This window comes from Mytilus californianus, unplaced genomic scaffold (assembly GCF_021869535.1).
Source record: "Mytilus californianus isolate M0D057914Y unplaced genomic scaffold, xbMytCali1.0.p SCAF_9, whole genome shotgun sequence".
Taxonomy (NCBI): Eukaryota; Metazoa; Mollusca; class Bivalvia; order Mytilida; family Mytilidae; genus Mytilus; species Mytilus californianus.
In genome coordinates this window covers 42,963,106-43,035,194 of record NW_026262745.1, presented here as the reverse complement: position 1 = coordinate 43,035,194, position 72,089 = coordinate 42,963,106, and the positions used below count along the sequence as shown (strand labels likewise).

Here is a 72,089-nt window from a genome sequence, read left to right as displayed (position 1 = left end):
TTTCTATACAAAGTCCGTCATTTTTGGCCTCAAGATTACTTCGTAATGTACTTTATACTTAGCAGGGTTTTTTTTTTAATTCACTCATACTATGTTCAATTTAAATCTGTATTCAGTGACAAGTAGTACAGAACATTTAGAAAAAGCGAATGTCTTATTTCATATTTTGTTTTTAATTCCAAAAGCACCAAACAGACTTTGACAATAATGGGAAAAGGCAGACACGGGTTAAGTACAAGGCACGAATAAAGCATAAAATCACACAATGCAAAACATAAAACAGACATTAAGAGTTACCGCGTGATCTTCAATACTGTCGGGTAATCATTACCGAGCAGCGAGATCAAATCCAATGCCGCAGCATAATATTCTAAAATATAAATTCTTCCGAGAAAAGAATATACCATTGACCAACATATTCCGAGCTTGGAACCGTCGCATAACATATTCGGCGGGGGTTTTACTTATATAATTGGACCCAACACCTATCCATATGTTTGGTCAGAGGTGAAATAAAAAAGACAATTGGGAAGCATAGTGAAACTAGATAAGAGTAGAAAACCGAAGCGTAGATCAACAAAAGGGAAAATCAAGGAACAAATACGAATCCGAAGACAAGAGAAAAGTGCAATTTTCTCATAGAAAACCAAAGTTATATGAGTAAAAACTGACACGCTTATACGCAAGTGCTTCGACAGGCGAGGCAGTACTAGCTTCTGACAAGACACTAGACGTGTTTCTCGTAAATGTTATGCCCGGTAACGGAGAAAATGTATCAATAACAAAGGGACAACTTATAACAGTCAATTATATTCAATATGTACAGGATTATAGTGAAGATCTGTTGAGAAACGCAACCTCTACGATGTCCACAAGTGTGTTTTGGACGCGTAACGGACAGAGAGAAAGTCCCCGTTAAAATGTCCTCTCCGTAACTTAATTACTATGGGGATGATAAAGTGTAGAGTAAAAAAAATAACATTCCAAAAACGAGTTAACGGCTATTGGCCAGCGGTGCGGTCTTCCATGGAAAACTCGTACGACTAAATATTAATAATGATATTACCGAAGAAGCTATGGATTCGGATGTGAATAGATTGCCGATTTTTTTTCGATTTATAGAATAGAAAGAGAAATGGTTTATAAATAAATGCTTGCATATAATAAGTTTTATATGAAAGAAAGTGAAAAATACACAGAAAATCCACCATAGCTATATTTATACCGTTCAAATCGAATGTGTACGTATATGTTATATATACCTGAATGATTTTTATCTTTGATACGACCCCTCTATTTCTCCTGTAAACTGTAGGTGTCAATAGTCGGTGTTGAGAGTTGTTGAAAAGGTCTTTTACTAAATATAAACTGTTACCTAGATCTTTGAAATATGCTTGCATTCTTGTTGCTTTTATTTTGAAATAATGTTTTATAATTTGTTAATGTAATAATTTTATCTGGTGTATCCTTATATATGATAAAACATAGAAATATAGTTCACTTAACTTCCATGGATAAAACAGCCACAGCATTGCACGGGTATTTATAGTTATTAAGATAGTGTTTGACAACCCGTTTCGGTTTGACTGCTCAGATAATCCGTATATTGAAATGTAAATAACCTTCACCAAACATTTGTCATCTGTCAAAAATTTGAAAAATATAAAGTAAATAAGATACTCAGAATATATTTTCTATGACAAATTTTATATGGCAAAGAACAATTATTTTAAATCACAGACGAAAATTTGTTAAGATCATTTTTGATATTTATTTCTAATCTTTATATCTTTACAGACGGAATGAATAAATTAAATTACTTAATGCCAGAAAGCACGACTGCAAAGTTTTTATGAGTTACACATTTTTCCGGTTACAACAATTATTTTTTTCTTACAATGTATTATAACCAATTAAATGTTGACTTGAAAAAACAACGGAAAAAATGAATTGCAAGTTTGCCAAGTTTTACGTTATTTAATTAATAGACATACACTATAACATTAAAAGACCACAAAAGAATACCCTCAATTCTTTGCCAATTTTATTCAGAAAGGGGGAACAATCCCTGATAAACACAAAGAAAGTGTCGCCCGTTTTGCATGCCATTATTTGAAATCTTAACACGACTGAACACGATCTTACAAAATCTAAATAGCATTTTTACCTTTGGTCTGATTTGATCTGAACATGATCTGATCAAGTCGTAATCGGATGCAAGCGGAATCTGTCTTGTTTATCTTGACATGACTGAACGGACTTTACACAGTATATCGTTACAGCGTCTGAAAGTCTGAAAAAGTCTTGACATTTTTCACTAGCAGTAAATCCAGTCAATTAAGACTTGATCAGACCAAAATGACTGTTTCAGACTTAAATATTGCTACTAGTGTTAGAAACATATGGAATGTATATCAAGATTAAAATACGCATTCAACTTTCTTCAATCAAATGGCTTTAAGGAACAGGTATGTTCAAACGTCGATATTAATGATTAATAAAGTTAACCAGAAGACGATGTAGTATATATATGATATTGTAAAAAGCTAGACCAGCTTAGAGAAAAACAGGATTGTATTTGACGTAGATCGCTCTCTAATGGCCTACTTACCTCAATACCATACGTAAGGAATACACTCTTTATGATCAGGTGAATTTGCAGACACTTTACGACCTCTTAGTGTTAAGTTTATCAAAACATATTTCAGTTGTTCATCTCTTTTCCTCAAATGTACAATTTAAATTCCAATGAATCAACCAGTAACTTTAAATCGCGTTTACAAATACCGCAATGGATCTATGATAGAATTCCCCTTTGACTAAAACGCTAATTAGCTTGTTAAAAGAAGTTATATCTGATCATTAATGTCTGTGTTTGTTGGATCATTCTTTTAGTGTTAGAACATCATTACCTTAAACAATTATAAAACAAAATCTCTTGCAAAGTAACAGGTTAAACTTTAGATTCGTTCCTTCGGTCAGTAAACCTAGATATTTTACACACATATTGTGAAAGTTACAGCTATACATAGGAACTATATCCTGTGAAATATTTACTTCTTTTGTATTTGCATGTCCTCCCTGATTACCGGATCAAAATAAGGGGTTTTATACGTTATATGTGAACATGATTGTGTGTCTAAAATTCCTAAAACTTACTAGTTGATACGTTTTTTTTTCTAAAATTGATCGTTAGATTTTGAATGCTAGAAAAACATATTGTAAATAAGATTTGAAATATGCCTAAAGACTTTGTAATCAAATTGAAATAAAATGAAAAAAAAAACGAAATAGATAAATAAATAAATATTGCATTTGGATAGCATCACAACTGAACCAAAATGTGTGCGAGTAAAATATAAATAAAAAAAAAGGTTCAAAGAAATAACGATATGAACCTTTTGTTAACAAAGTGACAATATGCAGATTGACAGACAGTATAACAACAATATAGCATTACAAAATTAGTACTCATATATGTGCTAAGAGCTACAAATCAATATCTTATTTCAGGTATCACAAAAACGTTAAAATGTGATGCAAAATTCATGCATAAGAGTTCTAGGTCAGATGAGCCCTGTCAGACAGATATTAAGACCTTATTACTAAATATTTGTTAGTGTCTTTACATCAAATATTATCAACCTATTAATTACTTAACTGATCTAAATAATCGCAACTAAACGTAGAATAAGCAGCTGCATGTAGGGCGCATGTTACGTCTTTATTGTTCATATTGAAATTGTTTCAAGTAAAAAATGGAATATCTAAAAGAAATTTTAATCAGAATAAAAAAAAAATGCCTTCGAAGAAAACATGAATGAGGAAACCCTTTGGTTAATAAGTATTTCGTCAAATATGACGGTTAAAAGTCTCATAACTCCGTAATGACAAACCAGAATATTTTCAAAAAAAAAAAGATAACAAGTCTACATTCATAAATCTCAGTTTTAAATTTAAAGCAATTTGCTCCGACCATACTTGTACTAGAGCGAGCGCATGACATTAATAAGTGTTTCAGGATGTACCAGTATGTACTCTGTAAAATTTTATATTAAACTTAATAACATGTTGAAAAAGGTAGTCCGTTTGGTTGTCTGGAATGTATAAATACAAAACCACGTCCAGTAGAAGTAGGGGCGTTTAATCAAATCTAATGTAGGTGCGTACATTATTTTTACACGGAACAGACCCAAGGATCCATAGGGGTCTGTAGCCATACAAAATATTAGACCCTATGTAACATGCTCTTTTTTCTAGGTACAATTCAAATTTATGCTGTTATCATGATTAATCTTGTATACATATCTATTATATTATTTTGTTTTACTTGTCCTGAATATGCATGCAGTTTTTGTCTCTAATGTCCGGTAACAACATTCAATTAAATAATCAATCAGACGTGTTTAAAATTATGTTTTTTCTTGCATTTGTAAATGCTGAAAACTTTTTGCGATTCAGATTTTCAATGAACCGTCCACTCCCTATTGGTATTGACGTCTTCTTACCAAGCTGAGGCTTTGACTGCCACGATTTAAATCATTTGCCTCACCAGAAATGAAATCTATGTTACGCTACTGTCGATTGATTGATAGTTGGTTGCTTAACGTCCAGTGGCAAATATTTCATACATATTACACTTGCAGAGAGCATGGAATTCTTTCTACCAGAAGCATCGAATTTAACGTTCAAACTCTGACCGGAAGTGATTGTGTAGATGTACATCCCGCACAGTCAAATGAACGCCTAACGTTGGCAATGGTTTAACTGCTGGTCTGAACAAGACCCATAGTGACCATAGTTCTATTCACCGGTCACCTTGGAGGGGTTACTGTCGAGGCGAGCACGCTACCACAAGATCAAAGCAACAGTAATGAATATGGAAGATAATACACATGTACATGTATTAATCAGAACATTTGCAACAAGAATATGTGGCTTTAAGACACCGTGCCCCTTCACATGATCATATTTCCATATGCAGTGCACCACTAAATCCAGGTCAAACTATAATTTGGTATATACTTTTAAACGTTTTATTTTTTTAACGGAACGGAAGAACGGACGGGTGTACAGACCAGTAAATATCGTATTCCCTTGTTATCATAAGTTGTTCAAAAAACTAAAATGAACATCCTACTTAACAAAACTTCAATCAAATATTCCGTACATGTCCGTTTTTCAAACGTATTTGCATAAGTTAAACGCCAAACATTTTGGAAAAGCAATTTAAGAGCAATGGCGTTAAATTACGCATATGTTTGTACGGACTCTTCCTAGAATCAATGCATCATTATAATTAAAGACAAGAAGTAAAAATGTTAACTGATTCAGTGAAGTGTAATCATATTTTTGCTTGAAGATGAGTCCTCATCAATTCCATTTGGTAAAATTCTACTGAATGATGACAAACAACTACCAGAAAGATGCATCAGTGATCTGAATTACTTACTCCCTCTAACAAAAGTATCTTGAAATAAATATAGAAGTATATGCTATACAAAGAAGAAGAAAGAAGTCATGTACACCTTTTACATTCCGGCGTGTTTGAAACTCTTGTTTTAATCTTATATCTTATAAATTAAAAATGAGAATATCATCTCGATTCAGATTCCACTATTTTTAAATTTTTTTCAAACTTAATTTTGATTAAGTAGCTTTAAGAATTCACCGTTTGAAAGATAAATATATGGGTCAAGTGACATGACAAAGTAATGATCGGTGCATTTGATTACCGGTAACTGAATTAATTATTCCCTCGAAAGGTTGTTATCAATAAAATCATCTCAACTTTAGTAATAAAATATGTAAAGAATGAAAATATCAGATTACGCTAATTTTTAAATAGCATCTGTTCCAACAAAGTATGTGAGTTCAACGAGCCAAACATCTATGCAGTCTATGCTCCCTGCCCTCATCATTCAATAAAATAGGCCGAGATACGAAAAGATAGGTTGGTTTTGCCGAGTAATGTCATTTTATTAGAAATCTCGAATAATGTGTAAAACTACATGCGAATTGGTTAAAGCATATTTCAGTAATCGTGCGAAGTATCTTTGGTATACCATTAAGTGTCCCATCATCAAAAGGCGCATAACAACATGACCTCAACAACTGCCAGACCAATAAGATATAACTTCTATAATTTTCATACATGTTTATGTGTATGTTGGAATTAAGGTCTTTCACTGAAGATTGTGTCTTTACTTTGAATGGTTATGTGAATGGACATGTCCACTAATTCAAAACTCTGTTATTTTTGTTGACGTCAATGCGGGACGTCGCCTTAGAAATATACATGAAGTAAACGTTAAACAGTAAGGCTGTGTTCTGCTTTCTATACTAGGATAGTTGAGTTAGCACGAATATTATTGGTGTCGTAACCATGGGATTACATTGAGGATGGAGAAATTGAAGAATATTGGGACTGGAAAATGCAGCCACAAGACTTTTCAGAAAATTCGAGGAGGCGAAGGAAAACACGGACTTTGATAGAGATTAACTGTTGGCAACATTAGACAATCTGACGCAAAAGTAGAAATTGCTGGAAAAATTTAATGAAATGCAACGGATTCAAACGACGTTGAAAGTGAAAAAGTAGAAACAGATGAGTATTCAAATAATTTCGACACTAAACTAAGACTTTTTTGCAATTTCATACAAATTTGTCAAAACCCTGTACCACGTTCCAGTATAACACAAATTGCATATCCAGAACTCAAAGCAGAATGCCCTCCTTTCTCATATTTCTACCCATCAACTGTTAATAATTTTCAGAACACATCATTCCCAGGTTTGTCCGCAGTTCAACCACAGACAAGCTAAAATGGCTTTGATACAGGGCGTATAGCTCCACAGATTATCTCTAGTAACATTTGTTTACCATGATATAACTACCTAAATTTAATGGCAACTTTTTAGATTGGCATACGTTTTGGGAATCTGCTGGACATTTCAATGTGGAGCAGGATCTGCTTACCCTTCCGGAGCACCTGAGATCACCCCCAGTTTTTGGTGGGGTTCGTGTTGCTTAGTCTTTAGTTTACTATGTTGTGTCATCTGTACTATTATTTGTCTGTTTGTCTTTTTATTTTTGGCCATGACGTTGTCGGTTTGTTTTCGATCTATGAGTTGGGCTGTCCCTCTGGTATCTTTCGTCCCTCTTTTTCAATCCTTTATTGACATAATAGAGAAATCAAATTATCTAAAATCACAACTTGTAATCAAAGCATTGAATACCGTAATATAATGTGTGCCCACAAATGGAAATTGCATAGAGGTTATAAAAGTACTTAAATAAACGGTTCGGACAAACAACAGTAACGTTGCGGATTTATTGAGAAGGTTGATAAATCAGAACCGCCAATTAACAAAGTACAGTATATACCACACGACGCCGTAGTCATGAAAAACACCAATACGCTTAGTGTATGACTGCAGTTGTAAGATACATCAAAATCAACCTAGTCTTAGCGACTGCCTTATGAACACTCCTCCTGAGTTAAATGATCAAAGATTACGACTTCATCGTTATGATATCACTACCGATATTAGGAAGGCATTTTGTTGCATGTAGGACTCAACAAAGAAGACCGAGATCTAACACAATTTCTTTGGTTAAATAAAGGCAACAGTAGTATACCGCTGTTCAAAAGTCATAAATCGATTGAGAGAAAAACAAATTCGGGTTAGAAACTACAACCGAGGAAACACATCAACTAGAAGAGGAAAACAAAGGAACAACAGGAACACTGAAGTGCAACAAAAACAAACGCCAACATACAAAGAAACGTACTATTTGATAATAACTGCCATATTCTCGACTTAGTACAGGCCATTTAAAGAAAAAATGGTGGGTTGAACTTGGTTTTATGGCTAGCCAAACCTCCCGCTTATATGGCAATGTTAAACAATATATCAATAAAATGACAACACTACGTGAGAGAAGTACAGCACAAACACACGCAAGAATATAATAGTCGACACAACATGCAAATCGCAGACCAACAACGAACATTTTCCATCAACGACAGACAGCACAGTCCATATCAAAGAGTGACACACTTATGTAACAAACATGTAATCTTGAACTTCATACAATTATTTTCACAATACAAGTCCAAACAATTATCATGACAATGACGGTATTGAAAGATCAACCATGTTTGTTTAAGATACATTTATTCTTTAAAAAGATTAACCTGATTCATTTATTAGTTTTAATTGACTTTGAACTAGCTTTCAACATTATGTGAGTATTCTTTGTTGGGTACTTTGTGTTTTGATTCTTTTTGTGTTAGTTGTAGTTTGTGCTTTGTGTTGTATTGATGAGACAAGCATTTTCAACTTTTTTTAGAGTTTGTTCTTATAATGTACGGCTACACAACTTGGTGATGTTATGGGAGGCCACATTCTATACATGTCTAACCCTATTCATGAGCCTGTAATTCAATGGTTGTCCGTGGTTGTTGTCTGTCATATTTGTTTTTCGTTTACTGTATTGTACATAAAAAAGGTCGATTTTTTCATTTGACTTGTTTTATAGTTTGTCTTGTCTGTACCTTTTACAGCTTACTATACAGTATTCAGATTGTTCATTGTTGAAGGCCGTACTGTGAATAATACATGCTTTATTCAATTACATCTGCATCATTCGGCCTTAGGTTAATGGTTGTCTCATTGGCAATCATACCAAATCTCCTCGTTTTATATCAATACATGTTGATGGCTATATATATATATATATACGCTGCATGCTTCGACATTTGGACAGTATTCATCATATAACAAGGATAGCTTGACTTCATTGCAACTCAGCTCAAAAGGAGATGATGGTTTTACGTCGGTAAGATAGCAACCCAATTATGAAACTAATAAAACATATCCAGAAAACTATATACAGTCTTCAACAACAGACAGGAATTCATTCAATATATATAACGCTTTGATTCATTCTGAGTGTATAACAGTTGTGAATAATTCAATTATTAAAGATAGGAAATTATAGTCCATTTGATTTTATAAAATCTTCAATAAAAATCTATCAAATTTCAAAGTTTCATATGTGATTGATGATTTATGACATGCCGTTTTCTTGCTGGTTTACAAACTCACAGAATTTAGACAATTTTTCTAGAACTTTTATCATTTATAACAAGAAAAAAACCTCATTAGTTTCTATCATACATATAATATTCGTACATTGTGTAGGTATTACTATGGTAACCAATGGCGCAACTTTAATAACAGACTTATTCTTGTACTTTTATAAATCACAGTTATTGGCAAAACTAAGTAAAGACCTGTCTCAGTTACATTTAGTTGATAAATTCAACAAAACACTTACCGTTATCTTGATGATATTTTTTCGTTAAATAATCAAGAACTTTTTTAATATACTGCCGAAATTTACCCAAACTTTAAATAAATCAAATATAAATAGTTATACATGTTCATTCCTAGATTAAAGTATTTCAGTTTCACACGGAAACTCAACCCAAAAATTTACGACAAAAGGGACGATTTTTCGTTCCCTATAGTTAATTTTCCTTTTTTGGGCGGGGATATTCCTTTGGCACCATCTTAAGGTGTTATTATATCACAACTGGTTAACAATGCCCGTTTCTGTAGTGACCTTTCGGATTTCAATGAACGTAATCTATGTATTACTGTTGAATTATTAAGTCTGGGATTTGATACCACTAATAACTTAAAACCTTTACTAAATTCTTGCATATATACAATTATTTTGTTTGGGAGTTTGTACCTTTACGAAAATGTTTTTGACCGAGCCCAGAAACTTAGATAGGATCAGAACTAATCGATCATTGAAATAAACTTAGTCTAAAAGTTTACCTATTCAACGCAACAATCAAATCTTTGAATATTGATTTTATTGGAATAAATATCGATTTCATTATCACAAATTAAAACCAAATTAAATATTATTCTTATAAACATATGCACATTCACAATTCTCCATTCTGCCGATAACTGCATCTTGGCATTGCGATGGTCGTGTTTTTCTCTGGCCGTTAATGTCTTTACATTGAATCCATTGGAAGTTGGATGTGTACTGATTGCTATTTATGTCTAAGATACATGATTTGCTCTTAGTTGTAATTGGCTTTGAACTTGTTGTCAGTAACTGCGAGTGCTCTCAGATCTGTACTTTTGTTGTAGGATGTATAATAAGTATCCTGTCACGGCCGGTCTGTGTTTTTGTTAGTTGATTTTCTGCTTTGTATCAATCTGATTAGCTCAGTCCTTTTCATCTGATTTTGATAATGTATTCTGCTGTTGTACTGTTTCACCACTGTCCCAGATTAGGTGAGAGAAGGCGGTTTGGGTGCCAACATTCTCTTTGTGTCTGTAACAAGTCAGGAGCCTGTGATTTGGTGATTGTCGTTTGTTTCTGTAAATCATATTTGTTTTTCGTTCATTGTTTTGCTCATAAATCATGCGGTTGGTTTTTTAGTTTGAATTGTTTTAAATTCGTCATATTAGGACCTTTAATAGCTGACTATGGGGTATGGGTTTTGCTCATTAGTGAAGGCAGTACGGTGACATATAGTTGTTAACTTCTATGTCATGTGGTCTCTGTTGGAGAGTTGTCTCATTGACAATAATAACACTTCTTCTTATTTTTATATTGTAGGAAAATATCGCGTATATACGTTTCTCTAATTCTTCGTCAATTTATCCCTTTCTGCACCCATTGTATAAAAAAAATTTAATCAACGTGTGGTTCGTTTGATCTCAGTTCTTCATTGGTTAAAATCCGATTATGACGTCGAATTTTCTTGCTTTCCTCTGAATTTCCTATTGTGACGGCATGAAAAAAGGCGACCATGCCTGATGACGTCACATAGAAAGAACACATCTTTTTGCAGATCATTCGAAAAGAAGGAATAAATTTGCCTGCGTATTGTTTGAAAATCATTAGAGAAACAGATTCCACCACCAAATCTCGTGTAATACGATATTTATCCACTCTCGACAGTTAAATTTTAAATATTTAAAACGCTCGGCGAGCCTCGCGTTTTAAATTTGAAAATTTAACTGTCTCGAGTGGATAAATATCGTATCACACTCGATGCAGTGGTAGAATCTATATTTATCACTTCAGTTACCTGTATTTGTTTAGTAAAATGGTTGACTACAGGATAAATATAAGTATGTATTGTACAAGCGAAGTATATTCAATGATCAGAACATCCATTCAATTGTCATAAACAGTACTAAAATTATTGAATACATACGATAGACTTGTGAACGGAACACCTGATCAGTTGCTTGTCACTGTCAATCAATACTCTTCATTAAGAAATATTGACTAAGTGTCTTCCTGATTGTCTTACTTTTTGAAATTACGGGTAAAAAAATGAAACTAGAGGCTCTGATGAGCCTGTGTCGCTCACCAGGATAAATTTTCACCTTCAACAACTGCTACTCACCAACATTGTTGTCTAGAATGTAATTCATGACTTAACTATATCTTTTTGTTAATGATCATATTTACTGTTTATTATTTTCTTTATTCACCAAAGTTTTCCTAAAAATGCAAAATGTTGGTAAAAATTATTATTAAAGGATGAGGACTCATATAAAGAGTTGACTGATTTCAGGAATCTTGAACTATTGTAGATCTTGTCCTACTCATCATTTAATTTTAATTAAAGTTTCTATCTATCTATTATAGTTTTCAAGATAAAAGGCAAAGATGCAAAAATAATGGTAATTTCGCCATGTAAGATTAATAACTACTATAAAGATGAACCGAAAATTTGGGCAATTAAAAGTTAGATCTGGTCGTGTTGATATTGTTTTAATATGTTAATTTTTAACTATCTATAATAATTTTCAACATAACAAGAAAAACGCAAAACTATTGGAAAACCCGTTATTTTTGGCAATAACTCCTATAATAAAGTCCAATGATTTCATCAATATTGACTAATTTGTAGATTATTTATGATATTCGAAGTTTCTATCCATCTATTATACATTGTTATAGTTTTCAAAACTAGAGCTGTCCTCATAGCGGGACTATTACATGTATGTAAGTTGCTGTTGTGTAGTTCAGTATTGAGGTAATGCCATTTCGATGTTTGGGTGTTCAGCCATTTATTTTTTATAATCATTGCCTCTGTTAGATTGACACATGGCTACCTATAGACCAATCTGAAAGAATGATACTGACCCAGGAGCAAAGTCTGAGTTTTGCATACTGCAAATTCAGAAATTAAAGGTCAACAAATTAGACGAATTACTGTTACTTCATGTACAACATAATGTCGTCGTCAAAGGGGGCATATAATGCATAACACAATTATTGCCCTTTTGACGACGACATTGTGTTGTATGTGAAGTAAAAGTAATTCTTATTCTTGTATATTCTCGTTCAAGATAAAATAATGTGTCTTTTGACTAATGGCATACATACAATAATGGTGTATTGTATGTATAATGAAATTGTGTGTGACGTATCATCAGGACCTTGACTTTCGACATTAGATTTTCTTGTCCGTAACATAACTTTTTTATTCTTTGATATTGACTTTTAGGGAAAACCCATATACGGGTGTATTACCTGATACAATATGCTGTGTGCCACAGAAGATAAGTTTTGACATAGAAAGAAAAAAAAGAGGAAAAAAAAAATTGAAATAAAATTGAGAATGGAATAAAATTGAAAATGGAAATGGGGAATGTGTCAAAGAGATTACAACCCGACCATAGAGCAGACAACAGACGAAGGCCACCAAAGGGTCCAATAGCACTTTTAACTGCAAGGTCAAAGGATTGAATTTCATAAATATTTGCACCTTCATCCTAAAATCCGAAAAAAAAAATAAACACTAAAAGTCCTAACTCATCCGATCGATACAAATCACAATAATAACTAACAAAACACAGACTGAACGTGGCAGGTATTTATACATCAACACAATAAAAAAGACACTTAGTACAGATCAGAGAGTACTCGCTGTTACCGAAAGCTAATTCAAAGCCAATATCAACCAATTAAAAAATCATGTATCTAAGACTAACATGCGACTAGAATTAATGTCATTATTAGTAATCGTTATCAGATTAATGTTTGTTACAGCTTTATTAAAATTGGACACTGACAAGTTTAATTTCTAACTAGGTGCATTTTTAAATTTAAATCAAATAACCAAAAACCAAAGGGCATTTGTTAATAGATTTATTAAACATGTGTTAAAGAAAACATGATAAGTACCACTATTAAAACAAATATGGCTTTAATGTGTAAAGAGCAAAATTTTAAGATTTGAGGTAAATATCGATTTTTGTTTTCGTAATAAATAGGTTGTCTTATTCGTTTTTTGTATGATAAATCATTTCTTAAGGTGGTACCCAACACCTTGACTAATATTAATTTGGCTCGTTTAATTTTCATAAAATTTTGACAAAATGCTTACTTTGACCCTTTGACAAAAATATAAAAATTTCAAAAAATTTGAACCAACCACTTTATCAGAAAATTTTCATTGGTTATATAGCAGTTTGACAAACACTAATTTTGATCATTGAGAAGCTTAATATTTCCTTAATAATACAACGTAATTAAAACGTTTAGCTGATTTTTACAGAGTTATCTCCCTGTAGTGTTAGGTACCACCTTAAATAGGCATATAAAAACTCATGAACAACACAATTTATAATGTAAACCATCACCATGCAGCAACATACTAACCAACTCGAGGAAATGGACATTGATCTGTTTCAGATCAGATACAGGAAGCACTCAAAGGATATTTGACACAATTGCAAATGCTATGCTATATCATTAGTATGAAGTAAGGAGATGTGGAATGATTGCATTCCAGACAATTAGCCAACAGATTCCAAATGAAGCGGGTTTGACAACTATAGGTCATCGTACGGCCTTTTTCTAATGAGTAAAATTTATACCTACAATTTAGTTATAAAAGGCTTCAACATAACAAAATGGGAAACAATTTTAACGACAAAACCATTATCCTGATTTACTACAATAAACGAATCACAAATATGACAGACAGCAACCAACTCAACCAACGACAACCACTAAGTGATGGTTAACAGATACACATTGGAACATGTATCCTGTCTTTCCATCTGTTGGTAAAAAGGGTGCCGTAGAAACCTTACAGGGAGGGGAAACATATGGTTACTTAGGCAACTCCAGTTAAAGCCCCTCGGATGCATGACATAAATTGAGCGTTGTTTTGATTTTTTACTTAGACTAGAGTCTCGACAAAAGGAAACCAAGGGGGTAATTGCAAAACATAATTCCATATAAAAAATTGTTAAAAAGCAGCGAAAAGACGATTAACAATAACACAAGAATAACAAAGCGCTCAACAGAAAACAGACGATTAAAAAAACACAAACCCCATTGAAAACCTGATTTTAATCAGATGCCTGAATAAGCAGTTCCTGTACCTTATGTGGCACCCGTCGTGTCGCACATTCGGTAAATAAATCTTATATTGTAATGTCACAATAGAGCGATTGAAGAAAGCATTATGATAACGACAATTGGAAATATACCCATCAGGTGTAATACCACCATTGTTTTCCCCTATAAGTCTTTGTTAAATTTGCACTTTTCAAAAAATTGTGCAGAATTTATCTTTGTTTCAAATAAAGAAAGACTTGGCATGAGAAAAATTTTATCCTGTCCAGTACTACAGACAACATCTCACATAACATTTCATTGCATATTAGAAAATAACCATCACTGGAAGTTAACCAATCACCCATTTTTTCCTATTTTTCCTGTTTTCCTGCATTCGGATGTGATCACGTACTGTGATTTGGTGGTATTACACCTAAAGAAGTCTTTTTCGTTGAATAAACTTAATGTAATTTTGTTCCTTTGTAATACTGGTTATTTCAAGCATTACTGTCAAGTGTTTCCTTAATCAGTTCAAAAGATTGAGACAAATCTAGTATAATGTAAGACGACATCTACAGCGATTCGAGCTAAATTTCTTCGAAAAATCCAAATCAAGCCGCATCATAATAGAAAATAGTGTGGACCAATAAATGATCAAATATTTATCTCATCTGCCTACAAACAGTTGAATATGACACAAAAGATGACTCTATGATGATAAATACTACTAATGGACCTCTTTGTCCTCATTATAAGGTCCCTTTTGGTTCATTTATACCTCTCATTTCCTCAAAATTTCAACGTTTTAGGAAAATAAATCAAAATTTGTTGGTAACTTTCACACATTTATGCAAAAAATGTGAAAAGAATGAGTAATTGAAGTATTCAAGCTGAATGAACTATCCATATACAAGCTTACTGACTCCATGGAGGTTTCAGCAAATCCTTACGTATAACTAAAATTTAAGCCGTGCATCAGAGGAGAGACATAAAAAAGCTTCCCTTTAAGTGAATTGTTTGTTGTTACTGCTTCAAAAATAATTTCATTTACTTATAATTGTATATTTATTAAAGTATTACTTAGGAAAACGTTTTATTTTATAGTAAAATATAAGAAATAAGGAAAAAAAGTCAGAAAAAGCTCCCCAAAACACTAAGTATGGCTTGTTCTGACTACTTATATTCATGGAAGTGTCCTATTTCAAGGCTTTTATCTTTTAAAATGTGTGTTTGAGACTCAACCCACTCAGAACATTTCATTTTAGTAATATTTCACTTAAATAGCATGAAATTTTAAAAAATAAGAGTACATACAAGGTCAAAGGTGAATGTCTCCTATAATAGGCGTAATATCACCATTGTTTTTTCCTCAATTAGTCTTTGTTAGATTTGCACTTTTCAAAAAATTGTGCAGTATTTATCTTTGTTTCAATTAAAGAAATACTTAGCATGAGTAAAGTTTTATCCTGACCAGTACTACAGAAAAAAAATTGACATAACATTTCATTGCATATAAGAAAATAACCATCACTGGAAGTTCACCAATCAATTTTTCACCCCCTTTTATCCTGTGTACATGCTTTAGTAACCATGTAACCTCAAGTTTTCAAAATATTCTATGGAGACACCAAATAAAAAAAGAATGATGCTTTAAAACACCCAAGATATATGTTTATGACACAGAAATTGTTTACTGCAATGAAATGTAGGATTAATTTCCTACAACTGTTAAATTCAAGGGAATATTTCTTTTCGACCCTTTTTCGTATGCAACCGGATGTAACGTACTGTGAATTGTACGTATTACACCATAAGGCTTAACCAATTGAGCTTATTAAGCCGCAATCATAGCCACCAAACTAAGAATAGTTTAGAGATAAATAGAGCCGAAAATGAAGTTAAAAAATTATGTCAGCTTTTTTTTTTCTTTCCTTTTTTTCTGGATTAGCTTCTCTATCATGTGTGTGCAATTTTGAATGTTTCAGACGTATCCTGTAATTCACATGCGATGACGTAGTTTGAGACAAATCTAGACAATGTATAAAGTGTAATCATGTATAAAATTTTCTAATTTACATAAATATTTTTCAATGAAGAATAATATTTTAAATGGTCTGGTTTGTTCATAGTTCTTTTTCAATCGTAACGCTTTTGAAAAGTTATATGTAACATTGGTAAGGAGGTTATACATAAAATTTGGATCAACAGAAACTGGCGATTATGATAGGAGACATGTTTCTATTATCAAAGCTTCGAGTGCCTTGTAGTAACCACATCGTCTTCCTTTCTTTCTGTTCCAGTATTTGCCTTTGGTTTTTCCGCGGGTATCTTTCTCAGAGCTATCTTCAGAATTTTCGTTCCATCCTTTCTTGGAGTTTTTTTCGTTTTCCAATTTTTCCAAAAGAGTACCACAAAAATAGTCGACGGTCATTTCTATGAATAAATGAAACAGAATCGATTAAATTCATTATTGTTTAAGTTGATGAACGTTCAAAGTAAACATATTCTTATTATCCAGAAGAATCAAGGCATACCGATTTACATCAGCTGCTATTGTTGCATGTCGAAATATGCTAAATGTACAAGATTGCAAAGATGTAAAAGAATTGCATCAACTGTTTTGTGAAATATACAATCATTTTAATCGCTGTAAATATGCACAAAGTACTAGACAATTACGTTAAAAGAAAATTCTAGAATTGAATAATACAGAAACACAATGCGTGTTATTTTGGAATCAGTATTAATTTGTAGAAGAAACAATTTTTCAGTTAGTTGTTGGACACATTTTATTTTTGTTTTTGTAGAATAAGTTTGCTGATATTTTATGTCAAATGCTTGGAATCCGTAAATTTGCATAAATATCAATTTAATAACTTCTGCTTCAGTTTTAAACTTTAACAAAGTGACCCAAAATCAATACTCTTATCTTACCCAAGTTATGGACAAAAAGTGTTTAACTAGGTGTTATGAAACATGATTGCACCTTAAGTGACTATACCAAATCAGGCTATCAATCTGTTCCGTGTGTAATTCGATTTTTTTTTATGTGCACCTTTGATATATAGATGGGGTCAGATGTTTTGATGTACTCTCTTATGGTGTTATAGTAATTCCATTAACCTTTGCGTGAGGAAGCATGTTGACATATGCAACTTTAGAGTAAAAAAGAATTGAAAGCAATCTGTCCTGTGACTTTTAAACATGCATGCGATGTTATCAACAGAAAAATGCTATACGATATAATGTTTTTGAAGTCCCAGGTTTTTCAAATGATTTTCTCATTAACGTACAACAAAGTGTCTCTATCCCTTTTCCAGAAATGTAAATGTAAAAGTCTATGGACGCACTATTCACATCGCAAATCATGTTGAAAAAACATAACTGTTGGACACTTTATAAAAGTAAGCTTATAAATAGATTAGATAGCATTTTTGTTTTTCTTCATATCTACTAATAAAGCTTGGATATGATTTGGCAGAATAATACGTGGTAATTTTAATAAGGGTGTATTTTAGAAGGATCATTTAACCTTAATTTATGAAAATTTGTCAGTTGTTAAAAACTGTATAACCAGATTTGTACATGTTTTGTCTGTATCACAATCCCACCACAGAACGCACTGCTTATATCAAAAGAAACGACTGTTCACTGATTTAGGTTTTATTGACCTATTCAAATATCTAAAAATATCAACCTTCAAATTTCAAAGTGAAATGAATAAAGGCAATAGTAGTATACCGCTGTTCCAAAAGTCATAAATCGATTAAGAGAAAACAAATCCGGGTTACACACTTAAACCGAGAGAAACACAACCACCATAAGAGGAAAACGACGGAACAACAGAAACTCTGAACTGCAATAAATAAACGCCAACATACATAGAAACGGACTATTTGATAACAACTGCCGTATTCTTGACTTGGTACAGGACATTTTAAGAAAAAATGATAAAAAATATAGGATTGACACAACTGCACATTCTGAAATTATTCACATTAACATAGGCAACAGTAATCCATCGATATTTGAATCTTATAAATCGATTAAGAAGACAAATCAAGGTATCAAAACAAAACTGAAATGCGAACACACTTTATATCATGCCTTCCTTTACACTCAACTTGACCATAAGATCATAAACAAAATAATGCAGTTTGTACGCGAAAGAACTGGTTTTATTACATCTTGTCATTTGAAACTGTGAAAGAATAATGATTTAATCGTGTCATTATAGAGGTACGTGATTGTTAAGCATTTAATCGTTTTATTATATGCTTTTTACGATCTTTTATAATAAGTTTAATTCGTAGTATGTTGTATTGGTTGACCTTAGTTGTTGTGAATATCTAATTTTCAGTATATCACTTTGGTTTGAATTTCCTTAATTGAATTTCCTCTGCTGAAGAAAATCTTCGTGAAAGATGTATGTCTTTTCTTGCTGTCTCGTAAATGGGTACCCTACTTTCTGTTCATCGATATCTTTATTAAATGAGGTTACATAAACAGATACAAATAGTTGTTAAATTAAAGTTTATAATACTTACTACAAACTGGAGGATGTCCACTCCATGTTCCATCAGCTTGACATGAACGTTCAAGGTTACCAGATTGGACTTCATATCCTGTGATACAAGAGTAAGTTATCGTTTCCATATTATTGAAGCTTTTGTCGGTAGGTTCTGTTGCAAACTGCACCATTCCCGGAACTGTACAAGCAACTGCAGATAAAAGATGATAACAATAATAAATTAAAAGCTATTACTGAGTAGTTGGCAGCTGATGTATATTAATGTTTAATCAACTCATCAATTCTTATCCAGACACACCGTATCCCGAGGTGTATAACTAACTTACACCCCATTCTAAACCCTATATTTGTTAACATTGATTATTAAATGAATAAAAAAACCGATAGCATATTTATTGACAATACCAAACCATGATTTATAAGAAATTTTTTTTATTACATGAAACCCCACTAGTAACCTTTCTTTGGTTACCTTCGTTCAAACTTTGACAAGTGAGTATATTTTACAAATGTCAAGTTGTTTTGCATATTCCCGTTAAATCCTGTGCTAATATGGATCAGAGGGTCAACTGTATTGTATATATTATGGTTTTATAACCCCCCCCCCCTTCTCGAGAATAAACAAACATTCATATTCGGACATACTAAGGGATAGGTGTGACTCGACTACCAGACACGCTCAACATACAAAGATACAGATTTAATATTTAGGAACTCCCTTTTTGGGGGGCAAACAGGGGCTGATCCAGTTGGGGGTTCCCAACTCAACAGAAAAGGGGGGTCCAACCATTCAAATGCATTGATCTTTTTGGGTCCAAACCGCGGAAACCCACCCCAGATCGGCCAATGGGTAACCGGGGGGGGGGGGGGGGGGGGGGGGGGGGGGATCCCGGGAGTTAGAATCCCCATTTTTTGTAAAGACCAATGCTTTAGAATAGAGACATATGACTGGGATAAAAAAAGATTACTTCAAGCAAAGGAGTATTTAAAGGAGTATTTTTGTATTCAAAATAGATGCTTAATTCTTTTTTTCGCTATTGGAATTTCCTAAAATGTGTTTTTCAATATCTTGAAACAATTTGTAGTGAACACTATTAGTAATTTCTTATGTTCATGCTATTTAAAAAATAATCAATTTCTATTGTTACGAATAACAATGGACTTTGTTTGCGGGATGTAGAAGCAGGGGTTTCCAGAAACCCCGCTCGTCACACCCTGTGGTCAAAATCCTTTGTTATTCGTAACAATAGATCTATTCATTTTACACTTGTTTCAGAAATAGAAACTATGAAGTATAACAATAGAACTGGGGTGTAATTATTGTTGCTACATGGTTTTGGATTATCCATGTGTTATTTGTATACTCTCTGTGTTCAATTCTACATTTACATAATATGCAGATCTTTGTGCATCTTTATTACTAATGCTTGAATACTGGTTTTCTCTAACAACATTAGTACCTCTTAATGTGCGTGACGTCCCCACACAATAGGTGTTATTCGATCTATGTTTCCGTTTGATTATTTTTTAATTGAAAATCCTTTTCTAATTTATATTGAATTGATGTTATTATTATGCAAACTAAAACAAGACCATACATTTGATTTCTATCGAAACCACTCATTGGAATTTTAAGAATCATGCATTGTCCTTTGCATAACTATCCGGAAAACTACTAAGTTACCACGTTAGATATTCAACAAACGACATTTCATTCATATCTTAATAATGCATTAATACTATTTATAATATGAGGCAGGTGCTAATTTGAATAAACATCTTTAAACGAAAAGATCTAACCAACACATTTATTAAAGTGTTCAAGATTAGAGTATATCAACACTTTATAGAATACAATCTTGAAATGAACACTTTTAACCATTACCTTTTCAATAAAGGGAAACAACTCTTTTACAATTATGCATACTATTTATTTGTTTCAGCTATAAATAATTGATATTTAAACCGAACATGGAACAACTAGATATATCTTTAGAAATATCCCGCACCCGGAGTCGGGCTTCAGCTGGCTTCTAAACAAAAATGTGTACTAGTTCAGTGAAAATGGACGTCACACTAAACTCCAAAACATATAAATGAACTAATATTAAAAAGACAAACAAGATTAATAGAAGCTCCTGACTTGGGACAGGCGCAAACATGCGGCGGGGTTAAACATGTTTTGTGAGATCTCAACCCTCCTCCTATACCTCTTATCAATGTAGAATAAACAAGCACACAGTAATACGCACAGTAAAACTCAGTTCAAAAGAAGTCCGAGTCCGATGTCAGAATAGGTGACAATAGAAACTACGCAAAATGACAATGATACATAAATTACCAAAGGGCTACCAGTAGTTACTGACATGCCAGCTCCATACCTCAATTAAACTGATTGAAAGATTTTGTCTTCATCACGTTTGGCTTTGATAAAGATCCTTTTTCTTGTTGCCTTTACTCAGTAACGTCCGCAATTCATAAACTCTCAATTGTATTTACCAATGTAACTAGCATTTCATTTGATTCTTGAATTTGGTCACGGTCTTTGTAGTTTTTGATACATCCTTAACTCCCGCAATTTAACTGGTTTGGTTGAAAATAAGTGGATACATTAATATTATAATTCGTTTTGTATTGAATCAATATATTGTTTCGTTATAATATAATTATGTTATCATACTGAAATAATTGCCTCATTAACTCTTCAAAAGACGAAATGGTTTTTTTATCATTTATTTTATCAAAAATGTTACACAGCCAACTAATAGATTTACGAAGATGTGATATTAGTGCCAATGAGACAACTCTTCATCCAAGTCACAATTTGTAAAAGTAAACCATTATAGGTCAAAATAAAGCCTTCAACACGGAGCCCTGGCTCACACCGAACAGCTAGCTATAAAGGGCCCCCAAAATGACTAGTGTAAAACCATTCAAACAGGAAAACCAACGGTCTAATCTATTTAAAACAGGAGAAACGATAAACACTTATGGACCACATCAACAAACGATATCACTGAACATCAGGTTCCTGATTAAACATGTTAAGGGCGAATTGTTGTCGTTTCTGTTTTTTTTTCAAAAATGTATAATATTGCTTACTTCGATCACAGTTTTTCCCTCCATATCCTGCAACGCAAGAACAAGTGTAACTTAGAACACCGTCAGAGCATTGGCCACCATTTAAACAAGGATTCGGGGTACAGTCGTCGATATCTGAATAAATCAAAATTATGTGAGCTACGTATGAACTATTACGAAGAAACTTTTTTTCTAATGCAAGCAGTTTTTTTTTCAAATTTCTCAAATTGACAGTAATTAGTGTTTTGAATACTATCTAAAATGCGCGTCTCTCAATTGTTTGTTGTAATATTACTTTACATTGCAAACATATAACGAAACCGCAAAAACGTTCTTCCGAACAATTGGAAGGGGGGGAAGGGGGGGGGGGGGGATGGGACTTAAAACTATATTCAATTTTTTTCTTCGTACAGATGCCATTTAGAAACAGATATGTAAACTGAGACGGAATCAATGTTTGATAAAGCCCACAAGTAGACAATGTAGTCTATATAACAATGATGTTGTAAAAGTCTGCCCAGCTTGGAGAAAATAAGTTTGTAATTGACGTAGATCTGTTCCTGTTTCCAATCCGATACCATACGTTTATGAATAAATTTGTTAGGATCAGGTGAATTGAAAAAGTGGTTAACAGCATACAATCTTAGTATCTCTATTAGTCTGAACTTACATTCTAGGCATGTCAAGATTTTTTCTTTTATCTCACGATATATCGTTTCATTTTTATTCCAAAGTTATTGGTTTCTATCATGGTCAAGTGGATTGGACATTTTTGTTGAACTTCTTATGATACGGTTTTCAAAATTAAGTAGAATAGATATCCTTAAAGTAAGAAATCTAACCAAGAAAGCTGTCGAATTGTTCATGATTATAGTTTATCCACATTTTATAGAATATACTTGATGTTTTCACCCAACATGGAACACTATTGACATTAGATAACTGAAGATGTCACGAAGGTCGCAACTTGCACATTTTGTCAGAAGTACAAACAAAATATTCAATTCTGATACAAATATAAAACAAAACATTTGATAGGGTTTCAATTTCAGTCAATTTTGAGAGCAGGAAAAAGTAAAAATTTAGCACATGAAACAATTTGAAATGATACATTGTATATATACTGTAAATTCAGAAATAATTGCGTGCATTTATTATTAATAATAGCGTGCATTTATTATTGCGATTGTTGAAGAATGGACAAACTTGAGAGTTTAATTATTGCGATTTCAGGTAAAATCTGTATACAGATATATGTATCATATATCAGAATGCGAGTTCTTAGTATTGCGATACTTACCCAGTCGCATTATTCTCATTAATAAATACATCGCAATTATTTCTAAATGTACAGTATATATATATCAAATGTTATTACACAGAAAGCTTATTATGTACTTTTTTTCGAGTTTCAAAAAAAAAATTTGTTATGAGAAGTCACTTTGGAATGGTTAATATATCTTTTACCTTGACATCGCGTTTTAAAAAACGCATTAAATCTATTACTAATTTGCCCTTTGACTCAAAGGCTACGTGGTTTGTTATAAAACTTCTTTCACATTTTTCTCTTAAATAACAGTATTGCTTTCGATAAAGATCCTTTTATCTTATCTCCTTTAGAGCTCACTAACGTCCGAAATTCATAAACGCTACAATGCATGTGAATTTGGTCACGGTCTTGATTGTTTTTGATACATCCTTAACTCCCGCAATTAAACTTGTTTGGTTGAAAACAAGTGCATACATTAATATAATTATTTGTTTTGTATTGAATCAATATATTGTGGCGCAATCATATAATTATGTTATTATACTGAAATAATTGCTTCATTAAGTCTTCAAAAGACAAAATTGGTTTTTGATCATTTATTTTATCAAAAATGTTTTACAGCCAATTAAGCATTTTATGGGCGAATGATTGTCGTTTTTGTTTGATAAAAAATGTATATTATTTCTTACTTTGATCACAGTTGTTCCCTTTATATCCTGCAGCACAAGAACAAGTGTAACTGGCAATATCGTCAGAGCATTGGCCACCATTTAAACAAGGATTCGGGGTACAGTCGTCGATATCTGAATAAATCAAAATTATGTAAGCTGCGTATGAACTATTATGAAGAATCTCTGTTAGACAGTAATTAGTGTTTTGAATACGCTTAAAAATGTGTATTTTTCAATTGTTTGTTGAATGTATGTTTACATTGCAAAAAATAACGAAACCGCAAAAGCGGTCATCCGAACATTTTGTAGGAGGGGGTGGGGGAACTTTAAACCGCGTTCATTTTTTTTTCTTCAAACAGATAGCTGTTAGAAACATCCATGCAGAATAAGGCTTTATCAATGTTTGATTAAGCTCACAAATAGACAATGTAGTGTATAAAAATTACATTGTAAAAGTCTTGCCAGCTTGGAGAAAAATAGGATCGTAATTGACGTAAATATGTTTCTGTTCGAAATGGAGATTAAGAACCGATACCATACGTAATGAATATAATTCTTATGGTCAGGTGAATTGAAAAAGAGGTTAACGCATACAATATGAAAATTTCAATCAGTCTTAACTTACATTCAAGGCATCTAAAGATTTTTTCTTTTATCTCACGAAATATCGTTTCATTTGTATTCCAAAGTTATTGGACCATTGTCAAATGGATTGGACATTATTTTTAACTTCTTATGATAGGGTTTACAAAATTAAGTAGAATAGATATCCTTAAAGTAAGAGATCTAACAAAGAAAGCTGTGCAATTGTCCATGATTATAGTTTATCAACACTTTATAGAATATACTCGTTGTTTTCACCCAACATGGAACATTATTGACACTAGATAACTGAAGATGTCACGAAGGTCGCCACTTGCACATTTTGTCAAAGGTACAAACAAAATATTCAATTCTGATACAAATATAAAACAAAACATTTGATAGGATTTCAATTTCAGACAATATCAAATGTTATTACACAAAAAAAAGTTATCACAATTTTAGATCTTGGAAAAAAAGCTTAGTATGTACAATAATTTTTTTCGAATTTCACAAAAATAAATTTTGTCATGAAAAATCATTTTGGAATGGTTTATATATTTTTTACTTTGAAATCGAGTTCTAAAAAACGCTATAAATCTATAACTTATTTGCCTTTTCACTCAAAGGCTACGTGGCTTGTTATAAAAGTTCTTTCACTTTTTTCTCTTAAATAACAGTATTGCTTTCGATAAAGATCTTTTTTTTTTATCTCCTTTAGAGCCCAGTAACGTCCGAAATTCATAAACGCTACAATTTATGTGAATTTGGTCACGGTCTTGATTGCTTTTGATACATCCTTAACTCCCGCAATTAAACTTGTTTGGTTGTAAACAAGTGCATACATTAATATAATTATTTGTTTTGTATTGAATCAATATATTGTGGCGTAATCATATAATTATGTTATTATACTGAAATAATTGCTTCATTAAGTCTTCAAAAGACAAAATTGGTTTTTGATCATTTATTTTATCAAAAATGTTTTACAGCCAATTAAGCATTTTATGGGCGAATGATTGTCGTTTTTGTTTGATAAAAAATGTATATTATTTCTTACTTTGATCACAGTTGTTCCCTTTATATCCTGCAGCACAAGAACAAGTGTAACTGGCAATATCGTCAGAGCATTGGCCACCATTTAAACAAGGATTCGGGGTACAGTCGTCGATATCTGAATAAATCAAAATTATGTAAGCTGCGTATGAACTATTATGAAGAATCTCTGTTAGACAGTAATTAGTGTTTTGAATACGCTTAAAAATGTGTATTTTTCAATTGTTTGTTGAATGTATGTTTACATTGCAAAAAATAACGAAACCGCAAAAGCGGTCATCCGAACATTTTGTAGGAGGGGGTGGGGGAACTTTAAACCGCGTTCATTTTTTTTTCTTCAAACAGATAGCTGTTAGAAACATCCATGCAGAATAAGGCTTTATCAATGTTTGATTAAGCTCACAAATAGACAATGTAGTGTATAAAAATTACATTGTAAAAGTCTTGCCAGCTTGGAGAAAAATAGGATCGTAATTGACGTAAATATGTTTCTGTTCGAAATGGAGATTAAGAACCGATACCATACGTAATGAATATAATTCTTATGGTCAGGTGAATTGAAAAAGAGGTTAACGCATACAATATGAAAATTTCAATCAGTCTTAACTTACATTCAAGGCATCTAAAGATTTTTTCTTTTATCTCACGAAATATCGTTTCATTTGTATTCCAAAGTTATTGGACCATTGTCAAATGGATTGGACATTATTTTTAACTTCTTATGATAGGGTTTACAAAATTAAGTAGAATAGATATCCTTAAAGTAAGAGATCTAACAAAGAAAGCTGTGCAATTGTCCATGATTATAGTTTATCAACACTTTATAGAATATACTCGTTGTTTTCACCCAACATGGAACATTATTGACACTAGATAACTGAAGATGTCACGAAGGTCGCCACTTGCACATTTTGTCAAAGGTACAAACAAAATATTCAATTCTGATACAAATATAAAACAAAACATTTGATAGGATTTCAATTTCAGACAATATCAAATGTTATTACACAAAAAAAAGTTATCACAATTTTAGATCTTGGAAAAAAAGCTTAGTATGTACAATAATTTTTTTCGAATTTCACAAAAATAAATTTTGTCATGAAAAATCATTTTGGAATGGTTTATATATTTTTTACTTTGAAATCGAGTTCTAAAAAACGCTATAAATCTATAACTTATTTGCCTTTTCACTCAAAGGCTACGTGGCTTGTTATAAAAGTTCTTTCACTTTTTTCTCTTAAATAACAGTATTGCTTTCGATAAAGATCTTTTTTTTTATCTCCTTTAGAGCCCAGTAACGTCCGAAATTCATAAACGCTACAATTTATGTGAATTTGGTCACGGTCTTGATTGCTTTTGATACATCCTTAACTCCCGCAATTAAACTTGTTTGGTTGTAAACAAGTGCATACATTAATATAATTATTTGTTTTGTATTGAATCAATATATTGTGGCGTAATCATATAATTATGTTATTATACTGAAATAATTGCTTCATTAAGTCTTCAAAAGACAAAATTGGTTTTTGATCATTTATTTTATCAAAAATGTTTTACAGCCAATTAAGCATTTTATGGGCGAATGATTGTCGTTTTTGTTTGATAAAAAATGTATATTATTTCTTACTTTGATCACAGTTGTTCCCTTTATATCCTGCAGCACAAGAACAAGTGTAACTGGCAATATCGTCAGAGCATTGGCCACCATTTAAACAAGGATTCGGGGTACAGTCGTCGATATCTGAATAAATCAAAATTATGTAAGCTGCGTATGAACTATTATGAAGAATCTCTGTTAGACAGTAATTAGTGTTTTGAATACGCTTAAAAAAATGCGTTTTTTTTTCAATTGGTTGTTGAATATTTTTTAACATCGCAAAAAAATAACGAAACCGCAAAAGCGGTCATTCGAAAATTTTGTAGGGGGAGGGTTTGGGGGGGACTTTACACTGCATTCATTTTTTTTTTCTTCAAACAGATAGCTGTTAGAAACATGTATGCAAAATAAGGCGGCATCAATGTTTGATTTAGCTCACAAGTAGACAATGTAGTGTATAAAAGTATGACGTTGTAAACGTCTTGCCAGCTTGGGGAAAAATAGGATTGTAATTGACGTAGATATGTTTCTGTTCGAAATGGAGATAAGCAACATATACCATACGTAATGAATATGATTGTTATGCTTGGGTGAATTGAAAACGTTGTTAACGCATACGATCTTAGTATCTCCATTAGTCTTACCTTAGATTCTAGGCATTTAACGATTTAGTTTTTCATCCCATGAAATATCGTTTCAATTTTATTTAAAGTTGTTGGTTCATGTCATTGTCAAGTGGATTGGGCATTATTGTTTAACTTCTTATGATACACTTTACAAAATTAAGTGGAATCGACATCTTTTAAGAAGGAGATCTAACCAAGAAAGCTGTTGAAATGTTTATGATTATAGTTGATCAACACTTTATAGAATACACTCTTGCTAGTGAACACAAGAAACCATCACCTTTTCAATAAAGAGAAATAATTTGTATAACTTTATGCATGCTATTTATTTGTCTTTTCTATAAATAACTAATGTTTTCATCCAACATGGAACACTATTGACACTAGATAACTAACGATGTCACGAAAGTCTCCACCTGCACATTTTGTCAGAGGTACAAACAAAATATTTACTTCTGATACAAATATAAAACAAAACATTTGATTGGGTTTCAATTTCGGTCAATTCTTGACAGCAGGAAAAACGTTCAGGATATGCCAAGTAAATGTCAAGTTTGCTTTAATCAGAGCAGAATACGACTTCTGTATGTATAATGGACGCCAATTCGAACATTAGGTTAAACGGATGAACTGTAGATAAGCATTCAAGTTCGGATTACATATTATTATAAGATAATATCTTGTATCAATATTCATAGAAATTATAGAAAAAAAACATCTATCTGAAAATGTGTGATCCCTTTACAAATATAAATTTTTAGGGCAAATTTACATGGTGAAATCAATTTTAAATTTTATATTGTATGTATATCAAGTTTTATGACAATTGTACACATTTTTTTCCGAATTTCACAAAGTTAACATAGATTTTGTCATGGAATGTCAATTTGGAATGTTTATATATCTATAACTTTGAATTGCGTTTGATAAAAACGAAATTGATCTATGATTATTTTGCCCTTTGACTCATAAGCTACGTGGCTTGTTATAAAACTTGTTTTTACATCTTTCTCTAACAGAACATGTTTGCCTTTGACAAATATTCTTTTTCTTATAGCCTTTAAAACTCAGTAACGTCCGCAGATCATACACTGTGAATTGTATTCAACAATGTTACTTGCATTTGCTTTAATTCGTAAATTTGGTCACGGTCTTTACTGTTTTTGATACATCCTTCACTCCAGTAATTAAACTGGTTGGGTTGTGAATTAAAAGATACATAAATATTATTGTTTTTTTTTTCATTAAATCAATAGTGTATTTTGTTAAATATAATTATGTTATTGTACTGAACTAATTGAACCATTGAGTCTTCAAAGACAGAATAGCGTTTTGATCATTCATTTTATCAAAAATGTTTTACAGCCAATTAAGCATATTAAGGGCGAATGATTGTTGTTTCTGTTCAATCAAAAATGTATAACGTATCTTACGTGTATCACATTTCCCCTTTATTACGTAGGGCTCTCTAAAGGCCACCCTACGTCATAAATAAACTCTGTATGACCAAGTAAACTTGCAGACACTTTAAGACCTCTCGGTGTTGAGTTTACCAAAAACTTTCGTATTGTTCATAACTTTCCTTCAATTGTATGATTTAAATTCCAATGAATCAACCAGTAACTTTAAAACCACGCAATGGATCTATACAGGGTTTTCCCTGAGTCAATTTTCTTTTTCGCAACCTCTTTTGCCAAAACAATATTTTGTTTGCCACATTCAATTTTTTTCGCCAACGAAAACTAGTAAATGCCACTTGGCTAAGAGTTATGTATTTATGAAACAAATATTTGTTATTGACCGATTGAAATTTGCGAAGCATACTAGTGAATTTGTACTTGAATAATAAAGCATGCGTTATTTAATATTCAATGGGTCTTTGCTGATATATTTGCAGATAATTTGCACTCCACAATATAAATCAGGAATTTAAAATGTTACATTAACTCGGAATTATCGACGAACAGTTCATCATCAATATCCTTTCACTGATAAAAATGCCAATAGTATTTGCCGATTTAAAACCATTCCCTTTCCTAAAAAAAAGAGGTTGAAGATTTCATGGGCACATTCATAAATCAGGGTGTTGTTGAATGTAATAACATTTTGTGCAAATTTAAGAAATCTACAAAATAAGTTTTAGCACATACTAGTACTGATGAGGAAAATGGAAAATAAGGAATAAAAATACTTATATTTATTATATAGCTTGGAGGAACTTGTTGGCTTTAAACAAAGATTTCAATAGTATTGTTTAAATAACACACGAAGTTGTGTATACAAAAACAATGTTTTGCAATCTGATCAGTTTGGAATCCAGTATTGCCTTCAACGTAGATACGTTTCCTAATGGCTTTTAAAAATCGGTAAGCTCCGCAATTCTGATACTCTCTAAGATGTGGTACACTTTCAAAAATTGATACTTCATTGAGTCAAAAACGCATTAAGTTGTCCCTTACGTTTCCTGCAAAATATTGGTTCCAATTAATCCATTAGAAACTCAAAATCGCATTTAACAAGGTTACTCGAATTAACTTGAATTCGTAAATTCGGTCACGGTCTTGACTGTTTTTGATACATCCTTTACTCGTGCAATTAAACTGGTTGGGTTGAGATTCAGACAATCCATTAATATTTTAGTTCATTTCTCACATAACCAATATAGTATTTTTTTAATATTATAATTATGTTCTTATACTGAAATAATTACAGCATTATGTCTTCAAAAGACAAGCTGGTTCTTTAGCATTCAATTTGGTTATTAATTATAAATTATTTTACCAAAAATTTTATTCCTCCAATTAAGGGCGAATAATTGTGACAGTCGTTTCTGTCAAATCACATAACGTAACTTACTAGTTTCACAGTTGGGCCCTTCATATCCTGCAGCACAAGAACAAGTGTAACTGGGATTAACATTAGACAGAGTGCAAAGACCACCATGTAAACAAGGATTCGGGTCACAGTTGTCGACATCTGAATAAATCAAAAATATGTGAGTTGCGTAAAGACTATAATAATGAAACTTCTTTTCTAAAAAAAACCCCAGTTTTATTGTAAATTTCTGTTAGTCTAAAATGAGTTGAAATAAAAACAAATACTTTGATTTTATTTTGACTTAAAATGATATCAGATAGCATAATGATATGTACGGATTTTTTTTATTATTGACGAATACGTTTCCACGGAACCATAAACACGGTCATAAATTAGAGGTTTGGCTATCTATAAAACCAGGTTTAACCCAACATTTTCTCTGAAAAATGCATGTAACACGTCAGGAATATGACGGCTGTTTTCCATTCGTTCCGTTGGTTGATATAGTCGAGCGTTGGATTTTTTTTTCAGTTTTTGAATTTACCTTGGATTTCGGTATTTTGGTTATACTTTTTTTCATATTCTAATACCTCGTAAAATTTTCTCATAGACATATATTTCATTTCTGTCTTCTAATTATTGTGAAAAAGGAGATGGGAGGTACATGTCAAGTCGGTTTTACCAAAAATTTTATTCATCCAATTAAGGGCGAATAATTGTGACAGTCGTTTCTGTCAAATCACATAACGTAACTTACTAGTTTCACAGTTGGGCCCTTCATATCCTGCAGCACAAGAACAAGTGTAACTGGGATTAACATTAGACAGAGTGCAAAGACCACCATGTAAACAAGGATTCGGGTCACAGTTGTCGACATCTGAATAAATCAAAAATATGTGAGTTGCGTAAAGACTATAATAATGAAACTTCATTTCTAAAAAAAAACCCAGTTTTATTGTAAATTTCTGTTGGACAATAAATAGTGATTCTTATACGCTCCAAAATGCACCTTTCCGAATTGTTTGTTGGATGTTATTATGCGTTGTGAAAATATATCGAAAACGATGTCAAGAGCATATTAAAGGAAAACATAAAGAATTCAAAAATGCAAATTCAACTCTCTAGTAAGCAATGTATTGCAGTATGGAATAAAACCAAAGACCAATGAATAGAAAGATCACTTGTAAGAAGAAAAGTTATTCAGTTTTAGAAAATAAGCAATAAGATAACATAGAGCTGGATTTATTATTGTGTACTAAAGGAAACCAGTTAATAGTCAAGACACTGTGATTGTGCCTGTTTGCTTACAGATGTTTAATGTTGGAGTTTTTGTTTGGTTTTTGTATCATTTTGTTGTCTGTATTGACTTGGTCATATTGTTTAAAACAAAAGCTTAAGATTTTTATATAAACTTATTCACAAAAAATTCGATTTTTACTTCCTAAAAAACAATAGGTTGCTTGCTGCTTTTCAAACTGCTAATTAGATATATTGTTTGAAAGGAGAAAGGTCCATGAAGAAATATTAGTATATACTACAGTAAAATGAACAAGCTAAGCAGTGATATCATAATGGCGTCATAAACGTATACACGTATACTCGTATGATGCAATTTTTTTTTAAATGTTTGGCTAGTTTACCGGTCCCATATAGAAGACATTTTGTCAAAGAATATTACCAAGATACCTTTCTTGTTGTAATGTGTATCTCACTCATATACATATTTTTTCAACAAATGTAATTAAATTCTACGATGGGTATTACTCGATGAATATGATCTATACAAAGTACTCTCATTATAAGGAACTCGTTATGAAGTCATGACGAATGAAGACTTTGAATGTGAATATGTGCCTCGATAGGATATCGTTACTGAATGTTTAATAAAACAGGAATACGTCCAAATCGTCAAAAGAAGCCATGTATTGCGACGTTCCAATAATGGGAGAATAGTAATGAAATAATTTGGATAAGGTGTGCTGAATACAAATAAGGAGAAAAACCACAGTTTAGTATTTTGAATAATTCAACTTATTATAAATTCATAGAGAATGAACACGTCAATGATATTTCATGTCAGCACAAAAGTGCTGACTACTGGACTGGTGATGGACTCGATGAAGAAACGTACCACTGGTGTTGGCATTGACCCAATTGTTCTAAAAATGCATCAAGGATACAGAGCTTACAATTTGGTACAACAAACACGCCCAAAGATACAGGGCTTACTAACTGATACACTAAAAGCGCCCCAAGAGAAGAAACATCCGTTTTTGTTTATGTATTAGTGATAATCGTCATCTGAAAAAATATTCAAATGCACTAGAAAGGAAATAGTTGAAGAATGTTTTTATTCAAATCACCTGGAAGAAAAAAAAACAATTGAATGTTCGTGCCAGATCTGTAGTTTTTAAATATATATATTCTTGTACTAAATTACGACATAGTCAGTCTTCTTTGGAGTTTTCCTTGCATGTAATAAACAATAAATACTCTGAAATTCTAGCAAATTTGGACGGACAGTATAGAACGTATCTTAACACTAACAACCTCAGTGGTCAAATAACCTTGCTCGCTAAAATTGCATATCTAGAGGATCGTTGGATTGACTCACGGCCGGGTCAAATAATGACTGGGAAATTGTATTTTGGTGTCTATTCGCTCAGCACGCAGTATCACTAAATCAAAACAAGAAAACACTAGTTTATGTTCAGACAAATCTATTACAGACAAACAGGCATTTCGGTTATAAAGAAAAACTTGAAGATTGGTTTATGTATCGGACATTTTCCATTGTGCCTTGTGCAGTTTACTTGTCATGAATTACTGGTGCCAGTTGAACAAAATAATTTGGCAATTCATCAGAGGATAGTATATAGTCTGAAGGCTTATTTTCAGGGAAATTACAGTATTTGACTAGTTGCGAATATTTAAGGAAGTGCTACATATGACTTTTACAGAAACATTTCATGCCATAAATCATCTTAATTGCATAAAAAATGAAATGCAATCAATACGCCTGAACAAAATCCAATATTTGACCTATATAGCTTAAGAAAACTATTTGGCGTAAAACGTACTTTGTTTACAGGAATCGCCACAAGGTTCACACAGAGCTGCGTCATTTGGCAACAGATCAGTGGTGCCTGAAAATAATACAAATTTTATTCAATGCTATTTCATAATTTTTTACAGCCATTGCCAGCTAAGGAATTTATCTGATGCATAAGAAAAAATGTTAGATATGATTGAAGTTCATTTAACTGTGCTTTCTTGTAAAATATTTTTTTAGATGTTGTATATCAAAAGGAATAACTCATTTGCATGCAACTTAGTGTTTCAATATTGAAGTACCTCTTTTAAAAAAAAACACGAGCAAAATCGTTTTCTTAGGCATTCTAGCAATGATCCGGCATAATTGATAACCATGTAATGTTAAGCAATGTCTACCTTGTTTGCGAAGAGTTCGAATCATTGGCTTTGGCTCTGTGTAAGAACAAAACGTACTACACACATCACCATTTTCATTCGGTTGTGATGCGGGATTGAATACCCTTTCATTTGGTACTACAAAGGTGTCGACGTCTACAAAAACAAAGAGATATGTTTTTAGTTGAAATTATTTCATAACGTGTGTGCTTAGTTGAAATTATGTCATAACTTAAAACTAAAAATAAGCTTTTCAATTTATCGAATTTCGAATCTCAAATTGTAATTTTGAATTTTCAATCTCAGATATTCTCAACCTTCAGTCTAGCAGAAATGAAATATTTTTTGCAACATTTTCTACAAACTAAACTTATTGTTTGTATCGAGTATTGGTGTTTGAGTATATATATATATATATATTGTTGTAAAGTATGAACCCTGTTTGTCGTCGTTATAGACATTGGAGCATATGTGAAGATAACTTTATCTATAAAAGCATTGCTGCCTTGGTCTGTTTGTCATTTGTTAAGTATTTAACGAGTTTCGTTGTGTCGCGTGCATCTGCTCCATGCTCTTCATTTATCGATACATGGCGTGTTATTCCGGGCATGCTTCCTGTAGTCTAAAATGAGTTGAAATAAAAACAAATACTTTGATTTTATTTTGACTTAAAATGATATCAGATAGCATAATGATTGGTACGGATTTTTTTTATTATTGACGAATAAGTTTCTACGGAACCATAAACACGGTCATAAATTAGAGGTTTGGCTATCTATAAAACCAGGTTTAACCCAACATTTTCTCTGAAAAATGCATGTAACACGTCAGGAATATGACGGTTGTTTTCCATTCGTTCCGTTGGTTGATAGAGTCGAGCGTTGGATTTTTTGATTTCGGTATTTTGGTTATACTTTTTTTCATATTCTAATACCTCTTAAAATTTTCTCATAGACATATATTTCATTTCTGTCTTCTAATTATTGTGAAAAAGGAGATGGGAGGTACATGTCAAGTCGGTTGGACAACGACATAGAGAAAATAAATGGTCAACATCTAGTCATCAACAATCGACGAAAGTCATACATTAAGACAGGTTCTAAATCTTTGTATAGACAAGCCCTGACAAACATGTGACTACCGAAAGTCATTAATCAACACTAAGGTTTCTTTTAGTATATACATTGTAACTATAGACAACAATTGATGGCATTCCTAGCCCGGGTCGGACGCTTGAACATCTGTTGTTATGGTGTTGTGTTGGTGTTTACCTTTTGATTGAGTACACAAAATATCGATCTGTGGAAAATCAATTTACATGGAGATATATTCTTTTAATGTACAGCAAACAACCGTTTAACTGATTTAAAAGTATACAAATTATAACAATAATAAATTACCTAATAGAGTCCGGGACAATTAACTGAGGAAGGGAAAGCTGAACAAACAACAAAGGAGTATAACAACAGTCATCAAAACATTACTTAAAAAAATAAGAATTAAGCAGCATAAAATCCTTCAAAACACTGAATGAACTCTGATCGTCTTCACAAATAAGCAGATTCTTCTCTTCCACAAGTGGCAACTCGAATTGTTGACAATATGCATTCAGTCTGATGATATGTTATACTTGGTTTACCTTACTTTGAATACGATAAATATATCATATATACTTTGTAAGGTTAAACCCAAGGCAAATCGACTAAAAAACAAAAGAAAGCGAACCTCTACAAACAGGGATGACTTCATGAGCTGTGCTTTATAACCCGTGTCACTTATTTAATGTGGAGATATTTTGTGATTAGTCGAATTTAATGACAGCACTCAATTAAAAATAAGTGAAAATAAATACCAGTTTTACATTCCGATTTGTAATTCGTTTGCTTTGTTTCTCGTTAATGAAATAACTATTAGATACCTACCCGACATCAGATAAAAATAAAATAAGTCATCTGTGACTTTTGTGAATCTCATACAAAGATATAACCATTGTTCGTTCGGATTGAAGAATTGTTTATAACTGGTGGCACTTCTACAACCAATACAAAAGTGTATAGCAAAAACATTTTGCGACAGTTAATCATAAACAACGTGATTATTTTTTAAGTATAAATTACATAGCATATGTGCTCTTTACACGATACCATTATCTATTTAAATGTTAAGTTTTACATGAAGTTGTTTCATCTTATTGCGATGTTGTTATGAAATGTCTATTCTTAATTGGTTACATGTAGTTTATATCATAATACATTTTCAATCAATATGATGCTGTAGTAGAACTATAGAAGTTATCTTTAATTTTTCTGCAATGTTATGGATTTTTTTCTCTCCTGGAGCACCTCCCAGTTTTTGTGATGTTTTAATTGCCACACCAATTAGTTTATTTTTTTTTGTATATTTTTTGTGAACTCGTTTGTGATGTTTTGAGCATGTGTTTCTGTGATTTGAATTAGTTCTATTAAAAAACTTGTATTAACTTTTTTAATAAATCATATGAAAATAATGGAATTTATTATAAAGTGTCAAAAACTCTGTGAATATTTTGGATGGTAAATGAGCTTTTGATGGTCAGTTCAATTCGGTTAACAGTTATTGTGTTTCGACTCTGTGCACTACACTTCCACACAATCTTATCAAACAAAAGATTTATCTCCTAACTAAATGGTCATTTGAAAACTCTGATTAGGGATTTATTTGCTACAACTCATATAAAGCTTTCTTCTGTAACGAAAAAGGCAAATATGCAAGATATACTTACTAGAATTGTGATAATATGATTGCAGCTGTATTTTTTTTCTCCGTTAAAACATTCGTGTGTGTTTCGACAATAAAGTGTTTTGAAATTGTGTAGGTATTCCTATCGGCATCACTTACTTACCTTTTAAAGATCTGTCTAAATTCTATTAAGCTGATAAATTTAATAATACTTGCCCTGCGTTTTCTGTTTACAAAGAAGCTAATGAACCAATGGTTTCAAGTGTTGTTTAATGTTTGTTCTTATATTTAGCTGTTACCCCACAGTCCCAGGTTAGGGGTGGTTGAGCGCTCGCAAATATGTTTAACCCCGCCGCATTCTGTGTGTGCCTTTTCCGAGCTAGAAGCCTGTAATTCGGTGGTTGTCTTTGATTCATCTCTGTCATCTTTGTTTTTCGTTTATTGTTTTGTCATCAATCAGGTCATCTTAGGTTTTTAGTTTGAATTTTTAGTTTGTCCTATCAGGACCTGTTATAGCTCATAATACGGTATGCACATATTGCATTGATGAAGACCTAACGGTGAGCTATACTTGCTTAAATCTGCTTCACGTGGACTAATGTGGATTAATTTGTTTTCGTGGGTAACAATGTTCGTGAATTAAGGAACATTTGTATTATTGTGGATATTTGATTTCGTGGTTTCTTTGCCAAAGTATACATTCATGCATAATATAGAAAAATTTTACATTGTGACGTGCATAATTGAAAAGAAGAATGTACAACAACACGATTTTATAGTTTGTTTGTTTTGGTTTTTTTTCTTCCAATTCACTGTTGTATGCCATTTAAATGGAAAAAGAATAACTTCAAAAAGTGGCCTGTGAGATATTTTATACATATAGATTCTACTGCATCGAATGTTATACGATATTTTTACACTCGAGACGGTATTTTCAAATTTAAAACGCGAGCGCTTTAAATATTTGATAACTAACTGTCTAGATTAGAGATATACTGTATTACACAAAATTTGGTGGAAGAATATGTTTCTCTAATGACTTTTAGACGATATGAAGACAATTTTTATCTCTTTTTTTCAATGATCAGCAACAAAAAGATGTGACCTTTCTATGTGACGTCTTCAGCTATACCCACCTTTTTATGTGACGTCACAAAATCAAAAGAAAGCAAAAAATTATATAATCATAATCAGATTTTTACCAATGAACAACTAAGACCACACGAACCAAACTTTCATTGTATGTAGATTATACCACTTCATCGAATGTGATACGATTCTCCATGTAAGAAAGTTCAATTTTGAATATTTAGAATTTAACTGTATAGAGAGGAGAAATATCGTGGAGCAGGATCTGCTTACCCTTCCGGAGCACCTCAGATCACCCCCGGTTTTTGGTGGGGTTCATAGTTGCCCAGTCTTTAGATTTCTAATCTGTGTTTTGTGTACTGTTGTTTGTCTTTTGATCTTTATCCTTTTTAGCCATGGCGTTGTCAGTTTATTTTTGACTTATGAGTTTGAATGTCACTTTGGTATCTTTTGCCTTTCTTTTGCACGATATTTCGAGGTAGTATTTGTCTCTCTAATGATTTTTAGACGACAAACCTGATCCTTCTTTTCAAATGATCTGCAAAACATATGACTTTATGTTCTTTCTATATGACGTTATCGGGCATGGTCGTTTTTTCGTGAATAATATATAAATTCTACCACTACATAAAATATGATACAATATTTCTCTACTCGAGACAGTTAAATTATAAAATTGTAAACGCGGGGCTCGCCCAGCGGTTTAAATATTTAAAAGTTAACTGTAGAGAGCTATCTCTTGCGCAGAGATCATATCCATTTTGTTCATACGTAACACTACTATTTGTATATAAAATTGTATAAATCATTATGTTCATTGCTTGTTAATAATATTCTGTTCTGAAATTCATCAACACATACTTTGACACGTAATAATTTTACTGTGACAATTTAAAGTGAGAGGTTTTTTTCTATTATGCAACCTTAAAAGCAGTTTAAAAAAAAACAAAAAAAATAAACACGAAATGGATATAACATTGTGTTAGATTGCAGTATGAAGACGACAATGGTGTATTGACTTGACATAATGATGATCACGTCAAAACCTCGCATTTTCCACGTTTCTCAGCCTTATTGCTATATATCCTTGTTATCTCAGGTTATTATATCTTTTTTTATCTCAGGCCAAAACATTAGTTTTGTCTATACAGATTACTACACGTCCTTCAACGATGACTAAAAACTCATACATTGGGATAAACTTTAAGAGATCTCAAGACCCTTTTGATACAACTTTGAAACAATTCAAAAAAGAAAACGGCCTCATTTAAGATACATAAATCAAGCGAAAAAAAAATTACGACAGACAGCGAGCATGACAACTACTGGACTATATGCTCCTTACTATGAACAGGCATATAAGAGATGTGGCAAATGAAAAAAAAAAATTTGTATGATCAAATGTAAAAAAAAAATATATCTTAGTGAGGGTCTGGATGGGATTCACAGACTAGGGAATAATGGACCAAAATAATAGAGAAAATGGGAAAAAAAAATAAGAATTGAAAAAATTCAGCGCTAAAATACAAAAATAGAGAACAATTGCCAAATGTTTAAAGAATAGAGAAATGAAGACCCCACCATCCAGACCCTCATTAGTACTCACTTAAATACAACAACCGATTCGGTATCAGTGATGGATAAATCAGATATGCATGTCCAAGTATCTATATCTGACCCTTGAGCATTTAAACTGATGCCTGGTTTTGGAATGGTTGTAGTGCCAAAACTTAAAGTTTGTGTCATTTGATTTCCTGTCGACGCGGCTGTGTAAGTGTAGTCCCAATCTTTGTTCTGAAGCTCTTGTGGAAGCGCACAGGCAGCTTCTAAAAACAAATGAAAAATTCTAATTTTAAAGAGAACATTAACGAAAAAAATAGGTAAATTAAGAAGGGTAAAAAGCCAGACTTGTAGATTCGTTCCAATACGCCAGTTAATGGAGATACCATATTATATGTGAATGATACTTTACTTTAATTTCAAAATTGGAAGACGAATTGTGATTTTTTAATGACTATTTGGTAATCAACCAATTAATCAATAGACTATTTTCATATTACCGACTTTTGACTCCGGACTATATAATTTTTTAGGTTTTAATAATAGTTTATAGAACTTTGCTACTCTAAGATAACGATATAATGAATAACAAAGACACCAACATAATTAATAATTGCATGCCGTCCTCAGTCTATGGAAAGTGCGAATCGAGAAATCCGTTTCTTATGTGAAGTAGCGATATTTTCTTTTGTAAATGAAAATCATTGTGGGGAATTCTCAGACGAATGTTGACATTTGTTGGAATAAAACAAAATTCATCGGAAAGTACTTGATTTTTCTTTTTAAAACATAGACATATTTAACAGGACAAATGTATATACAATTTGCTATGTATTTTGAATATTTTATTCCAAGTATGCTGTATTTATACAAGTAAATATGCATTTGCATCAAATAATTTGCATTTGCATTTGCGCGATCTATAATTTTGAGGTGCCCAAATCCTTTGACAATGATGTACCAAAGACAGTGGAATGGCCATTAAACTTATTCGGTTGCATTCTACTCTACGCCATAATCACTTGTAATAGGATAATACTGCTATCTCTTTCTTAATGAATGCGATGTTTATCTAATAGAATAGCGATATGCTTTAATTAAGAAAATATTTTCCACTGCAATATTTTTTCTAATGGAAATGCGATACGATGTTCAATATTCCCTGCGCATCGATCAATTTTGGGTTTACAAATCAATATTGCACAGTATTTACCACCTTTCAACATCAGCTGAAAAATATATCTAGCTAGTGTCAGTCTGGCATAATAAAGTGTTGACACAGATATATGTATCATCTGTCATGTCTATATGTAATTTTAATAGTTAAATGCAGTTGTTGAAATTAAAAGGAAAATACTTTATCTTGCGTCTATTATGCAAAACTTTCAAAGTCAATGAAACATGACTGAAGTTGCAGGGCCAAGAATTACCCTCTAGAAATGATAATGGATATGATAATGCTGATACAACTGTCTACAAAATATCGACACACCAAACGAATGGAAAACAACAATATTCCTGACCTTGTAAGCGATGCAAAACTTTAGAAGTCAATGAAATATCGTCAGGGGGCCAGGCCTTATTTTCTTTATAAAAATATGCCAATGCTAATACAAAATTTAATGCATACCAAATATCCATTGACTGCGTACTGACGTTGTTTATCATCTTAATAACGTGTTATATTGTTCTTTTTATTTGTTTTTGTTCTATTCTTAATATTACTTTTACTGTTTGGTCTAAATTCTGTGATATCCATTTGACGTGGCTCGGTACTTATACATCCCGTCAATGTGTTTGTATTATCTTTCATTTTTGCTGGTGTGTTTTGTACGTGTGACTTTTTGTGTTTCTTTGGTACATATGACGTGGCTCTGTACTTTAAAGATCCCGCCATTGTGTTACTGTTCTATTAAAATACCATTATGTTATTGTTCTATTATAATTTTGAAAATACATTGAACGACAACATTATTTTACTCGCGTAGTGGAATTAACAATATGTGGATTCTTAAAAATTCTAAAGAACTTCTGGATAATTTTAAATCTCGGTCTTTTTTCTGAAATTAGTTCTAACAAAAACTTTTGATTTTCAACCCTGTATACCACCATTCCCCATGAGAAAATTATAATTTTGAAAATACTTTGAACGACAAAATTATTTTATATTTCTTCCTGTGTGACGTTTACATTTTCTGGCGTCAAACACATCGTTGTAAACATAATGGAATTTGATGCGACTGTCATACAAGTGAGAGGTTTAGCGCTATAAAACCAGGTTCAATCCACCATTTTCTACATTTGAAAATGCCTGTACCAAGTCAGGACTATGACAGCTGTTGTCCATTCGTTTGATGTGTTTTATCATATGATTTTGCCATTTTATTAGGGACTTTCCGTTTTGAATTTTCCTCGGAGTTCAGTATTTTTGTGATTTTACTTTTTATCTTAAGTGGTCCCCATTTAGAAAAAAAAATGTTGACGCCGCCGACGCACCGGAAACAGCCCATTACTTCGTAGAGGCGTGACAAACAATATTTATACTAACTTTTTTTCGCCCTCTTATATCATGATGTAATGTTATTGCAATTTTATCTAATTATGTATAAAGATTAAAAGGCCAAGAACTGCATTCTATAGGTTAAAATGTTAAAATGTTTAGTTGTGAATTACGAATTGTTGTTTTTCTTTTCAATTACTTAAAGTAAGTTTTATTTTCAGGAGATAATCTATTTAACATGCTCGAAAACTCGTGTTTAGACTAAACACATTTCTAAGTAAACACTTTGAATGTACACATGTCTTGAATATAAACACTTTTAAATGTGTTTTAGAATAAAAGATTTTAGGACTTAAAGGGGCATTAGCTGTCAAATTCATCTTCACTGATTTGACTCAAATTCTCATATTAGATTTATAACTTACTAAAACGTATATCCAAATTATAAAAAGTCTAAAATAAACAATTTACGATGAACGGACTCGATAATATATATCGGCATTTCGTGTATATTTTAGTATAGACGCCATCTAATTAAACCATCGAGGTGACCTCCGAAGACTGCCGATGGACATATAACCCGATATAAACATAAACATATATATAAATAGATAGTGAACTCGTGCAATTGGATTTGTCTAGGTCTGTTTGATTTCATACATAGGTTTAAATAAAATGCTTCGCTGAGCGCAGCATGATACGACCGCAGTGGTCGAACCCTGAACAGTTGGGGCAAATTTTTTGCGGTCGTATAAAAATGTGTTAATAATTGTTTTTACCTGTATAAGAATGAGTTTTTGAAGATCGAATCAGTCAACCAAATGGTTTACCCTTGTTTCACTTCTAATGTTGACATTCTTTTCTTTTTTTAAATAGCTGAACATGCCTAGTTCATGTGTAACCCATCTCTAGCTAAGGGGTTCAATTGAAGTTCACATGTATACGGATTTAATGAGATCGAATTATTCACTTGCAAGTGAATCATTCATAAGCGATGTTTCTTTGCTTATTTTGAAAAATTTGAACCAAACTGACTGCTAAAAGCGAATTATTATATCACTATTTCACTTTCATTAATGATTGAACAAAAAAAATTATATCTTATTTTATTCTATATCTCGTAGCTAATTCAAAACAGAAAGTCCCTTATCAAATGGCAAAATTAAAAGCTCAAACACATCAAACGAATGGAAAACAACTGTCATATTCCTAACTTGGTACAGGCATTTCCTTATGCAGAAAATGATGGATTAAACCTGATTTTATAGCTAGATAAACCTCTCACTTGTAGTCGTATAAAATTCCATTATATTGACAACAATGTGTGAACAAAACAAACAGACATAATAGGTAAAAATGCCTAAACAGTAAAGTAAATAGTTTACAAAGACAAATAAAAGAACACTATAACACATAATTAAGATGATAAACAACGTCAGTACCTAGAATGTATACTTCAAGACCATGCACTAATTTCTAAGCTAAACAAGATCCTAAACACAATCATAAACACTTTCTTCCATCTAAACATGTTACGAAATTAAACATGTTGAAAAAAGTGCGCAAACAATGTATATGTTTGCCTCGCATCACGGTGCGGAGCTATTAGTTTCAGTCGATGTACACACCATCTTGAAATAATTACTTATCACATAAAGATTCTGATTGGTTGCTTTGTGATGCGGAAATGAGATAAAGAATTACAGACTTTTCTCGTCTCAGGATAAGACATCAAGTACGTGCCGGAAAATTAACTATGTGTATTTCATTTCCGATCAACTGTCATTAATTCATGTTCGTTTTATTATGCATATATGGCATACTGAAATTTAATATTGAAATATCAATTATTAATACGTGTTTATTTTCTTTGTTAATCTGCAATATGCACGATTTGTTTTTGCTAAACAATGTTCGTATACAATGTTTACAAAAAAGCATTATCTGTATTTCATAACTTCTGCCAATCTAGGCACACCTCCATAGTCGTGTCTACTTGTAAATGTTTTAATTTTCAACAAGTTAAGTGAACAAAATTTTAAAAGCATGGGTGTATAACGCACACTCTTAAAGTAGAACAACATCATTTTCACTGAAACTAAATATTTATTGCTGTTTACAATTATATGTTATTAAGATACCCAAACATTCATATATACCTAAACATTCATATATATCTAAATAAATTATAAACAGAACTAGTAATCAAAATCACAAGTCAATGACCAGCTGAAAGAACTAGAAAACCACACTCCACAAAAACACATTGACAACTAAACACTGAACAGCTAGTTTAAAATTTCAGAAAAGTTCATCTTAATATATTTACAAAAATTGATATTCCAAGTCTAAGACATCCATTTTATATCAATCAATATCTAAAATTACCTCATTTCCAATGCTAAATCAACAACCACATGCACACATATTACCTTAAATTAGGATAGAGCGAAGCAGTCCACAGCTTTTAAGAAACTTGTTTTAGAATTGTGTTTAGGATTTAAACACCATTTATACAGCTTACATGTTGTGTCATCTGTACTATTATTTGTCTGTTTGTCTTTTTATTTTTGGCCATGGCGTTGTTAGTTTGTTTTCGATCTAAGAGTTTGACTGTCCCTCTGGTATCTTTCGTCCCTCTTTTACATGTAGTAAGGATATCGGAAATGCATTTTTTGGACGTATTCATATAGAAATGTAATAGATGTTATGTCGATGCCACCAATTTGAACAATAATTCGGGCCGGTCTATACCACATGACTTGATTTTATCCTTCGCATATAAAAAAGTATAACAAAAATACCTAACTCCAAGGCAAATTCAAGTAGTGGAATTCCATAAAAACTAACAAAATCAAACGATATCAATCAACGGAACAAGTGAAACATCTGCCATATAACTTTTATCTAATACAAATATGTTTGAAGAACAATTAAGAATTTCGATAGATGTCTCAAAGGTTCATTTTAACAGTAAGCAATGGGCTAAGACTGCTACCTCATATAAAATGAAACATCTGCTACCTCATATAACGTATAGTTACAATAAAAACGATATAAAAATATCGCATCTACAAAACAATAAATAGCTTTTAATTATTTATTTCCAAAACTAAAACGTAGCAGTACAAATTTTACAAGGACATTAAATGCTTTTACTTTGATATTGAGCATATTTCAAGACTTGATTTTCGTTTATATTTAAATGATAGGTTAACAATTCATATGTTCATAAAGAAATCTTAACGTGTTGCTCGTTTAACTGGTCCATTTGACTTTTTTTCTTTTAAAACAACCTCGAAAGGCTTAATATAATCAGTTTCACACTCTATTTATTGTAATACATAAAACTCTTCTGTGTGTCGCGTGAATTAATTTCGGACTAAACGTATTTATATGTTTTAATATTAAAAAAAGATGTTACTGCAAAAAACATCTTTTTCCTCGTTGATTTTCTGCATATTTACAATTTCATATTAGAAAATATAGTTTATAGATAACTAACTTTTGTTACAATATATATATAAATAAATTTTGTTACAATGTATATATAGATAACTTTTGTTACAATATATATATAGATAACTTTTGTTACAATATATATATAGATAACTTTTGTTACAATATATATATATGACTCATGCATATGGCATAGGTAATCAAGGTTTAGATAGAAAACATAAAACTTATTTATGTTAGTGCTTTAAAGTTGTTTCTTTTTTTGTGTGTGTATCAAACCACCAATGTTTTGGTCTTTTGGAAAATGTTGTTTGTGCTGTATTTAAACCCCTCTACCAAGAAAGGACAAGGTACGATAAGGCCCGTTTTTGGCCCCCCTATTTTCTCATTTTTCAAATTTTGTTTTGGAAAGCTACTTATCACGTTAAAATATTCCCTTCGGTTTGAAGCTTGTTTGAATGAACTTCAAAACCATTAACTTCAGAAAATTGGTGAGATTAGGGGGTTAAAAGGGTATCAAAAACGCCAAAAGAAGGAAAAATTACGATTTTAGGCCATTGTTTCTTAAAATTTAATACCGTGCGCCTACGTGACCTGGAGAAAATTATGGCAATTTAGACAGCAAAATCAATTCTCATGACATTGGAATAAACAAAATCCTGGGTCACGTTGGCGCAGGCACTTAAAAACTAAAAAACCGTTGTACGGAACACCTGAAAAGTAAATAATAATTACAATATTTGAATAATAAGAGAAAGTTTACCCCACTCACCTTACCCAGTTGTTAAAATTAGTGGTTTTGAAGTTCATCCAAACAAACTTCAAACCTCAGAGAATATTTTAACATAACAAGTAGCTTTCAAAAACAGAATTTGAAAAATGAGAAAATAGGGGAGCCAAAAACAGGCCTTATCGTACCTTGTCCTTTGTTTTGCATGCACACGTAACGCAGATATAGGTTTGAACGTTGTTTTCAATTTAGACTTGTCAAACCACCAATATATTGATCTATTGCTTTCCATAGTAAATTTACCAAATTCGAACATTCACGGCCATTTTAATCACCTTTAATTGCATATAAACAAACAAAAAAACAGGTACTTCTTATTTCATACAACTTTTTTATTATTCAAAATTAACATTTATACAGTGACCCCAGGTCTTCGAGCTTTCATTCATACCAAAAATATACCCAAATATTTGACAGATATTTTGAAAGTTACAGCTATGCGTATGAACTATATTGTGTGAAATATGTACTACTTTTATACGTGTATCCTCTTCCTAATGAACGTGTCCGAATTGTAGGTTCTATACCTTATAAGTTTATACTTGTGTCTGAAATTTTTGTAACTTACTAGTTGATAAAGATATCCAAACGCGACTTTTCTAAATTGATTATAATTATAAGAATCTGAGGCCAGTTTCACAAAGCCGTCTTAGGAATAAGACATTTCTTATGATGGTCTTGCGACATATCTTAGTCCTTAGTGGGTTTCACAAAGAGGTCATAACTTTGGACATCTCTTAAAGTTTGTCATAAAGTTAGGACTACACGAGAGGTGTCGTATGATGGTTTTAATTTGAAAGTTTTCTGAAAAGTACTGACTTGTTCTTTTCCACGGCATCCGAAAGAGTGAAGCTCTGATTCTGTGAAATTGGGACTCCTTTTCCTGCTCATAACTAAATCTTAATGGTTTGACGGTTTATCAAAGTGATTTATCAACAATGTACATTCGAAGTATTTATAGCAAGAATTCACGATTTTATCCTTTAATGTTCACGTGGACCCTTTGGGTAAAACGGCTGTGTTTTCGCCTCAAAATTTACTCTGAGTACAGACTAATCTTTGCATCTGGAAAAGTTTTAAGGCATAGCATGCCCTAGATAAATAAAATTCAAATGCGTTTTAAGTTTTAAGAAATTTAAAACTTAACTGGATTTTACTGTGCAGTACACTTTTTTTCGTCCCTGCAGAAGATGATAAAAATTAACAGAGTTGAGTTTCATTTGATATGGTCAACTCAGGTACACAGTTTAAATCACCAATTATTGTCAGGTATCTATTGTCCATCTGTTGTCCATGTCAATCCAGTCTTTTGGAGGAAAGAAAAGAGTGCATTGCAAAATCCAGTTAAATTTTTTAATTTTCTAAAACATAAAATGTATTTGAATTTTATTTATCTAGAGCATGCTATGCCTTAAAAATTTTCCAGATACATAGGTTTGTTAGTACTCATGGAAAATTTTTATTGTAAAAATGAATCCATTTTAGCCAAAGGGTCCACATGAACCTTAACCTTATTATAACCGATACAGTGACAAATTGAATTCAACTCAATTGTACAAAAACAAAATTGACGTCATTTTGTTCTTTTTTTCCCCTTTATTTTGTATTTGAATTTTCATATTTATATTCAATTTGGTGTATATTAATAGATTATTTATATAAATTACACTTACTTTTTATATCAGTTTTGCAAATTATCTAACTATGGAATATCAATCAATACGTTTAGTAATTTATGGGAAATACATACTACATTTACATGAATTTTTCCATAAATCCAAAAAAATTAAAGAACTTGCGACAGGTTTAGAATATCTTTCCTAAAATCATCTTAAGACAGCTTCGAGGTGAGGTCTGAGATATGTCCTAAGATAGTCATAAGATGATCATAAGACATGGCCTACGATATATCTTATGACAGGTCTTAGGATTGCTTCGTGAAACCGGCCCCAGGGGCTTGGGCCGTGTCATCGAAAGTGTCCTAAGATTTGTCTTAAGATATATCTTAGGAAAAATTATAGGACAGTCTTATGACTGTCTTATGACATATCTCAGACTGTACATCGAAGTTATCCTAAGATAATATCAACAAACATGTCCTAACGTAGTCCTATGTATGTGCAATTTCTCGTTGCCGTATAATGATGCAATTATCTTAACAAGAATATACAAAAATAGTAGGATTTCTGTATGCTACATTAGGTTTACACACATATTATGCTTAAACTTAAATCTTGTATTCAAAATATAAGTTTAAAAATATTTTTAATCAAGTAAAAGGAAGAAAGTATAGAAGAAAATGTCATTTAAAAAAAATACAATTTATACTACACATGCATATACGGTAAAATATATGTTTATTTATAAATAATCACATGAGACGACCTCAAAGGGCCAGTTTATATTTTTTGAGTTCAAAGGGGAATCTCGTGTAATCTTGGTATAAAAACTCAGGACATAAATTATTTATTTTGTATTACTTTACCGTAACCTTGTGTGTAAGAAGAGAAGTCCGAATTTTAAAGACACAGAAGTTCAAATTCTACTTAATGAATTATCTTATTTGATCTTATTTTTATTTTTATTCTATTTTAACAAAAATATACAAAAAAAGTCTATAATTTTTATATGCTAGTACATCATAAAGTTATTCTAAAAGTTAAAATGGTCTTAAGACTATCCTAAGACAGCTTATTAGTAGTCCTAAAGTTGGGACCAAAATTAGGACATATCCTAAGATAAGATCTTTTCTATAACACGGCTAAGAGCAAAATATTCTCCTAAGATGATCTTAGGACATATCTTAGTCCTAAGACACCTTCGATGACACGGCCCCTGGTTTTCAAAAGTATCATAGGACATGTCATAGTCGTAAGCTATGTTTCAAAAAGTGTCCCAAGTTACGATATGTCATATTTTTTATCGCAAACTTAAGACACTTCGCGACATGACTTATGATGGTCTTAATATGATTATCATAAAATTTGCGACATCACTTCCACTGATCCAGGTGATCGGTGTCATTTACTGCATTTATCTTTGCACGTGCAGCCTCCCATGCTCTCTTAAGCTTTTTAACTGAGTGTGTTGTTGTGTTGCACAGTCTGCTAAATAGTAAAGATTTATTCTTCCCCGTTTGTCAATTAAGATTTAAATCTTCCGCGACGTAAAATTTGGACTCCTTTTCTTACTCATGACTAAGTTTTGTTTAATGAATATATATATTATGTGTTTCCTTATATAGTTGTTTATTAACGGTTTGTATGGACGTTTCGTTAAGCGGCTACTCAATGTACAAAAAGCTTTAAATCCACCCAAGTTTATAAATTTGACAGGCACAATTCAACATCTACATCAACACACATTTCTCCAATTGACGGAAAAAAACATTTATAAAGGATTATTTGAATCTTTATTTCAAAGCTCTAATTATGAGAAGTTTAACACTAACCCATTATGGAAAAGTTGTATTAGAATTAACTGTAATGACTTATTATTAAACATTATGAAAGTGAATTTACCTGTATCTGTTGAAAATATAAAGATTTGAGCAGCCACTGCCAGTACTGTTAGTATTTTGTCAGTGAACATCTTGTTTCCCTTCATGCAATGTTCCATCAAGTCAAAAATCGCTGTGCGACCTGGGACTTTTTATATCTTCTTCACACATCAGTTCACGTTAATTTTGATTTGTTTCCAACTTCTAAAATGTGTCAATAACCATGCACAATACAAACGCGCACCTAGCTGCGAACAGCTATAACCAAAACGTATGTTCAATTTAAATTTTTTATTTGAAATTATTTCTTATTTGTTAGTTTTGAAAAGCTTCAATTACAGAGTGTGTTTTACATCACTTAACATGTGTTCAATATGTTAATTTTATGATTTAATGTTCGTTCTAAGTCGATGGACACTTTCTAATACAGACCTATACCCCCCGCTTAATGAGCTCACAAATAAATTCCAATTTTATGTCAATGCAATCTTAGATATGACTTTGTGCAGAAATAATATTTACTTATTCAAATAATATTTATCCGTTAAAATTGCTGACTTCCAACAGATTCAGTTTATTATTTCTTTAAAGTATTAAGTAAATATAACTTTGACTGTAAACATAATCAAAGTACTGAAGTACTGAACATCGGATGACCGCAAGATCTTGTGGATTGTCAAAAGCACTTGTCACAGAAAAAAAAATTACATCTCTATACCTGAAACTGAGGTTAATGTTCAGAGATATTCTTTTTCTGAGACAAGTTCGTGCGTGGATGATGAATAAATGACAGGAAATTCAACCTCACCGTAATAACTATTATATTGTAGTGATACAAATCAGTATACACTGGTTTATTGTTATATATTTTATTAAAAAAACAATCTTCCATGCAGAGTTACCGGTCCTTGCCGAGATTGTCGCAAAAAGTTCTTGAGATATTCTTCCGCATGCTTTACCATATCAATGATTTTTTACTTATATATATATATATCTAACGACAAAACATTTTCGTATTATTAATTTATGTTCTAAACAAAAATATTGTTATCAGTATTCATTGAAGAGATGTATTTATAACAAACGATAAGGAATGTCATTTTGCACTCGTTAATATCCGCGTATTTATCATGTTTATTGATCGGTTACAAACCCAAAACGAAAGTTACGTAATGGAAATCTAGGCGATAGCAATACATCGAAATGCCCTCACGGTCATCGCGTTGTAAAAATGATTCATTTGATAGATTTTCGCTTAGTGGTTAATGTCAAATACATCGTTAGGAAGAAAACAAATTAACAAAAAATCAGATTCTGTAAAACTGATGGACCAGTTGACGGGATGGCAATTTGAACAAAATTTTGAAGGGTTGGGGGTAATTTTCTTTGCAACATGTCACGAATGGACGAAATGTTGCAACATTTCTTTTCAGATAGATGTAGCATGGAGTTTCTGATTTAACGAACCAAGCGTGGTTACGTATTCATACAACCAGAAACTGTTACAGACAAACTACACCCTCCTTTTTCAACATGAATTTTATTGTTGGACGGCTATTATTAATGCTAAAAATAATGTTCTAGTGTCTTCTTTGGTTTACTCTTAATAACATGTTATATATACTTGCATGGTTAAGTTTTACTATAAAACACGTGTACATGAACTTTCTTTTAAAAGTAAATCATTTATCTTATCAAAATCTTCAGAAATGCTCTTGAATTATTGTCTTCCTGTAATCTAATATGCCGATAGCTTTTCCGTAGGCAGTGACCTTAACCACGATACCTCTCGTGAGTTCTTCAGCAACCACACAGCGCACTAATGCGAGGGAAACCCGTGCTTAAAGAAAAGATACACAAACCTTTGAGTTCGATATTGTTAATTGATTCTGAAAGGTAAAAAAATCGATACACCAAATACGAAAGTTAATTATCAGGCAAAATTTTTCACGGACTTTACATTTGCATCGCTGGAGTTTAAATCTCCACATATTTCTATTTTCAAAATTAGCATGTATGTAGATTATCTTTTTATGACAGAAGTGATATTAATACGTTTGTTCGGCAGTACGCCCTTTTAACAGTAAAATGGGACAGCAACCAAACGACACAGAAAGACGTGGTACATGTATATGTCATTGTCAACATACGTCTTCAAACAAATGACAGGCGTCTATACAGTCAGTGTACGGTAGTAAGGTCTAAATCTCACACGCACTTGCGATGATAGCGTGCATTCCCCTGTTTGGTGTTTCGTGTAGTTATGAATAAAATCTCTATATCAATTCAGTTTATTTTCTCTTATTTAATATGGTTTCGGTATAAATAACACAATCTTACATTGCCCGTTTCTCTTTTTTAAATACGACGAAACGGGCGTTACATATTTATTTTCGAAATATACGATTGCGTTAGAAAAGTGAATAATGTCTCGAAGCGTATGTGCGTCAATACTTTAAAAAAAAAAAGAGAACAGTAAGTATCAGTCAAAAGCAGACCTTAGTGAAGTGAATAATATTTAATTATATATCGAATCTTAATTTACATTTTAATTGAAATGGAACTTGCATGGTATACAAAAACCAGGTCATCTGTTGTATAGACCTCTTTAGATGTGCAATCGACGTCATACATAGTTAAACAGATTTTTTTGGTATAACTGTTCTATTATAAATGTTCATTCAAAAGTATCTTCTTGTTTAAGATAAATTTGGCAAAGCATCAAAATAATAAGATCAGCAAATATGTTTTTGCACTTGGTTTACAAGCATGTGAAAATATGTAGAAGTAAAGTGGTAAACGATAAACTTTAATTGTAGCTAGGTTACTAACAAGATAACCAAACAACGATTTCTTTTATTCTGAGCAATAATTCTGCCAACTTTTCAAAATGTCCATGGGGGAATTTTAAGTGCAACTTGAAGAACCTAATGCTCCTCTTATATTGTCATAAGGGAACGACCATTTAACTTTGAGGAACTTTAACTCTGAATCCAGATTTTCCCCATACCTTATAGTGTTAAATTTTGAAAAAAAATAATTTAATAATTTGATTGATAGCGTGGAAAAACTAAAAAAAAAAAGTTCGAGCTTTGCGCGAAAATTTTTTCTGATTCAGACAAAAAACCATAACCCCACCCCCCTCTTTCAAGTTCAATGGTTGCTCCCTGAGTGTTCTAATACGAACGCAAAAAAATTTGCGGTCGTATATTGGTATCACGTCGTCGTCGTCGTTGTTGTCGTCCTCGTCGTCGTCAGCGTCGTCGTCGTCGTCGTCGTCGTCAGCGTCGTCCGAAGACAGTTGGTTTCCGGACAATGACTTTAGTATAATTAAATAGAAATCTATGAAATTTATACAACAAACGGAAGGTTGGGATTGATTTTGGGGGTAATGGTCTTAACAGTTTATGAATTAAGGGCCAAAAAGGGGCCCAAATAAGCATTTTTCTAGTTTCCAGGCAATAACTTGTGGAACGGTGTATTGATCTCTCTGAAATTAAACCACAAGTTTCCATACCACAAAGGGATGGTTAGGATTTGCTTTGGGGGGTTATGGCTCAAATCGTTTAGGAATTAGGTGCAAAAAAGGGTGAAAAACAAGGGTTTCCTGGTTAATTGACAATTACTTAAGACAATTTGAAAGCAGTGTAAGGGAGGTAATCCAAACACAACGTTTTAATTACCTACCCTTACAATGCTTTTAAATAATGTATAAAGAAATGTTGTATTGTCTTGAGATGATTAGCTGTCAATTTATTTTTAGAAGTTACTATTAAGGAATATTAATTTTAGCCATGATTATGTATGTCATTTTCTATTTTAAGACTTTTATGATGTATTTAAATGGGTAATTATGGTTGCAAACTCCACTGTAAATTTGAATTGCGATTATGACCATATATTGAGGGAAATAATTTTTTTTGGGAATAAGGGGTGGGGGACGTGAAAACAAATTAGGGGGGGGGGGGTGTAAAAAAAATTGACGGTGGTCAATTTTTTCTCATTTCAGATTTCAGAAATTAAAAAGAAAAATTCTTCAAATATCATTTTTTTTGCATTCTCATTTTAGATTTTCGGAATTAAAAAATTTTTTTTTTGGCAAAAAAAGGGGAGGGGGGGGGGGGTAAAAAAATTTTGGGGTGTGGGGGTGGTGGTCAATTCGCACACAGCATTGTGTATTGCACAAAAGCCAAAAAAAGGGGGGTCAATTCGCAACAGCATAGTGTATTGCACAAAAGGAAAAAATTGAATATAAATTCAAATCATATAACCAATTCTAAGTTCTTTGACTACAGTTATTCTGTGACAGAAATCTATCATGTGTCAAATATTTAATTACAATCCAAATTCAGACCTGAATCAAGCGCGAATATTGTGTCCATTTTTGCCCCAACTGTTCAGGGTCGGACCTCTGTGATCGTATCCAGCTGCGCTCGGCAAAGCAATTTATTAATCTTCTACTATATTGTTTGAATGAGTAATATATGCTTAAATACCCTTCTAACTCATTTTAATGCCTGTTTTGAGGTGTTCTGTTTGTATAATAAAAAAAATCAAATTCAGGTCAGCACCTCTCATGGGGGATATCCCCCATAAATTGGGATAGTTGGCACGTCTGGTTTCGGTCAGAAAAAAAAACCAAACATATATACTCCGGTTAAAAAAAGCATAAAGGAAAGTAGTATATATTTAAACACCAAATTTTCTACACATACATGTAGGTGTTACTTTTAGAATATATGTAGCAATTCAGTAATTTTCGGATATAAAGATAGTTGCATGACTGGTGATCATTATAGAACACTTTTTGACTGATAATATTGTATAATGAAAAAAATAATAATAAAATCTGCCAGACCTATTTGTATAAAACATAAGAATAAGTATTACGAATTATTGTCGGAGAAATAGAAATTAAACGTAAAAATATTATGTGGTAGACGACCACATATGCATAATATCATTTTAAAGTTACGTTGGTGGAAATTGTTTGAAATCTATCAGTAAATTCGTTTAACTCCTTCAAATCACATTAAACATAAAAAAAATCTCCATTTTATCTTAGTGAAGAGCACATGTTTACCGTTGAGGTCTCAGAAAGAAGAAAAGTCTGACCACTGGTATATAAAGTTCATAAGATGGATCTTTTCCCCAACATATACAGTTAGGTCTGCTTTATATCTTGACATCTAGAAATTGACATTGGAGGTTGGGTCGGATCAGAACTATATGTTTAAAAAAACAAACTGCAATAGTCTTGAATATGTAAGAACTGTTTGCTACTGGACGTTAAAGCAACAATAAACCTTAGACGCATCATTACACCAAATGTTCACGATAGGTCACATATATAACAGCTATGATATGATCTGATCTGACGTTAAACTTGACCTTAGCCATGGGTATGAAATGTAGATGGAGGTTATTTACCTCTGGAAGACCGCTTTTTCACTCCTGATCATGCACATCTATTCCAAGTTTCATAATTTTCAGTCAATGTGCATCTTAAAACATATAGAGATGGAAATCTTTTTAAAATAGCTTTTGGTTGAGATCTTTTGCGTTTCTTGTTTCGTCATAAATCCGACCGTTTAGTTTTTTGTTTGAATTGTTTCACATTTTGTCCTTTCGGGGCCTTTTATAGTCGACAGGAGGTAAAGGTCTTGCTCATTGATGAAGGCTGTACGGTGACCTATAGTTGCGCACATCCACGTCATTTGGACACTGGTGGATAGATGTCTCATTGTCAATTATACATATCTCTTTATTTTCATATTATCTGTATTATTTGATAATTCGTTTTTGTTGTGGTGTTTCATGATAGTTGTTTAAATTATTCCTATCAAAGCATTTGCTTTTACTTTTTGAGATACACAGAATGACCAATGTATTTAACAAGAGTGCACACGCTGAAATGTCTCGCTTTCTTAACTAACCATTGATATTATGTTGATAGTCCTAAATGAAAGCTTTACTACAACTATCACATAAACTTAACATGATCCAAGAAAATGAAGTCAAGGTCATATAAACCAAACGAGAAATACATGTACACCTTACAATCATTCAATACACTAAATATAGTTGACCTATTGCTTATAGTTTCTAAGAAACAGACTTAACCAAGAAAACTAAACATTGACCGATGAATCGTGAAAATGAGGTCAAGGTCAGATGAACCATGCCAGACAGACATGAACAGCTTACAATCCTTCCATACAACAAATATAGCTGACCTATTGCTTATAGTTTAAGAAAAACAGACTGAAACACATAAACTTAACACTGAGCAATGAACCGTGAAAATGAGGTCAAGGTCAAATAAAACCTGCGAGACTGACATGTACATCATAGAATATTTCCATACACCAAATATAGTTGACTTATTGCATATAGTATAAGAAAAAAGACCAAAACTCAAAAACATAACTTTGACCACTGAACCATGAAAATGAGGTAAAAGTCAGATGACACCTGCCAGTTGGACATGTACACCTTACAATCATTCCATACACCAAATATAGTAGACCTATTGCATAAAGTATAAGAAAAACGGACCAAAACACAAAAACTTAACTATAACCACTGAACTATGATAATGAGGTCAAGGTCAGATGACACCTGCCAGCTAGACATGTACACCACCAGGCTGAAGCTAGCGAACAATAACTAGCGAACAATAAGCCAGCGAACAATAAGGCGATATATCTAAAAACCGAAAAAATGAATAAGACAGCAACGGCCGTCAAATGAAAAATATTTAAAAAGGCAGACATTCCGTCCAAATATTGCAATTTCAACTCTATCGTGAAATGGTATTTATCCCATCCATTGATAAAACAAGTCGCATCTCTTTTTAGGCTAATATTCAGTACCACAGTAAATCTGCATCTGTCAAGGGATTATTTGTAGGTGTAAGACCACTAATGCATCCACTTCAATTTAGAACGTATGTAAAAGTAGTCCTTCCCTGTAAAATATAGCACCTTTGATGTCATTGTTTAATTGAACTATAATACACATTTGCAGAAATGAGGGTTGGACTATTCCATGGCTTCTAGAGAAAAATAATGAGGGGTGTCACGGGGTATGACTATATAAGTCTTGTAGAGGAGAAATTGGTGCATCTTTTGCGCAAGGTATCGAAGGGCGCTATGTTCAAAAATCTGAAACTAGAGCTCAAAATTAAAACAAAAAAATGTTAAAAACAGGGAGGTTGGCCTATTCCATGGCTTCTAGAGAAAAATAATGAGGGGTGTCACGGGGTATGACTATATAGGTCTTGTCGAGGAGAAACAGGCGCATCTTTTGCGCAAGGTATCGAAGGGCGCTATGTTCAAAAATCTGAAACTAGAGCTCAAAATTAAAAAAAAAAAATGTTAAAAACAGGGGGGTTGGCCTATTCCAGGGCTTCTAGAGAAAAATAATGAGGGGTGTCACGGGACATGACTATATAGGTCTTGTAGAGGAGAAACAGGCGCATCTTGTGCGCAAGGTATCGAAGGGTGCTATGTTCAAAAATCTAAAACTAGAACTCAAAATTTAAAAAAAAATTGTTAAAAACAGGGGGGTTGGCCTATTCCATGGCTTCTAGAGAAAAATAATGAGGGGTGTCACGGGGTATGACTATATAGGTCTTGTAGAGGAGAAACAGGCGCATCTTTTGCGCAAAGTATCGAAGGGCGCTATGTTCAAAAATCTGACACTAGAGCTCTAAATTTAAAAAAAAAAAATGTTAAAAACAGGGGGGTTGGCCTATTCCATGGCTTCTAGAGAAAAATAATGAGGGGTGTCATGGGGTATGACTATATAGGTCTTGTAGAGGAGAAACAGGCGCATCTTTTGTGCAAGGTATCGAAGGGCGCTATGTTCAAAAATCTGAAACTAGAGCTCAAAATTAAAAAAAAAAATGTTAAAAACAGGGGGGTTGGCCTATTCCATGGCTTCTAGAGAAAAATAATGAGGGGTGTCACGGGGTATGACTATATAGGTCTTGTAGAGGAGAAACAGGCGCATCTTTTGCGCAAGGTATCGAAGGGCGCTATGTTCAAAAATCTGAAACTAGAGCTCAAAATTAAAAAAAAAAATGTTAAAAACAGGGGGGTTGGCCTATTCCATGGCTTCTAGAGAAAAATAATTAGGGGTGTCACGGAATATGACTATATAGGTCTTGAAGAAGAGAAACAGGCGCATCTTTTGCGCAAGGTATCCAAGGGCGCTATGTTCAAAAATCTGAAACTAGAGCTCAAAATTAAAAAAAAAAATGTTAAAAACAGGGAGGTTGGCCTATTCCATGGCTTCTAGAGAAAAATAATGAGGGGTGTCACGGGATATGACTATATAAGTCTTGTAGAGGAGAAACAGGCGCATCTTTTGCGCAAGGTATCGAAGGGCGCTATGTTCAAAAATCTGAAACTAGAGCTCAAAATTAAAACAAAAAAATGTTGAAAACAGGGAGGTTGGCCTATTCCATGGCTTCTAGAGAAAAATAATGAGGGGTGTCACGGGGTATGATTATATAGGACTTGTAGAGGAGAAACAGGCGCATCTTTTGCGCAAGGTATCGAAGGGCGCTATGTTCAAAAATCTGAAACTAGAGCTCAAAATTAAAAAAAAAAATGTTAAAAACAGGGGGGTTGGCCTATTCCATGGCTTCTAGAGAAAAATAATGAGGGGTGTCACGGGGTATGACTATATAGGTCTTGTCGAGGAGAAACAGGCGCATCATTTGCGCAAGGTATCGAAGGGCGCTATGTTCAAAAATCTGAAACTAGAGCTCAAAATTAAAAAAAAAAATGTTAAAAACAGGGGGGTTGGCCTATTCCATGGCTTCTAGAGAAAAATAATGAGGGGTGTAACGGGACATGACTATATAGGTCTTGTAGAAGAGAAACAGGCGCATCTTGTGCGCAAGGTATCGAAGGGTGCTATGTTCAAAAATCTGAAACTAGAACTCAAAATTTAAAAAAAAATTGTTAAAAACAGGGGGGGTTGGCCTATTCCATGGCTTCTAGAGAAAAATAATGATGGGTGTCACGGGGTATGACTATATAGGTCTTGTAGAGGAGAAACAGGCTCATCTTTTGCGCAAAGTATCGAAGGGCGCTATGATAAAAAATCTGACACTAGAGCTCTAAATTTAAAAAAAAAATCTTAAAAACAGGGGGGTTGGCCTATTCCATGGCTTCTAGAGAAAAATAATGAGGGGTGTCATGGGGTATGACTATATAGGTCTTGTAGAGGAGAAACAGGCGCATCTTTTGTGCAAGGTATCGAAGGGCGCTATGTTCAAAAATCTGAAACTAGAGCTCAAAATTTAAAAAAAAAATGTTAAAAACAGGGGGGTTGGCCTATTCCATGGCTTCTAGAGAAAAATAATGAGGAGTGTCACGGGGTATGACTATATAGGTCTTGTAGAGGAGAAACAGGCGCATCTTTTGCGCAAGGTATCGAAGGGCGCTATGTTCAAAAATCTGAAACTAGAGCTCAAAATTAAAAAAAAAAATGTTAAAAACAGGGGGGTTGGCCTATTCCATGGCTTCTAGAGAAAAATAATGAGGGGTGTCACGGGGTATGACTATATAGGTCTTGAAAAGGAGAAACAGGCGCATCTTTTGCGCAAGGTATCGAAGGGCGCTATGTTCAAAAATATCACTAGAGCTCAAAATTAAAAAAAAATAGTTAAAAACAGGGAGGTTGGCCTATTCCATGGCTTCTAGAGAAAAATAATGAGGGGTGTCACGGGGTATGACTATATAAGTCTTGTAGAGGAGAAACAGGCGCATCTTTTGCGCAAGGTATCGAAGGGCGCTTTGTTCAAAAATCTGAAACTAGAGCTCAAAATTAAAACAAAAAAATGTTAAAAACAGGGAGGTTGGCCTATTCCATGGCTTCTAGAGAAAAATAATGAGGGGTGTCACGGGGTATGACTATATAGGTCTTGTCGAGGAGAAACAGGCGCATCTTTTGTGCAAGGTATCGAAGGGCGCTATGTTCAAAAATCTGAAACTAGAGCTCAAAATTTAAAAAAAAAATTTTAAAACAGGGGGGTTGGTCTATTCCATGGCTTCTAGAGAAAAATAATGAGGGGTGTCACGGCATATGACTATATAGGTCTTGTAGAGGAGAAACAGGCGCATCTTTTGCGCAAGGTATCAAAGGGTGCTATGTTCAAAAATCTGAAACTAGAGCTCAAAATTAAAAAAAAAAATGTTAAAAACAGGGGGGTTGGCCTATTCCATGGCTTCTAGAGAAAAATAATGAGGGGTGTCACGGGGTATGACTATATAGGTCTTGTCGAGGAGAAACAGGCGCATCTTTTGTGCAAGGTATCGAAGGGCGCTATGTTCAAAAATCTGAAACTAGAGCTCAAAATTTAAAAAAAAAATGTTAAAAACAAGGGGGTTGGTCTATTCCATGCCTTCTAGAGAAAAATAATGAGGGGTGTCACGGGATATGACTATATAGGTCTTGTAGAGGAGAAACAGGCGCATCTTTTGCGCAAGGTATCGAAGGGCGCTATGTTCAAAAATCTGAAACTAGAGCTCAAAATTAAAAAAAAAAATGTTAAAAACAGGGGGGTTGGCCTATTCCATGGCTTCTAAAGAAAAATAATTAGGGGTGTCACGGAATATGACTATATAGGTCTTGAAGAAGAGAAACAGGCGCATCTTTTGCGCAAGGTATCGAAGGGCGCTATGTTCAAAAATCTGACACTAGAGCTCAAAATTAAAAAAAAAAATGTTAAAAACAGGGAGGTTGGTCTATTCCATGGCTTCTAGAGAAAAATAATGAGGGGTGTCACGGGATATGACTATATAAGTCTTGTAGAGGAGAAACAGGCGCATCTTTTGCGCAAGGTATCGAAGGGCGCTATGTTCAAAAATCTGAAACTAGAGCTCAAAATTAAAACAAAAAAATGTTGAAAACAGGGAGGTTGGCCTATTCCATGGCTTCTAGAGAAAAATAATGAGGGGTGTCACGGGGTATGATTATATAGGACTTGTAGAGGAGAAACAGGCGCATCTTTTGCGCAAGGTATCGAAGGGCGCTATGTTCAAAAATCTGAAACTAGAGCTCAAAATTAAAAAAAAATGTTAAAAACAGGGGGGTTGGCCTATTCCATGGCTTCTAGAGAAAAATAATGAAGGGTGTCACGGGGTATGACTATATAGGTCTTGTCGAGGAGAAACAGGCGCATCTTTTGCGCAAGGTATCGAAGGGCGCTATGTTCAAAAATCTGAAACTAGAGCTCAAAATTAAAAAAAAAAATGTTAAAAACAGAGGGGTTGGTCTATTCCATGGCTTCTACAGAAAAATAATGAGGGGTGTCACGGGACATGACTATATAGGTCTTGTAGAAGAGAAACAGGCGCATCTTGTGCGCAAGGTATCGAAGGGTGCTATGTTCAAAAATCTGAAACTAGAACTCAAAATTTAAAAAAAAATTGTTAAAAACAGGGGGGGGTTGGCCTATTCCATAGCTTCTAGAGAAAAATAATGAGGGGTGTCACGGGGTATGACTATATAGGTCTTGTAGAGGAGAAACAGGCTCATCTTTTGCGCAAAGTATCGAAGGGCGCTATGATCAAAAATCTGACACTAGAGCTCTAAATTTTAAAAAAAAATCTTAAAAACAGGGGGGTTGGCCTATTCCATGGCTTCTAGAGAAAAATAATGAGGGGTGTCATGGGGTATGACTATATAGGTCTTGTAGAGGAGAAACAGGCGCATCTTTTGTGCAAGGTATCGAAGGGCGCTATGTTCAAAAATCTAAAACTAGAGCTCAAAATTTTTAAAAAAAATGTTAAAAACAGGGGGGTTGGCCTATTCCATGGCTTCTAGAGAAAAATAATGAGGAGTGTCACGGGATATGACTATATAGGTCTTGTAGAGGAGAAACAGGCGCTTTTTTTGCGCAAGGTATCGAAGGGCGCTATGTTCAAAAATATGAAACTAGAGCTCAAAATTAAAAAAAAAAAATGTTAAAAACAGGGGGTTGGCCTATTCCATGGCTTCTAGAGAAAAATAATGAGGGGTGTCACGGGGAATGACTATATAGGTCTTGAAAAGGAGAAACAGGCGCATCTTTTGCGCAAGGTATCGAAGGGCGCTATGTTCAAAAATATCACTAGAGCTCAAAATTAAAAAAAAATAGTTAAAAACAGGGAGGTTGGCCTATTCCATGGCTTCTAGAGAAAAATAATGAGGGGTGTCACGGGGTATGACTATATAAGTCTTGTAGAGGAGAAACAGGCGCATCTTTTGCGCAAGGTATCGAAGGGCGCTTTGTTCAAAAATCTGAAACTAGAGCTCAAAATTAAAAAAAAAAATGTTAAAAACAGGGGGGTTGGCCTATTCCATGGCTTCTAGAGAAAAAAAATGAGGGGTGTCACGGGGTATGACTATATAGGTCTTGTAAAGGAGAAACAGGCGCATCTTTTGCGCAAGGTATCGAAGGGCGCTATGTTCAAAAATCTGAAACTAGAGCTCAAAATTAAAAAAAAAAATGTTAAAAACAGGGGGTTGGCCTATTCCATGGCTTCTAGAAAAAAATAATGAGGGGTGTCACGGGGTATGACTATATAGGTCTTGAAGAGGAGAAACAGGCGCATCTTTTGCGCAAGGTATCGAAGGGCGCTATGTTCAAAAATCTGACACTAGAGCTCAAAATTAAAAAAAAAATGTTAAAAACACGGAGGTTGGCCTATTCCATGGCTTCTAGAGAAAAATAATGAGGAGTGTCACGGGGTATGACTATATAGGTCTTGTAGAGGAGAAACAGGCGCATCTTTTGTGTAAGGTATCGAAGGGCGCTATGTTCAAAAATCTGAAACTAGAGCTCAAAATTAAAAAAAAAAATGTTAAAAACAGGGGGGTTGGCCTATTCCATGGCTTCTAGAGAAAAATAATGAGGGGTGTCACGGGGAATGACTATATAGGTCTTGTCGAGGAGAAACAGGCGCATCTTTTGTGCAAGGTATCGAAGGGCGCTATGTTCAAAAATCTGAAACTAGAGCCAAAATTTGAAAAAAAAATTTAAAAACCAGGGGTTTGGTCTATTCCATGCCTTCTAGAGAAAAATAATGAGGGGTGTCATGGGATATGACTATATAGGTCTTGTAGAGGAGAAACAGGCGCATCATTTGCGCAAGGTATCGAAGGGCGCTATGTTCAAAAATCTGAAACTAGAGCTCAAAATTAAAAAAAAAAATGTTAAAAACAGGGGGGTTGGCCTATTCCATGGCTTCTAGAGAAAAATAATGAGGGGTGTCACGGGGTATGACTATATAGGTCTTGAAGAAGAGAAACAGGCGCATCTTTTGCGCAAGGTATCGAAGGGCGCTATGTTCAAAAATCTGAAACTAGAGCTCAAATTTAAAACAAAAAAATGTTAAAAACAGGGAGGTTGGCCTATTCCATGGCTTCTTGAGAAAAATAATGAAGGGTGTCACGGGGTATGATTATATAGGAATTGTAGAGAAGAAACAGGCGCATCTTTTGCGCAAGGTATCGAAGGGCGCTATGTTCAAAAATCTGAAACTAGAGCTCAAAATTAAAAAAAAAAAATGTTAAAAACAGGGGGTTGGCCTATTCCATGGCTTCTAGAGAAAAATAATGAGGGGTTTCACGGTGTATGACTATATAGGTCTTGAAGAGGAGAAACAGGCGCATCTTTTGCGCAAGGTATCGAAGGGCGCTATGTTCAAAAATCTGACACTAGAGCTCAAAATTAAAAAAAAAAATGTCAAAAACTGGGAGGTTGGCCTATTCCATGGCTTCTAGAGAAAAATAATGAGGGGTGTCACGGGGTATGACTATATAAGTCTTGTAGAGGAGGAACAGGCGCATCTTTTGCGCAAGGTATCGAAGGGCGCTATGTTCAAAAATCTGAAACTAGAGCTCAAAATTAAAACAAAAAAATGTTAAAAACAGGGAGGTTGGCCTATTCCATGGCTTCTAGAGAAAAATAATGAAGGGTGTCACGGGGTATGACTATATAGGTCTTGTAGAGGAGAAACAGGCGCATCTTTTGCGCAAGGTATCGAAGGGCGCTATGTTCTAAAATCTGAAACTAGAGCTCAAAATTAAAAAAAAAAAATGTTAAAAACAGGGGGTTGGCCTATTCCATGGCTTCTAGAGAAAAATAATGAGGGGTGTCACGGGGTATGACTATATAGGTCTTGAAGAGGAGAAACAGGCGCATCTTTTGCGCAAGGTATCGAAGGGCGCTATGTTCAAAAATCTGACACTAGAGCTCAAAATTAAAAAAAAAAAATGTTAAAAACAGGGAGGTTGGCCTATTCCATGGCTTCTAGAGAAAAATAATGAGGGGTGTCACGGGGTATGACTATATAGGTCTTGTAGAGGAGAATCAGGCGCATCTTTTGTGCAAGGTATCGAAGGGCGCTATGTTCAAAAATCTGAAACTAGAGCTCAAAATTTAAAAAAAAAAATGTTAAAAACAGGGGGGTTGGCCTATTCCATGGCTTCTAGAGAAAAATAATGAGGGGTGTCACGGGGTATGACTATATAGGTCTTGTCGAGGAGAAACAGGCGCATCTTTTGTGCAAGGTATCGAAGGGCGCTATGTTCAAAAATCTGAAACTAGAGCCAAAATTTAAAAAAAAAATGTTAAAAACAAGGGGGTTGGTCTATTCCATGGCTTCTAGAGAAAAATAATGAGGGGTGTCACGGGATATGACTATATAGGTCTTGTAGAGGAGAAACAGGCGCATCTTTTGTGCAAGGTATCGAAGGGCGCTATGTTCAAAAATCTGAAACTAGAGCTCAAAATTTAAAAAAAAAATGTTAAAAACAAGGGGGTTGGTCTATTCCATGCCTTCTAGAGAAAAATAATGAGGGGTGTCACGGGATATGACTATATAGGTCTTGTAGAGGAGAAACAGGCGCATCTTTTGCGCAAGGTATCGAAGGGCGCTATGTTCAAAAATCTGAAACTAGAGCTCAAAATTAAAACAAAAAAATGTTAAAAACAGGGAGGTTGGCCTATTCCATGGCTTCTAGAGAAAAATAATGAAGGGTGTCACGGGGTATGACTATATAGGTCTTGTAGAGGAGAAACAGGCGCATCTTTTGCGCAAGGTATCGAAGGGCGCTATGTTCTAAAATCTGAAACTAGAGCTCAAAATTAAAAAAAAAAAATGTTAAAAACAGGGGGTTGGCCTATTCCATGGCTTCTAGAGAAAAATAATGAGGGGTGTCACGGGGTATGACTATATAGGTCTTGAAGAGGAGAAACAGGCGCATCTTTTGCGCAAGGTATCGAAGGGCGCTATGTTCAAAAATCTGACACTAGAGCTCAAAATTAAAAAAAAAAAATGTTAAAAACACGGAGGTTGGCCTATTCCATGGCTTCTAGAGAAAAATAATGAGGGGTGTCACGGGGTATGACTATATAGGTCTTGTAGAGGAGAATCAGGCGCATCTTTTGTGCAAGGTATCGAAGGGCGCTATGTTCAAAAATCTGAAACTAGAGCTCAAAATTAAAAAAAAAAATGTTAAAAACAGGGGGGTTGGCCTATTCCATGGCTTCTAGAGAAAAATAATGAGGGGTGTCACGGGGTATGACTATATAGGTCTTGTCGAGGAGAAACAGGCGCATCTTTTGTGCAAGGTATCGAAGGGTGCTATGTTCAAAAATCTGAAACTAGAGCCAAAATTTAAAAAAAAAATGTTAAAAACAAGGGGGTTGGTCTATTCCATGGCTTCTAGAGAAAAATAATGAGGGGTGTCACGGGATATGACTATATAGGTCTTGTAGAGGAGAAACAGGCGCATCTTTTGTGCAAGGTATCGAAGGGCGCTATGTTCAAAAATCTGAAACTAGAGCTCAAAATTTAAAAAAAAAATGTTAAAAACAAGGGGGTTGGTCTATTCCATGCCTTCTAGAGAAAAATAATGAGGGGTGTCACGGGATATGACTATATAGGTCTTGTAGAGGAGAAACAGGCGCATCTTTTGCGCAAGGTATCGAAGGGCGCTATGTTCAAAAATCTGAAACTAGAGCTCAAAATTAAAAAAAAAAATGTTAAAAACAGGGGGGTTGGCCTATTCCATGGCTTCTAAAGAAAAATAATTAGGGGTGTCACGGAATATGACTATATAGGTCTTGAAGAAGAGAAACAGGCGCATCTTTTGCGCAAGGTATCGAAGGGCGCTATGTTCAAAAATCTGACACTAGAGCTCAAAATTAAAAAAAAAATGTTAAAAACAGGGAGGTTGGTCTATTCCATGGCTTCTAGAGAAAAATAATGAGGGGTGTCACGGGATATGACTATATAAGTCTTGTAGAGGAGAAACAGGCGCATCTTTTGCGCAAGGTATCGAAGGGCGCTATGTTCAAAAATCTGAAACTAGAGCTCAAAATTAAAAAAAAAATGTTAAAAACAGGGGGGTTGGCCTATTCCATGGCTTCTAGAGAAAAATAATGAGGGGTGTCACGGGGTATGACTATATAGGTCTTGTCGAGGAGAAACAGGCGCATCTTTTGCGCAAGGTATCGAAGGGCGCTATGTTCAAAAATCTGAAACTAGAGCTCAAAATTAAAAAAAAAAATGTTAAAAACAGGGGGGTTGGTCTATTCCATGGCTTCTAGAGAAAAATAATGAGGGGTGTCACGGGACATGACTATATAGGTCTTGTAGAAGAGAAACAGGCGCATCTTGTGCGCAAGGTATCGAAGGGTGCTATGTTCAAAAATCTGAAACTAGAACTCAAAATTTAAAAAAAAATTGTTAAAAACAGGGGGGGGTTGGCCTATTCCATGGCTTCTAGAGAAAAATAATGAGGGGTGTCACGGGGTATGACTATATAGGTCTTGTAGAGGAGAAACAGGCTCATCTTTTGCGCAAAGTATCGAAGGGCGCTATGATCAAAAATCTCACACTAGAGCTCTAAATTTAAAAAAAAAATGTTAAAAACAGGGGGTTGGCCTATTCCATGGCTTCTAAAGAAAAATAATGAGGAGTGTCACGGGGTATGACTATATAGGTCTTGTAGAGGAGAAACAGGCGCATCTTTTGCGCAAGGTATCGAAGGGCGCTATGTTCAAAAATATGAAACTAGAGCTCAAAATTAAAAAAAAAAAATGTTAAAAACAGGGGGTTGGCCTATTCCATGGCTTCTAGAGAAAAATAATGAGGGGTGTCACGGGGAATGACTATATAGGTCTTGAAAAGGAGAAACAGGCGCATCTTTTGCGCAAGGTATCGAAGGGCGCTATGTTCAAAAATATCACTAGAGCTCAAAATTAAAAAAAAATAGTTAAAAACAGGGAGGTTGGCCTATTCCATGGCTTCTAGAGAAAAATAATGAGGGGTGTCACGGGGTATGACTATATAAGTCTTGTAGAGGAGAAACAGGCGCATCTTTTGCGCAAGGTATCGAAGGGCGCTTTGTTCAAAAATCTGAAACTAGAGCTCAAAATTAAAAAAAAAATGTTAAAAACAGGGGGGTTGGCCTATTCCATGGCTTCTAGAGAAAAAAAAATGAGGGGTGTCACGGGGTATGACTATATAGGTCTTGTAGAGGAGAAACAGGCGCATCTTTTGCGCAAGGTATCGAAGGGCGCTATGTTCAAAAATCTGAAACTAGAGCTCAAAATTAAAAAAAAAAATGTTAAAAACAGGGGGTTGGCCTATTCCATGGCTTCTAGAAAAAAATAATGAGGGGTGTCACGGGGTATGACTATATAGGTCTTGAAGAGGAGAAACAGGCGCATCTTTTGCGCAAGGTATCGAAGGGTGCTATGTTCAAAAATCTGACACTAGAGCTCAAAATTAAAAAAAAAATGATAAAAACACGGAGGTTGGCCTATTCCATGGCTTCTAGAGAAAAATAATGAGGAGTGTCACGGGGTATGACTATATAGGTCTTGTAGAGGAGAAACAGGCGCATCTTTTGTGTAAGGTATCGAAGGGCGCTATGTTCAAAAATCTGAAACTAGAGCTCAAAATTAAAAAAAAAAAAATGTTAAAAACAGGGGGGTTGGCCTATTCCATGGCTTCTAGAGAAAAATAATGAGGGGTGTCACGGGGTATGACTATATAGGTCTTGTCGAGGAGAAACAGGCGCATCTTTTGTGCAAGGTATCGAAGGGCGCTATGTTCAAAAATCTGAAACTAGAGCCAAAATTTGAAAAAAAAATTTAAAAACCAGGGGTTTGGTCTATTCCATGCCTTCTAGAGAAAAATAATGAGGGGTGTCACGGGATATGACTATATAGGTCTTGTAGAGGAGAAACAGGCGCATCTTTTGCGCAAGGTATCGAAGGGCGCTATGTTCAAAAATCTGAAACTAGAGCTCAAAATTAAAAAAAAAAAATGTTAAAAACAGGGGGGGTTGGCCTATTCCATGGCTTCTAGAGAAAAATAATGAGGGGTGTCACGGGGTATGACTATATAGGTCTTGAAGAAGAGAAACAGGCGCATCTTTTGCGCAAGGTATCGAAGGGCGCTATGTTCAAAAATCTGAAACTAGAGCTCAAATTTAAAACAAAAAAATGTTAAAAACAGGGAGGTTGGCCTATTCCATGGCTTCTTGAGAAAAATAATGAAGGGTGTCGCGGGGTATGATTATATAGGAATTGTAGAGAAGAAACAGGCGCATCTTTTGCGCAAGGTATCGAAGGGCGCTATGTTCAAAAATCTGAAACTAGAGCTCAAAATTAAAAAAAAAAAATGTTAAAAACAGGGGGTTGGCCTATTCCATGTCTTCTAGAGAAAAATAATGAGGGGTTTCACGGTGTATGACTATATAGGTCTTGAAGAGGAGAAACAGGCGCATCTTTTGCGCAAGGTATCGAAGGGCGCTATGTTCAAAAATCTGACACTAGAGCTCAAAATTAAAAAAAAAATATGTCAAAAACTGGGAGGTTGGCCTATTCCATGGCTTCTAGAGAAAATAATGAGGGGTGTCACGGGGTATGACTATATAAGTCTTGTAGAGGAGGAACAGGCGCATCTTTTGCGCAAGGTATCGAAGGGCGCTATGTTCAAAAATCTGAAACTAGAGCTCAAAATTAAAACAAAAAAATGTTAAAAACAGGGAGGTTGGCCTATTCCATGGCTTCTAGAGAAAAATAATGAGGGGTGTCACGGGGTATGACTATATAGGTCTTGTAGAGGAGAAACAGGCGCATCTTTTGCGCAAGGTATCGAAGGGCGCTATGTTCAAAAATATCACTAGAGCTCAAAATTAAAAAAAGATAGTTAAAAACAGGGAGTTTGGCCTATTCCATGGCTTCTAGAGAAAAATAATGAGGGGTGTCACGGGGTATGACTATATAAGTCTTGTAGAGGAGAAACAGGCGCATCTTTTGCGCAAGGTATCGAAGGGCGCTATGTTCAAAAATCTGAAACTAGAGCTCAAAATTAAAAAAAAAAATGTTAAAAACAGGGGGTTGGCCTATTCCATGGCTTCTAGAGAAAAAAAAATGAGGGGTGTCACGGGGTATGACTATATAGGTCTTGTAGAGGAGAAACAGGCGCATCTTTTGCGCAAGGTATCGAAGGGCGCTATGTTCAAAAATCTGAAACTAGAGCTCAAAATTAAAAAAAAAAATGTTAAAAACAGGGGGTTGGCCTATTCCATGGCTTCTAGAAAAAAATAATGAGGGGTGTCACGGAGTATGACTATATAGGTCTTGAAGAGGAGAAACAGGCGCATCTTTTGCGCAAGGTATTGAAGGGCGCTATGTTCAAAAATCTGACACTAGAGCTCAAAATTAAAAAAAAAAATGTTAAAAACACGGAGGTTGGCCTATTCCATGGCTTCTAGAGAAAAATAATGAGGAGTGTCACGGGGTATGACTATATAGGTCTTGTAGAGGAGAAACAGGCGCATATTTTGCGCAAGGTATCGAAGGGTGCTATGTTCAAAAATCTGAAACTAGAGCTCAAAATTAAAACAAAAAAATGTTAAAAACAGGGAGGTTGGCCTATTCCATGGCTTCTAGAGAAAAATAATGAGGGGTGTCACGGGGTATGATTATATAGGACTTGTAGAGGAGAAACAGGCGCATCTTTTGCGCAAGGTATTGAAGGGCGCTATGTTCAAAAATCTGAAACTAGAGCTCAAAATTAAAAAAAAAAAAAAATTTTAAAAACAGGGGGGGTTGGCCTATTCCATGGCTTCTAGAGAAAAATAATGAGGGGTGTCACGGGGTATGACTATAAAGGTCTTGTCGAGGAGAAATAGGCGCATCTTGTGCGCAAGGTATCGAAGGGCGCTATGTTCAAAAATTTGAAACTAGAGCTCAAAATTAAAAAAAAAAATGTTAAAAACAGGGGGATTGGCCTATTCCAGGGATTCTAGAGAAAAATAATGAGGGGTGTCACGGGACATGACTATATAGGTCTTGTAAAGGAGAAACAGGCGCATCTTGTGCGCAAGGTATCGAAGGGTGCTATGTTCAAAATCTGAAACTAGAACTCAAAATTTTTAAAAAAAATGTTAAAAACAGGGGGGTTGGCCTATTCCATGGCTTCTAGAGAAAAATAATGAGGGGTGTCACGGAGTATGACTATATAGGTCTTGTAGAGGAGAAACAGGCGCATCTTTTGCGCAAGGTATCGAAGGGCGCTATGTTCAAAAATCTGAAACTAGAGCTCAAAATTTGAAAAAAGTGGTTAAAAACAGGGGAGTTGGTCTATTTCATGGCTTCTAGAGAAAAATAATGAGGGGTGTCACGGGGTATGACTATATAGGTCTTGTAGAGGAGAAACAGGCGCATCTTTTGCGCAAGGTATCAAAGGGCGCTATGTTAAAAAAATCTGAAACTAGAGCTCAAAATTTGAAAAAAAATGGAAAAAAACAGAGGGGGTTGGCCTATTGGTGTAATACCTCCATTGATTTTCATTTATTATTTTTTTTTAAATTTGCAGTTTTCCAAAAAAATGTGGAGAATTTATCTTTGTTTCAAATTAAAAAATTAACATAACATTTCATTGCATATAAGTAAATAACTATCACTGTCAGTTAACCAATCAAATTTGCCCCTTATTTAACCTGTGTATAAGCTTTAGTAACCATGCAACCTCAAGTTTCCAAAATATTCTATAGAAACCCCAAATAAAACAATAATGATTCTTTGAAATACCCAAGATACATGTATATGTTTATGACCCAGAAATGTTTGACTGCAATAAAATGATGGATTAATTACCTACAACTGTCAAATTTAAGGGAATATTTTTTTCGACCTATTTTTGTATGCAACCGGATGTGACATGCCATGATTTGGTGGTATTACACCTGAAGAAGACATTTTTATTTAATAAACTGAAAGATTTTTTCCTTTGTAATACTGTTTTTTTCAAGCATTCCTGTCATGTTTTGTCATAATCAGTTCAATAGTTGGAGAAAAATCTAGTATAATGTACGACGACATCTTCAGCGATTCGTGCAGAATTTTTTCGAAAAATCCAAACCAAGCCGCATCATGATAGAATGTAGTGTGGACCAATGATGATTAAATATTTATCTCATCTGCCTACAAACAGTTGAATATGATACAAAAGATGACTTAAGGATGATAAATACCACTACTGGACCCTTTGTCTTCTTTATAAGGTCTCTTTTGGTCCATTTATACATGTCATTTCCTCAAAATTTCAACTTTTCAGGCCAATAAATAAAAATAATGAAGTAACTTTCACTCATTTATGATAGAAATGTTATAATAAATTACATTTAGTAATTGAAGTATTCAAGCAGAATGAACAATCCATATAAAAGTTTACTGGAGGTTTTAATAAGTCCTTACGTAAAACTTAAATTTACGCTGCGTTCCAGAGAGGGACATAACAAGCTTCTCTATTAGTGAATAATTTGTTGGTACTGCTTTACAAAATAATCACATTTACTTATAACTATATATTTATTAAAATATTTCTGAGAGAAAACTTTCTATTATAGCAGAATATAAGAAAAAAGGATAAAAAGCTCCCCAAAACACCGTGAAGTATGGCTTGTTCTGTTAACTAATATTCATGGTAGAGTCCAATTTCAAGGAAATGTTCTCATAAAATATGTTTTGGAGACTCAATCCACTCAGAATATTTCATTGTTTGTAATATTTCAATAGCAAGAAGTTTTAACACACGAGAGTACTCACAAGGTCAAAGGTGCATGTACAGCACCCCATATTAGGTGTAATACCACCATTGATTTTCCCCTATTAGTCTTTTTTAGAATTTGCACTTTTCAAAAAATTGTGCAGAATTTATCTTTGTTTCAAATTAAAAAAATACTTGGCATGAGTAAAGTTTTATCCTGTCCAGTACTATAGAAAAGAATTCACATAAAATTTCATTGCATATAAGAAAATAACCATAACTGTCAGTTAACCAATCAAATTTCACCCCTTATATAACCTGTATA

General features: G+C 33.6%; 1 protein-coding gene and 2 long non-coding RNA genes across 32 annotated transcripts; 1 reads left to right on the top strand and 2 right to left on the bottom strand.

The window, feature by feature from the left end:
- Positions 1–16,243: 16,243 nt before the first annotated feature.
- Positions 16,244–36,067, bottom strand: LOC127714770 (fibropellin-1-like). The gene is made up of 11 exons (XM_052220809.1): positions 35,993–36,067; positions 34,092–34,226; positions 33,722–33,787; positions 31,399–31,518; positions 30,681–30,800; positions 27,229–27,342; positions 25,606–25,719; positions 23,982–24,095; positions 22,044–22,157; positions 18,958–19,131; positions 16,244–16,843 (listed from the first exon to the last, which is right to left on the bottom strand). The coding sequence occupies exons 1-11, from the start codon at positions 36,042–36,044 to the stop codon at positions 16,629–16,631; spliced, it is 1,338 nt and encodes a 445-aa protein (XP_052076769.1). The 5' UTR covers positions 36,045–36,067; the 3' UTR covers positions 16,244–16,628.
- Positions 36,067–49,937, bottom strand: LOC127714771 (uncharacterized). Its single transcript, XR_007987931.1, has 3 exons — positions 49,708–49,937; positions 39,484–39,703; positions 36,067–36,102 (listed from the first exon to the last, which is right to left on the bottom strand). It is a non-coding gene; the product is annotated as an uncharacterized LOC127714771 (long non-coding RNA).
- A 6,392-nt stretch (positions 49,938–56,329) lies between these two features.
- On the top strand, positions 56,330–69,813 carry LOC127714244 (uncharacterized). Of its 30 annotated transcripts, XR_007987635.1 has the most exons (18): positions 56,330–57,713; positions 57,891–58,384; positions 58,917–59,206; positions 59,381–59,660; positions 60,191–60,265; positions 61,857–62,311; positions 62,488–62,664; positions 62,840–62,914; positions 63,447–63,510; positions 63,866–64,043; positions 64,575–64,967; positions 65,146–65,322; positions 65,676–65,750; positions 65,927–66,279; positions 66,986–67,264; positions 68,682–68,859; positions 69,034–69,172; positions 69,349–69,813. It is a non-coding gene; the product is annotated as an uncharacterized LOC127714244 (long non-coding RNA). The 30 variants fall into 30 exon arrangements; XR_007987638.1 differs by lacking the exons at positions 62,840–62,914; positions 63,447–63,510; positions 63,866–64,043 and adding an exon at positions 64,082–64,435 and having other exon boundaries at positions 56,330–57,788; positions 57,966–58,067; positions 58,423–58,954; positions 59,132–59,206; positions 64,613–64,967; XR_007987652.1 differs by lacking the exons at positions 61,857–62,311; positions 62,840–62,914; positions 63,447–63,510; positions 63,866–64,043 and adding exons at positions 60,443–60,897; positions 64,082–64,435 and having other exon boundaries at positions 56,330–57,788; positions 57,966–58,067; positions 58,423–58,954; ... (1 more) ...; positions 59,623–59,660; positions 64,613–64,967.
- The last annotated feature ends 2,276 nt before the right edge of the window (positions 69,814–72,089 follow it).

Bases quoted from the DNA above. Each gene is read 5' to 3' on its own strand.
- LOC127714770 (XM_052220809.1), bottom strand. From the start codon at position 36,044: ATGAGATTCACAAAAGTCACAGATGACTTATTTTATTTTTATCTGATG. The intron at 34,227-35,992 runs GTAGGTATCTAA...TTGTTTTTGTAG, and splicing joins TTATTTTTATCTGATGTCGG to ACGTCGACACCTTTGTAGTA. The intron at 25,720-27,228 runs GTAAGAAATAAT...TGATTTATTCAG, and splicing joins AGGGAACAACTGTGATCAAA to ATATCGACGACTGTACCCCG.